We start from the raw sequence: 72,089 nt of genomic DNA on the forward strand, positions 1-72,089 counted from the left end.
GTGTTAAATGAGTCTCTTGTAGAAAGAGAACATTGGCATGTAGTCTTATATAATGCGACATAGCCACCCTACGCTTGACGTCTGAATTTAACCCTCTCACGTTGTGAGAAACTAAGTATATCCTAGGCATCAGATATATCTACATTTAGCTGAGCTGTAGTTCTTGGAATATGACAACTTGGCTGCTCTGTTTGGTGAGTTATGGCATCACTACATTCCCACCCTATACTCAACATCATACCTCCCCACACCCAATGTGACCCAAGACTATAATGCATCTCTAACCGGAAAAAAAAACAATTAAAAAAGAAAACAAACAACAATGCATAAAAGGATGAAACAATACATTAACTATATCTCTCTGAAAAAGAGAGAAACAAGATCTCATGTAAAACAATCTGATAGGAGCAAGATCTGAGGTTGTAGCTAGGTTTGTAAATAGTAGATTAAACAATAAACAGTTGTAAACAGTGAAAAACAGTAATTTCCAAATCTTAGTAAATACAGTCTATACTTTACCCATTCCTGTTTGTTAGTGCAATGGAACTTGGGGTAAAAGGTCTCAAGTTAGGTTTATAGGACTAGTGTATGTACCAGTCTCTAAAGCCTCCTCTTAAAGTCCTTAGGCATAAGTCATCTATTTTTCAGTTTTCTTTTGTTGACAGGCTGCCATTGGAGTTGCTGCCTATCTCTCTGATGGAGTTGTAGACCTTTATGCTGTTTAACAGGGGCATCCTTCGGGGCAGGTGACGGGTCCAGTCCCAGTAACTTGCATATGTCGGAAATTTTTTCCTCCTCTTTTAGGCTGAGTGTTTTGCCCTCTCTCATGATGTGTAGCGCGAAGGGGAAGCCCCAGCGGTATGGGATCTGATGTTTTCTTAATAAGGCTGTGAAGTGTCACAGCTGTGCTCTTCTCTGTAGAATTTTAAGGCTCAAGTCCTGGTAGAATTGGACAACTGTCCTTTGAAATTTAAAGGTTGGGTTCCGTCTAGATGCAGAGAGGATCCTTTCCTTCTCTTGAAAGGCCAGCAGCTTCACTATGACATCCCTCGGTGGGGCGTCATCTTTAGGCCTTGCCCTGAGAGCTCTGTGGGCCCTTTCGATGCTATATACAAGTTTGTCTTTGTCCCCAGTAATGGCTCTGAACAGTTGTTGCAGGTAATCTTGGAGATCTTTAAGCAGAACTGACTCTGGTATGCCTTTCATTCTTATATTATTTTGTCTGCCTCTGTTTTCGAGGTCTTCGATCTTATCCTGAAGTTCTGTAATAGATTGTTGTTAGGAGTTGACAGCTTCAGATATTGAAGTTAGATCTTCTGAGACAGCGTCTCTGTGTTCCTCTAATATTTCAATCCTGCTTCCCAGGTCAGCGATATCAGATTTTATGTCAGTGAGGCTTTTAGTGACAGCTGTGTGCATAGAATCCATCTTCTCCCATAGACATTCGAAGTTTGCTGATATATCTTGCTTTGACACAAGTAGGCGTAGGTCTGCTCTTGTTACCGGTGTGTGGTCACCTTCAGTAGTTACAGAATCTGTATCCTGCTCAGAGTCCTCTTCTTCTTCTCTAACATTATCATTAGTGGGTTTATTCATCTTGGTAGATTTAAAGTATGGGTTTATGCTTTGTGAGTTAGGGTTTTTTTCTGCCTTGGTTAGCTTTTTGGACGCCATCTTGAGTGGTTTGAGGTTTCAAACATATATTTTACTACACTTCTCTTGCTACTACCACTATGTGCTTACGTTTTGGAGGCAGTTCAATAATATTCTGAATAATTAATTTGGTCCTCAAATTGCCAGTGAAAAGCAAATAGGTCGCCTTCCTTTAATTTCTTGTTTAAGAATTGTGTTTATGGGCAGCTTTTTAGTGACATAACTTTTTGTATCATAGAAGAATTTTATATGGCCTTTCTCAGCAATAGTAGCTTATATCTTCTAACCCCTTATTGTATTTAGGCAGTTATCACATAAACCCAACCATCCGTGTCCCTCTATTCCCTAGGGCTCACCACATCGTTTCTGCAGAGTAGATGCTTGTGAAAAAGGAGCTGCTTCATGCCGCCATTTTCCGTTATTAACTATGGTCTCTATGTTCTACTTCTCGGTCCATAAGCATTCCGGACCATATCTGTTCCCCTTCAGTCGTGCTCACCTGATGTCGCTTTGTCCGGTCGTTTGGGTCTGGTGATTTTAACCCCTCAGAGGTCTGTACGCATCTCCGCTGCTATTACCTGGGTGTTAGCGCAATGCGAGAGCCGTCACGTAGGCCTCACCTCTCCGTCTCTGTGACTGTATGCGGCAAGCAGTCTCTGCAGTGTATAAGTACACAAACACCTGGGGCTGCACTTCTGATTGATGTAGCTCGTTATGCGGCTCAAGTTCACTGCTTTAGTGGTTTAGTGTCTCTGTTTTATGTTTTTGGCTCACAGAGCTCAAGGATTACACGACCATCCCTGAGCTCAGTCAGGCTCCACCCCCCATGGAACTCTAACTTAAAGGGACATGAAACCCAAATTTTTTTTCTTTCGTGATTTAAATAGGGAATACATGGGTATGAAGCAAATTAGATAAAATAAGTAAATTAGAAAGTTGTTTAAAATTGCATGTTCTATCTAAATCATGAAAGAGAAAAAATTTGGGTTTCATGTCCCTTTAAAGAAGCATGAACGTCAAGATTGTTTGGTTTAGATAGAACACTTAATTTTTAGAGAATTTTCAATTTACTTCTATTATCAAATTTACTTTATTTTTTGTATCTTTTGTTGAAGAGCATACCTAGGTAGGCTCAGAAGCAGGGACAGGCAAGGTGTCCGTGACTAGCCCTTGCAGTGTCTGCCACAACCTTAGTATATCTTTTCTTTCTGATTAAATAATAGGAATAATAAAAATATGTAGTGTGAATAAAGTTAGTGGCTTGTCAAGAGACTGCTAGCGATATTAGGTGTTAAGTTATGGAATAAATAAAGCATGAGTGAAATACTGGATGTGTATCTGCATCTGTATAATAACACCTAGCACTATATAATTACACAGTAGTGACACTGGCTCATAGGTATAGCCAGAGGAGGGCTGGTTATAGGGTCAGTGGTATCTGCATCAGTATAATAACACCCAGTGCTATATAATGACACAGTAGTGACACTGGCTTATGGGTATAGCCAGACAAGGGCTGGTTATAGGGTCAGTGGTATCTGCATCAGTATAATAACACCCAGCACTATATAATGACACAGTAGTGACACTAGCACATGTGTATAGCCAGAGAAGGGCTGGTTACAGGATCAGTGGTATCTGCATCAGTATAATAACACCCAACACTATATATGACACAGTAGTGACACTGGCACATGGGTATAGCCAGAGGAGGGCTGGTTAAAGGGTCAGTGGTATCTGTATCAGTATAATAACACCCAGCATTATACAAATACACAGTAGTGACACTGGCTCATGGGTATAGCCAGAGGAGGGCTGGTTATAGGATCAGTGGTATCTGCATCAGTATAATAACACCCAGCACTATATAATGACACAGTAGTGACACTGGCACATGGGTATAGCCAGACAAGGGCTGGTTATAGGATCAGTGGTATCTGCATCAGTATAATAACACCCAGTGCTATATAATGACACAGTAGTGACACTGGCTTATGGGTATAGCCAGACAAGGGTTGGTTATAGGGTCAGTGGTATCTGCATCAGTATAATAACACCCAGCACTATATAATGACACAGTAGTGACACTGGCACATGGGTATAGCCAGACAAGGGCTGGTTATAGGGTCAGTGGTATCTGTATCAGTATAATAACACCCAGCACTATATAATGACACAGTAGTGACACTGGCTCATGGGTATAGCCAGAGGAGGGCTGGTTATAGGACCAGTGGTATCTGCATCAGTATAATAACACCCAGCACTATATAATTACACAGTAGTGACACTGGCACATGTGTATAGCCAGACAAGGGCTGGTTATAGGATCAGTGGTATCTGCATCAGTATAATAACACCCAGTGCTATATAATGACACAGTAGTGACACTGGCTTATGGGTATAGCCAGAGGAGGGCTGGTTATAGGATCAGTGGTATCTGCATCAGTATAATAACACCAAGCACTATAAAATTATGTTTTTAATTTCAAATGTACCTTGGTGTCCTTCACTAAGGTCTGTACTTTGGAAAATGTCCGCCACAGCCTTTGTCTGTTCCTATCCCTGCTCAGGAGAAGCAATGCACTACTGGGAGCTATCTGGTAATTGGTGGTTCTACACAGATGCCCTTGCTGTTTTGAAACCACCTTCATCAAAATATACTTAGTACCAGAAATTTGCTTAAACTCTTAAAGGAACACACATTTAATTTTTTTTTTAATGGTATAGATAGAGGATATAAATTTAAAAGACTTTAAATGTACTCTGTTATCAGATTGACTTCATTTTCTTGGAATTCTTTGTTTAAAATCATACCGGGGCGAAACTACAGGGGATGCAGAGGTCGCAATATATATATATATATATATATATATATATATATATATATATATATATATATATATATATATATATATAAAACTTTGACCTGCCACTGCCTGCACTGATATCCTGTGAGTGTGACATGATGCATCACTAGTGTCTCTGACTACAGGGGTTAGTCTTTCTGTTTTACCCATTGGTGTTTATGTGTGGGTGTATGTGTGTATGTATGTATGTTACTGTGTGTGTATTTATACATGTATGTGTGTTTGTGTGTGTGTATGTTTGTGGAACCAGAAAATTACAGACATTGTTACTACAGCATGGGGGGAGGGGGTAAACAGTCTTACTATACAGTACCACTATATACAGTATGGGGGGGCTGGACTATGTCACAGACTACTGTGGCCACTTTATAATGTACTGAGGCGGGTAGGGTCAGGCCAGCCATTTCACCGGCAGATTACAGCCTGTCACTGACTCATGTTATACAGTACTGGTGGGTTAAACAGTGTCACTATATACAGTAATAGGGGGTCAGACCATCTCACAGACTGTGCACACAGGGTACCTCCTTTTGCAGACATGTAATCTGATTCACATTTTTTTTCTGTGTTAAATGTAAAAAAAAAAAAAAGATATATATCAAATTCACTTTTTTTGGGGGGGTGGGGTGGGGGGCCCTTCTTAGATTCTTGCACCTGGGCCCTGTGGTTTCTAGTTACGACTCTGAATCATACCTAGGTAGACTCAATAGAATGCAATGCACTACTGGGGGCTAGCTTGTGATTGATGATTATGCACATATGCCCTTTTGTCATTGGTACACCTGATATGTTCAGTTATGTTCCAGTAGAGCATTGTTACCCTTGATCTGGCTTACCCTATGGGGCCAATTTATCTAAAACCGATCGGGTGGATTGATGTCCGCAGCCTCAGAGGAGGCGTATGAGTTAAGAGGCATCAGTCTTAAGACCGCTGCTTCTTAACTCCTGTTTCCGGTGAGCCTGAAGGCTCGCGCGGAAACAGGATGATTTGGAGCCATTCGGACATTGTTAAATCGGCCCCTATGTGTTCAATACATTTGCAGGAGTTAAACACATTTATATGCAATCATCAGTTCAATCATAAAATGGGCTATCACAATAAAGCATTTAGTTTTTGCACTTTTATGTGCCTTTAAAGGGATATGGAACCCAAAATGTTTCTTTCATGATTCAGACAGAGCATGTGATATCAAACAATTTTCTAATTTTGTCTAGGTATCTCTTCAACACAGAATATCATGGGAAGAAAGCATATTTTGTAAAAATGGTATGCTTAGTCTGAATCACAAAAGAAAATGGGGTTTCATATCCCTTTAACTTCTAACTAATGTTCAATAAACAAAATACTTGACCATAGTAAGGCAACCAAAGGTGAGATATGATAAAGGAATCATAACCCAAAGACCTTAAAGGGACAGTCAACACCAGAATTTTTGTTGTTTAAAAAGATAGATAATTCCTTTTATTACCCATTCCCAAGTTTTGCATAACAAACACAGGTACAATAATACACGTTTTGCCTCTGTAATTACCTTGTATCTAAGTCTCTGCAGACTGCCCCCTTATTTCAGTTCATTTGACAGACTTGTATTTTATCCAATCAGTGCTCACCTCTCAGTAAATTCACTTGTGTGAGTTCAATGTTATCTATGTGAAACACATAAACTACCGCCTTCTAGTGGTGAAAAACTGTCAAAATGCTTTCAGATTAGAGGCGGCCTTCTAGGTCTAAGAAATTAGCATATGAACCTCCTAGGTTTAGCTTTCAACTAAGAATACCAAGATAACAAAGCAAAATTGGTGATAAAAGTAAATTGGAAAGTTGTTTAAAATTACATTCCCTATCTGAATCATGAAAGATTTTTTTTGGACTTTACTGTCCCTTTAAGGATCTTGTGCTGTTAAACTAAAACCATAAGAGATGGCTCGAAAGTAAAATGTAATTAGAACAGTACTCAATCTTTTTTTTTTTTTTTTTTTAAATATTTATTAACCAATTCGACATGCAATTCCATTGCCATAACTGAATAAATAATACAAAGAAAAAAGCATCAGAGCCAACAACATAGTTATTCACAATGTCACAACATTTTGTCATCACAATATTATACAAAACTTTACATAATGCCTGTTGACATACTTAGCAATTTCAGTACATACTTCTATACAGACATTGATTGGTACTGACACCTTATTAGCGTATCGGATTGGAGATTTTCCATATATCATAAAAGAACAAAAAAACAAAACAACAACAGAGCTAAACCAATACAAACCAAAATAAGACAAATAAACAAAACGAAACAAAAAAAAAAAAAAAAAAAAAAGATAAGAAAGAGATAAGAAAAGTAACACACTTCTCTCCTTCAGTTCTCCCGGCCCCCACCCCCCCAATATCCCCAACCCATCCCCTATAGCTAGCTATCCGGGGTATTCATTATTTATTATAGCCTGTTCCATATAGATTGTACCCCTAAAAGGCGCAATTATCTGCTTCTGCATATTTTCTGGCAAACTCTTAATTATACTTTTCCACTTGAAAAAGAATTTTTGGACTTGTGTTTCTGAGTTTACAGATGTATCAATTTGCTCTAACGTAAGTTGATTTTGAAGTTTTTGTTTAAATTCTTTCAGATTTGGGGCTTTTTTAGATTTCCAATATTTCAGTATTAGGAGCCTTCCTGTAATAATTATGATGTTCAGCTGGCGCGTGTTTTTAAGTATGGTTTCTTCCTGATTAAGAAAAAAGAACACATTTTTGTCAGTTAGTTGGAAATTGCATTGATTAATTTTGCTGACCCAGTTACCTATCTTGAACCAAAATGTTTTAACTTTATTACAAAACCAGAAACAATGCTGTAGATCTGCACTGGTATTCTTGCATTTCTGACAGGATGTTACACTTTTATCCCATTTAGCTTTTACCTGTGGGGTAATATACATTCTATTTATAAATTTCATATGTGTCTCCCTCCAGGAGGTGGAGATTGTTGCTCTATCTATGAGGTTAAAGCTTTCTTGTATTCTTTCTGGTGCCACCCGCCAGAATTCCGCTATCTTTTGTAAATTATTGAGGCCATTTTGAGAAATAATCAATCTGTATATTGCTGAAATACTGTGTTTGCCTGCCTTAAAAAGATTAATAATAGGGTCTATTTGTTCCCAGGAATCTATCGTCAGATTACTTTGTAGTATTTCTTGTATGTAGTGTCTAATTTGTAAGAATGCATAAAATTCTTTGTTGTCTATCTCAAATTCTTGTTTAATTTTAATAAAGGACTTACATTTCCATGATTCTTTATCTTTCAGTTGATGTACCTGACTAATTCCTTTTTGGGCCCAATTTTTAAATATCTTTGATTCCAACACGGGCACGAAACTGGGGTTCCCCAAGATGGGTAAGTATTTAGAAAAGGAGCTAGGTATATCTAGGGTCTGTAATATTTTTTGCCATGCAATAATTACCGTCTGGACAACCGGTAGGCATTTAATTTTATTAGGCCATTTATCTCTAGGTATATGAAGGAGGGCGGTGAGGGAAAATGGATGTACTAAAACTCTTTCCAGAGGAAGGACTGCATAATAGTCGGCTCCAGTCAGCCAGTCCAATGCAATCTTGCCAATACAGACCAAGTTGTACCTCTCTATGTCGGGCAGCGCTAGCCCTCCTTCTGTTCTAAACAACATAAGTTTCTTATAAGAGATTGCCCTTCTTTTTTCACCCCATAAAAATTGTATACATGCTCGTTTGTAACTATTAAGGTCCTTTTTTTTAATTAGTATTGGCAGGTTTTGCATTAAATATAGCAATTTTGGAAATAATAACATCTTAATTAGGTTAGTTTTACCTGATAATGTAAGTTTAAATTTAGCCCATTTCTCCATATAGTGTTTTATTTTAAGAAAAATTGGTGGGTAGTTAAAATCATACCATTCTTCAAAATTAATTGATAGTTTAATGCCCAGATAAGTGAAGTGGTCCTTTGTTTCTCTAAAAGGGGGGTTTTGTAACAAATTCTTATTAATATTTAAACAATAAATTTCTGTTTTTGTAGGATTGACTTTATAGCCCGAGAAAACCCCAAAGTCTCGTAATATTTGATTTAAAGCTGGGATATTTTTTTTTTGTATTAGATAACAATACTAATAAGTCATCCGCGTATAGTAGCGTTGTTATCTTTCTTTTACCTAAATTAATCCCCTCCAACTCTTTCCTAATCTGAATCGATAGGGGTTCGAGTGCTAAATTGAATAGATAAGGGGACAATGGACATCCCTGTCTTGAACCCTTATGCAGAGAAAAATAGTCCGTAATGGACTCATTCATAATAACAGCGGCCGATGATGTTTGATATATTACTTGTATAAACTGAGAAAAAGGGCCCTCGACTCCATATTTCGCCAATGCTGTAAATAAGTGGTCCCAGGTTATGGAGTCGAAGGCCCTCTCCCCATCAATTGATACTATTGCTGCATCTAGATCCATAGCGTGGGAATTCCTTGTTTGTTTTTGATATGTATTTAGTACGAGTTGAATTTTACGCAGGTTGCGTGATGAGTTTCTGCCTGGCATAAAACCCACCTGGTCTTTGTGGATAAGTGAGCCAATAATATGTTTGAATCTATGTGCAATTATGGACATTAAAAGTTTATAATCACTATTTAGTAAAGAGATCGGCCTGTATGAACCGATCTCTTCTGGATTTTTATTTTTTTTGAGGATCAAAGTTATGAGTGATGCCGCAAAATATTTTGAGCACGCATTATTATCAATATAAAGTTGATTAAATAGGGAGACTAGAATTGGAGCAATATCCTCTGCGAGTAGCTTATAAAGTTCGGCGGGTAGCTGGTCTGGGCCTGCAGCTTTATTAGATGCCAGCTTTTTAATTGCGTTAATTACTTCAGATAGCGTGATGGGTAAATTTAGTTCATCTATGCTCGGCTTATCTAATCTTGGGACTCTTATTTTATCCCAGAATTCATTTTTGGTTTGAATGTCTATGGCTGTCTCTGAGTAAACTTCTTTAAAATATGTGCAAATATAATCTTGGATTGCTGTTTTATTTACAATGCGTTCTCCCATGGTTTTAATGGCTATAATTGGCTCCTTTTTTTTTTGGCTCTAGTTAAGTTAGCTAAGGCCTTACCCGCTTTACCCCCGTGTCTAAAAAAAAAAAAACCTCTTCCTAAGGTCATCTTGTGCCACCTTTTGTGTCAAAAATAGTTCTCTTTCCTTTTTGATTTTTTGATATGTTAGCCAGAGCACTTCAGTTGGATCACTAATATAGGAGTTATACGCGTTACGTAACTGTGAGGTGAGCTCTATGTCCCTGGCCACTTGCCTCCGCTTTTGTACTACCAGATAAGCTTTTATTTCACCTCGTATTACTGCCTTGAAAGTCTCCCATAATGTTTCTGTTTTGACTCCACTCATTTCATTATTCTGCATGAACTCTAGCCATTTTAATTTTAGCCATGCCTTAAATTGAGTGTTAGTTACAAGGTACCTAGGAAAGAAAAACCTATTGAAATTTGTTTCGTGCGGATTACCTAGTTTAATATTCAAAGTGATAATGGCGTGATCTGAAATAAGTATTTCCTGAATTTCAGGTTTCAATTCTAAACGCAGCATTTTATCGCTTACAAGAAAATAATCTAACCTAGACAATGTGCGATGTACATATGATTCACATGTGAATTTTTTCAGGTCTGGGTTTTGGATCCGCCAAATATCATTAAGGTGTAATAGATTAGTAAAATTCTTATATATTTTGACTTCTTGTTTACTATTCTTATTTAATGATGGCTTTAGTCTATCCAATGCGGGGTATTTAACTATATTTAAATCACCTGCCACAACTAAGTTTTCCGCAAAATGGGGCAATAATTTTCTTTGTAATTTTACCCAAAAGGCATTATCTGTTTTATTAGGGCCATAAATATTGCAAAATATGAATTTCGTTCCCGCTATTTCAAGTTGCATAATGAGGTATCTCTCATCTTGGTCTGTCTCCATATTGAGTATTTTAAATTGAATTTTTTTATGGAACAGAAGAGCAACCCCTTTTTTCCTATTCAAACATGGTGTACCCACTACCTCCCCTACCCAGTCAGTTTTAAGTTTACCTAATTCAGTTTCATTCAGATGCGTTTCTTGAAGAAAAGCAATATCTACTTTATGATTCTTTAACTGTTTTAATATCTTTTTGCGTTTCTGTGGCGAAGTTATTCCCCCTACATTCCAGGAGGCAAGATTAAGTACTTTATTCATTTAAAATTAAAAACAAACAAAAAAAGTCAGGCATCCAACAATTTCAAAAAAGGAGGGGCGGAAAATGTAGGGGGAGGAGGTCGAGAGAACGAGAGAGAGAAGGAGGAGAAAAAACAAAAAAAAAAAAAAAAAAACACAACACCAAAAAAACAAAACAAAAAAGAAACATACAAAATTAAAAACCAAAAATACTGAACCGTTTCAGCCTTATTGACTTGGTTCGGCACTCGACACAATATATTACGAGACTCCATGTCTACATATTTATAGATGTTATAATATCATTCTCTATGTACCTATTCGATTTAAAGTGCAATACTTTTCAATTTTGCAAATTCCCTGGCTTCCTCTGGGGTATTAAGCATCTTATTTTCTCCCTCTGTTAGAATCTTAATTTTTGCAGGGTATATGACCGTGGCTTTAATGCCTGCCTGAATCAATTTCGTACATATTGGAGTTATTTCTTTTCGTTTTTGTGATGTCTCGGATGAGTAGTCCTGAAACATCAAAATAGATTTGCCTTCCATAATTAGTGGGGCTTTCTGTCTATAGCATTGCATAAATTTTACCTTGTCCTGGAAGTTTAAAAATCTGGCTATAATCGGTATTGTTTTAACTGATCCATCTGCTAAAGTTTTTAATGGTCCTAGACGGTGTGCTCTTTTGACTATTAGAGGTAGTAAATTAGGTGTTATCCCTAGTCTCTGAGGTATTAATTGTGAAACCAGGTGTATTAAGTCTTGCGGTTCGCTTACTTCTGGTATGCCCAATATTCTAACATTATTGCGACGAGCGCGGTCTTCTAAGTCAGTTAATTTGTATTGTAGGCTTGCTATCTGTGTGTTCTGTTCTTTCATTATGTGTTCTTGAGTTATTTTAGCATCTTCTAAATCAGATATGCGTTGTTCTGCTTCATTAAGTCTTGATGTAAAATGTTTGATTTCTGTTGTCAGGTTATTTATATCTACTTTGATTTGGTCGAATTGTGGTAACATAAGCTCTGCTAACTGTTTGACTATATCCTGTGACTCTGCGCTGCTAATATCTGTTGTAGGGGCTGTTGTAGGTAGGTTCCCTGCGTTGTCAGTGCTGACTCTATTTTTCTTGTCTCTGGCTTTAACTGGCATGTTTGGTGATTGTGACTTATAATTAGTGATGTATCTCTCCATAAGCAACAAGTTTATTGCAGTATATTATTACTAACAACACCGGAAAAGGAAAAGCAGATAAAAAATGACCAGAAAAAGTGTCAGGGTAATGAAGATAAGAGATACAGGAAATAATAAAAAAGAGGCAAATTAGTCTGTGATAACACCAGAAGAAATAGATATAACTCTTAAATCTGTTAAGAACAGTATATCACACAGTAGTATCTTATCTTATATGAACTTAAATTATGCCATAGATAGTATATGGGTGCCTCTGATCTATCCTATGCTGTTGTATTTGACCCTCTTGTTTAGACAGGGAATTTGGACCTTTTTCTTTTTTTTCCCTCTCTTTTACTTCCCCCCTTTCTTTCTCCTCCTTCCTAGTCCAATAAGCCTGGCTTCTATTCTCTCAGGCCAGCTTATTCTGCACAATGAGTATAGTTGATCTGTAAAGACCCTTTAGCAACACATTTAACAATAGCAGGTTTTACATAAGTACATTAATTACTAGATAGTTAACTCCGTACAGAAGCAAGCCTAAAACCTTGTGTCTATAGTCAACACCAATTTCTTATTCTATTGTATTTATGATTTTTAATCAGCACCCTCTCTTTTTTCCTATGCTATTTTCCCCCTTTTCAGGGATTTCTGTCTCAAGTTAGGGGTACAGATTATATACAATATAAAAGTAGCTTAAGTGCTTAATTTAGTACTTAATTTTATATCTTTGCATTTATCCCTAAAAAGACAAAGGAAAGTCAGAAATAACTTTGCATATTCGGCTCAGCAGGCCTTATCGACATTAAATTACACTTTTTAACAGAAGTAGACAGAGAATTACCCCTTACAATATGTAGTATTGTGTAGCATAGGCTACCTTGGTATGTGTTTATCATACAAGAGTAATAGTCACTTCAAGGCCTGTTTTTAAGCCTGCATGTACAAATGTTTACCAGATTAACCCCTCAGTGTTCTCTGTCACTTTCCTAGGTTGTTATAGGTTATTAATAGACAGAGTATAGATAATGTATAATTTATCCGGCCCACATCAACACATTTTCAATACAATAAATCTTGCTGGCTTTATATAACCCTTTTTAGCAGGAGTAATCAGATAACTATTTGGTACAGCACCTAATATTATTTAAAATAGGTTGCTATGATTAACATTTGTCATGCATACAGCATTTTTGGGACCTGCGAGTGTGTATGACTACCAGTCCAGCGTCTCCAGGCTCTCTGTCCCTTTCTTTGCTCACTGCAGCAACTTGACCAATGAAAGTATCTCTCCAAGGGGGCCCATTGTATATTTAGACAAAGTATTTAGAAGTATATACAGTTCCTAGGTCTGAAACTAGTGTTGCTGCATATGTCCCCTTACGGTAATACTTTAATCCTCCAGTTATTCAATGTTGGTGCGGTATTTGTATCAGGTTACTGGTCTAACACCTTCACTGTGGATTTTTTTGTTAGTGTCTTACTTCTCTGCAGCCTTTCGCCCCTCACCAGTTTTTCCTGACTAGTGTTCACCAAGTTGCGAATGGGCTACTTAGTACTGCAGTGTCTGTGAAAGATTGCGGGTCTCTTAACTCATAGCATACCCCCCTCCGGTTACCTTACCAGAGTCTACCAGTTCGCAGCTGGGGTATTTCTGTACCGTAGCAGTACTCCACTTCTTGTCTCGTTGTTTAGGCTGACCACTTGTGCAGCTTACGCCACTCCTGTGCCCGTTGTGTTCGGCTGCTTTGGACTTATCGCAGCTTACATTGTGGCGCCATGCCTAATTCCTCCTCTGTGCTGCTTGTCAGGACAGATAGCGGTCAGTATAGGCCTGGGGAAAAGGCCTCTTTCCCCTTCGTGTGATCCGGTGATGCAAACTGCTCACTGCAGGAGCTAGGATATCCGCCGGCCGTCTAAGAAAAAAAACACGGCCCCAAGGATAGTTTGCTGATGTCAGGAGAAGCAGCTGTACTCCTTCCCGCTCTGAGTAGCGCCACACTAGCACCCTGCGTGACTCCGCCCCTTCCGCTCCTTCCGGATACACAGTGCACAGTATACCGCCCACAAGAGTACTCAATCTTATCATGTAAAACATTTCTTTATCCAGAATAAACTGTCATAAAAATTAAAATATAAATCTGTTATATATCCCATACATACACATGCAACATGTTTATATATTTAATTTGTATGGCAGTTAATTTTAGATAAAACTAAAATATTAAAAGGATATGAAACCCAACCATTTTCTTTTGTGATTCAAACAGAGCCTATCATCTTAAAATGTATTCCAATTTACTTCTATTATCAAATTTAATTCTTCCCCTTGATATTCTGTGTTTAAGAGATACCTAGGTAGGCATCTGGGGTATTACATGACAGGAAATTGATACCAAGAGGACAAATAAAATATTAGAATAAAAGAAAATTAGAAAGTTGTGTAAAATTACATGCGCTATCTGAATCATGAAAGGAAAAAAAGTGTTTTATGTCCCTTTACACACTGTACTAATTACATTTTACTTTTGATTAATCTCTTATGGTTTTAGCTTAAAGGAACATGATACCCAATTATTAAAGCACTTGAAAGTGATGCGGCATAGCTGTAAAAAGTTGACATGAAAATATCACGTGATCATCTCTATGTAAAAAATATGACATTTACCTCAAAATTTCCTAAGTATTCACACCCCATTGTAAAGAGACTTTAAGCAGCCAATCAGGATGCTAGTCCCATGACTTGCAAGGGAGTGTGCATCTGGCAGCAGGCACCATCATGTTTTCCTATTCAGTTTAAGTAAGTTTACTATGAAATCTCACAAGATTTCAGTGAAATTTCATTAGATCACAACAATGCAAAACATAACCTCAGCACTGCTGATTGGCTATATATATATTTTTATTTAAACTTGCAGCTGGACAACAGCTGAAGTATAACTGTTTACAGAGCACTTACTCTGGTGAGCTAAAGACATTTTGAGTTCAAATATCTTCCCTTTTTACATAGATATGTTCAGGTGATATTTCAGGTGCTATTTTAATGTCAGCTTTTTACAGTTATGCTGCATCACTTTCAAGTGATTTAGCATATGGGTATTATGTCACTTTAACTAACGTCTTTGGGTTGGGATTTGTGTTTAAGACTGAGGAGAAAGTCTATACATTTTAGGGACTTTAGCTTACCATTATGCAGCGCCTGAGGTTATTTTTTGTGGTTTTATGATTTAGGAATGCTGGTCCATAAAAATAGCGGCTACACACTACTAAATAGCAAGATAAGCAAACATTGGCATACCAGCCATTCATATTCAACTTTTTAATTAGACACATTGGATGCAAAATATCCCTGTTATGTTATTTCAAAATTTTGTATAAACAACACATAATTTATAATAATTGTTTAAACAAGAATAGAAACTAAAATATCCTTACTTTACTGTGTTACTACTCAAGTTATAGATAATATGCTATAGGACATAAAATTTAACAAATTTAAAAACTCCAAGACTGGCACATAACTCTATGCTTCTCTGTGGTGTAAATAATATTGGGTATCTGTTGCATGCAGTTAAAGGAGTTAATAATATTTACGCTGGCACAAAAATCATCTGTCAATGCAATTTGTAATTTCAAATGTAGGGAGAAAGGAGCTTACCAATTTTAATAGTGGAATGGGACTCAGAATTTTTTGAGGCTATGTGGTCTAGCTTGAAAAAAATAAACATTGCTGATACACAAAAGTTACTTTTTTTTTAGGTTTAGCTGCCTGAAACCACATCTGTTTTGCTCAGCATTCCAGCCTCAATATATAGAGAAATTTTATTATCATTTAGTTAATAAGTGCTGCTATATTCTGTAGCCCTGGGTCTGTGAGTAAAACTACAAAATGATACTCATTCATAAATAAAAAGAAATTCAGACACATTAAACATATAAAAAAGCACATAATACCAGGAGAATAAGGTCCTGGTACAAAGAGCTTGCTATCTTTTATTAGGTTGTCTAGCAATATTATCAGAAAGCTTTGGTTCTGGGTTTTAAATATTTCTGCCTATTTCAGCAGATGCCAACAAGACCTAAGCTTATAATGACACCTTAGAAGAAGAAGGGCATCTTTATAATGACTCCTGATTATTCTGCAGTTTGCATGATGATTACAGATTGGGAGGTAAATCCTACTGTTCTCTGTGGGGCTCATTGTGCAGGCTTATGGGACAACACAAGCCATTTTAAACAACTTTCCAATTTAATTTTATTATCAAATTTGCTTTGTTCTCTTGGTATCCTGTTGTTGAAAAGTAAATAAGTGCAGGAGTAAGGCTCTAGTGGGAGCTAGCTGAACACATCAGGTGATCCATTCACAAAAGGCATGTGTGTGTGCAGCCACCTATTACCAACTAGCTCCAAGAACTGCATTGCTGCTGTTGATTCTACCTGGCTATACTTTTCAACAAAGACACCAAGAGAACAAAGCAAATTTGATAATGTGAACTAGATTTATAAACCTCCCAGCAGACACAGGAGGACATCTCCGCCCCTGTTTGCCCGGCATCACAGCTTATGGGCAGAAATATGCTGCCCACATTTATCATTGCACACTTCACCTCATGTAGGAAATAGAAAAGGTGCATACTGTGCTAGGAAGATACTTATATAAAGCCACAGAAGAGGGTATTCCTCCCAAAACCCCCTCAATATTAGTGTAAAGAGAGACTGAGACTAAATGTGCCGATAAGACACACCAGTCAATTTTCTGTAGCGCTAAGATTCTAAATATGTGTAGTATAAAGCTGTAAGAAAATGTAATTCAACAATATATGCTAAAATACATAAATTAAAAAAACATATACTAAAATACACATGCTAAAAATAAACACGCAGAAAATAAATGCGGCATAAAATTCATCCAGAGATGCTTAAAACAATTCGATCACAAATATGTAGTTCATAAAAAGTTCAAGCAGGGGACCAAATTCATTCACAGGGGTCAATTTATTAATGTGCGAGCGGACATGATACGATGTAGCATATCATGTCCGCTGCACATCGATAAATGCCGACAGCATATGCTGTCGGCATTTATGATTGCACCAGCAGTTCTTATGAATTGCTGGTGCAATGCCGCCCCCTGCAGATTCACGGCCAATCGGCCGCTAGCAGGGGGTGTCAATCAACCCCATCGTATTAGATAAATTAACCTTGGCAGGTCAGCGTCATGGTGTAACACAGGAACTGGTGAAGTAGGAGGACATTATTTTTTATGCATTACGAATTATGCACTGCATTGCAAAAGATCTGCATGTAAAATATATGTTTTAAAGGCATTTACACTTTCATTTTGTTAGGAAAATATGCATTGTTTGCAGACCCAGAACAAACCACTTGAAAAGCCTCTAGAATGTTGTTTATCCATTGCCAACTTTTTAAAACTAAAAAAAGTGTTATGTAAAGAACATTGTAATGTGAAATATTAATATTTTCATGTTAGGTTATCGAACTTGAGAATATGCGTTCGGGTTTGCTCGCGAGTAGGGTGTTTTATACCACTTTATTTGCTCCACTGACTCTTATGGGGGAATACATTAGAACGCTCAATATCCTAAATTCAGCTTTTTTGCGTCCATTGGGTTAAGGTGCAAGCAAATATGTTTTACTTTCAATTTGTAAGGCAAGCACTACTCAACACATGCAAAAAGCTTACTACTAGTGGAGTTAGTGCTTGAGCTTAATGTCCCGTTTGAGTTTAATGTCCCTGTACAATTGAGAGATTATAGACCTCTTAGTGATTTTTGCCCACTAACGCTTCTTTTGTAAGACAATGCATAAATGTAGTTTGTTTAAAATTCCTCAGGTTTTACTTCTTTGAGATGTTTTATACAAATATCTCTGACCTTTTGTGATGCTTGTGGGAACAGGAATTTGTTTTAGTTAGAAATTAAAAAAAATCTGCGGGGGTGGAGCTAACCGCCAAAGAGATCAGACGTGTCTGCCTGAGGCTCCCACTTATAACTTAGAAATCTCACTATTATGAAATATATTTTTCTAAACAGAGTGATAATACTCTTCTATAATTTGCACACAAGAGCCTACATCCACATTCATAAAGAAGAAACTTATGGACACTTGCTTTTGAACAGTGGTATAGCACTCCAGCATGATGGGGCCTAGTGACGGGGAATGGCGCCTATATCGCTGAAACCCTACTTAGCATTCCTCTTGACCTGCGACATCAACTAAGAAGCTATAAATCCTTTTACTCCTTACTAAATCTGGATGAATTTCTACATTGAGGACCACCGTCTTGGGCCCCTGAACCCCCCCTTTTACTCAGTACCTGACAATTGAGAAGCAACGGTTCACGGAGAGACCAAGCGGATAAGATTCATAAGCTAAGTCAACCCATTTGCGGAGCTTATCACGCTTGGATCACTGTTTTGCCATGGAGGACTTGAGTATCATGATGCAATCCCTTTTACATGAGCTAGAGATTAAAATGGACTTCCAGTTTGCGGACTTATCTTCTCTCTGCAGAGTGCACAGACCTGAACCTACCTCTTTGGATGGCGCCTTGCCTCCCACCCTTGGTATGCATGCCCGGGATGCCCCCTTCTCCTCCCATGATGGAACAGTGAAGCGGAGTGAACTCTTGGTTGGGGCTCAGCGGGATGTCTTCGATTCCTCTTCATGTGAGGCAGTACTGTATGGGACGCGTCATACTCGCCTTGCAGTGGCTCTGCGCACGTTGATTAAGCCATCTGCAGACTCCGGGAGTAATGCGGCCGGCCTCCCGGTCTCACGCAGAGTTTCAGTGCCCCGGATCAGATCGATGGACAAAAGAGTACAACTTCTCGGACTCTATAATTCAAGAACCAAAAGATACCGCACTAAGAAGATCGGGACCAATGGAGGAGAGGTACACCAGATGCGCCCCCTGCTCGGCACATCGAGCATACAAACTACCCAGAGACGACCATTACATCTCCATAAAAAAGTAAAGAGACCTTTTGAACGACAACTTGACCCCTTACTGAAAGCCCCAACACTCAGAGACACTGCCGGGACTTTTGTAGATACCGGTATAGGTTAACAATCCTTCTTGTGCCCCCCTGGAAAGGACTTCCTATAGACAAACCTAGGAATTTCTGCCGGAACCAAGCTATGGACTCTCTCTCTCAGGACATTTTAGGGAGAGCTGATAACTTTGATAAATCTTTCAAACCCCCTAAGCTTGTTATTAGATATGCATACGGTGCTATAGCCCACTTTTACCTGCATAGCTCTTCTGTTATATTTTTAAAATACCCTTTCTTTATTTACCTCTAGGTTTATTCTATGTTTGCAAAGTGTTCTGTTAGCTGTTTACTATTATAGGTTCATGCACATGTTATTGAGGATTCAAACCCTAGGCTTAAATTGTGCACTGGTCTGTCTACATGAGCAAGGAAGTACAACAGATTAATATTTAGGCACATCTTAGTGTTTTTGCAACACCCCCCCTTGTTAACAGCCTTCACACTTTTTGCTCATAGCAGTCCATATCAACATACCTCACTTTAATGCCACACATTGCTTTCCTAAGCTCCTATATTACTATAATATGAGACCCTTGTTATGCTCAATTATCAGTGATACATTAGTCATTTTGGGCACCCGCTCTAATCACTCCTCTTTATTGAGGGTGGCATGATACCCTACCCTGTAATTTAATTTAAAAAATAAAAAAAACAAAACACAAGTGTTTCCTATGCTACCTTCATCAATTAATAATAGACTTTTACTGTCACCTTGCCTACTTTTATTTTATATAACTTAAATGCAACTATCTTCATCTCCCCGTGAACCTAATATGTATATCTCACTTACTAACTCTCTATTGTCACCTTTGTTAAGTGTATTCCACTGGTTAGAAACCCCTCCCCTCCCCCCCCTCCCTCATTTCACTTTAGAGCGGCTCTTGCCCGCTGAACTCCCCTTTACCCCCTCTTAAAATGAAAATGTATACCGCCAACCCCCCTTTTTGCCTCAATCTACTTTAATTAAATAAACTGTTTTCTGTTTTATACTGCAATGGGGGGATCATCTCTACTCTTTCCATAATATAAAACTGAGGTTTTGTTATGTAATGCACCAGACTAGTAGGGACATATGAGTTCAGATTATGTTAGACTACCACTCCCACTTACTAGCTCCTGTCTATAGATTGATTTCTTCTCTACAGATGAGAGAGATTATAGTCTTACCCATATTTTATACAAGTTCAGTATGCTTACTATTTCATATCTTTACCATGTCTTGTCCCTAGAATCATTAAGGCAGTATTATTTTCTTCTGTTTATTCACTAAAAATGTATGCACCTTTATAATGTTGCCACTGTTTATTGGTAATTTTGTGTGTTATATTCCACAAAACCTCAATAAAAAAAACTATTTAAAAAAAATTAAAAAAAATCTTCTGAGCAGGGCTGGGTATACACTGCTGGTGCCACAAGGCAAAACTAGATGCTCGCAGACCTTTTCAGCTCATATTTACCTGATAATTTACCAATAATGTGTGATTACTTTTGTCTGAACATCATCATATTTATTTATGAGACCCTAAACATTTTCTAGTATAGTTGAGATGATATGGACTACATTATAGCGTTGTGTTATACTGTATAAGCAGCAACAAAAGCTGCCCGTCGGAAAACAGTCACCCATAGACAGATGCCTGCATAGTCTAATGAGTACTCAGGTATTAGCTGCAATGAAATAGAAATATCAGTTTTATGTGTTTAGCATAAATTGTAGTACCAATTGGACCTTGGCTTTCATGTTCCTTGCTGTGGGTAAGTGTAGCTTTGCTACACCATTTTGGCAAACAAAAGCAAATAACCCAATATTTTATTTTCAGAAGCTTTCAGTAAAGACTTGAAAATCAAATGTTGGTAAGTAATATCATAAGAAACTACCCTTGGTGTAGGTTAAATACATATCTTAGAACTTGTCTACGGATACTCTCCCTCCCGTTTCCTTCTCTCTGCTCACAACTTCCTACTCTCCTCCTCTCTTGTTACCTCTTTACATTCCTGTCTACAGGACTTCTACAGACTGCTCCCATCTTGTGTAACTCTCTGCCTCACTTCACAAGACTCTGCCCTAGTCTTGAAAGCTTCAAGCACTCCCTAAAGACTCTATTATTCAGGGATGCATACAACCTACACTAACCTTTCCTAACTGAATTGCTATATCCTTGAACCCCCTTAGCATGTAAGCCTATGAGCCCAGCTGTTTGTAGATCACCTTCATAAGAGCCGATTACAACAGTGCAACTCTCGGCAAGACCCTCTACCTATTTGATTCCTATAAATGTTATCTTGTATACCTCCTTTGTTTATAGCGCTGCAGAATCTGTTGGCGCTCTACAAATAACTGATAGCAAAAAAATAAATAAATAAATAATATATATATATCTCAAAATAACAAGAGTATTATATTGAGCAATGATACTTTTTTATTGGACTAACTATACATTTATAAGATGACAAGCTATAAATGTATAGTTAGTCCAATAAAAAAGTATCATTGCTCAATGCAATACTCTTGTTATTTTGATATCTAAATCTCTGGACTAACACGGCTACTCCAATCAACGTATACATATATATATATATATATATATATACTGTATATACTGTATATATATTACACTCACACACACATATATTATGTATTATATTACGTGAGATTTAGTGTACTCACATTTTCCGGCCTATAGATGTTAGCATTATTATGAGAATACAAATGAAATATAAATTAAGTAATGTTAGTGCACTATAGAGCTAACATTTTTACACTCCACTTGTAATCTATGCCATAATGTTTGCCCTACAAGGTATCTTGAGGCAAAAGCTATTTTTTTTTTCTCCTTGAAATAAATAACCTCACATGATAAGACAAATATTTATTTTGTTATCAGGATGCAAATTCTAAACAAGAGGAATCATCCACTTCATTCTGTTCTGTGAGCCAGTGTAAAAGTGTGACAAGCTAATAGGTCTTGCAGGTCACACTGCTACAGGAATATCAAAGTCGCGCAGGTTAAGCCAGCTGTAGATTACACAAGGAATGCAAACTGGAGAATGTCAACGAAAAGCAAACAATGACCTTTCTCAAAACAGATGGATGTCAATGACATTGCAAAGAAAGTGCTGATAAATCTGAAAAGTATGTCCATGTCAGCATATTCTCCTAAACTAAGTGCCCAAATGATAAAAAATTGAGGTTAGTTTTGATTTTTTTTTAAACAAAAAAAAAATAAATTTATTTTTATTATGCAAAAATGTGACTCATTTTTTTTATTTTCTAGTAAACTCTTCCCAACCCCAGGATCTTGCACAAAGCTTACTAGCACTAAGGAATCAGATTTAGGGCTTGATTTATCAAAGCTGAGGCGGACAGGGGCGCATATACGTGCCCCTGTATGCCTCAGCTCGCCTGTGGCGGGGTGAATTTACCCACAGGTAGTCACCATTGCACACAAGCTCAATTTTGCGCTTGTGTGCAATCCTGCCTGCGCATAGCCAATCACACACGGGCAGGAGCTGTCAATCTCCTCTGTCGGACTAGACTGCAGAGATTGAATTTCACCACCTTAGAGGTGGCGAAGAGGTTGGGAAAGCAGTGGTCTGATGACCGCTGCTTGTTAAATACGACAAGCAGGTTCTTCTGAGAACTTGCAGCCGTAGGGCTTTGATAAATCGAGCCCTTAAAGGGACACTGAACCCAAATTCTTTCTTTTGTGATTCAGATAGAGCATGCAATTTTAAACAACTTTCTAATTTACTCCTATTATCATTTTGTTTTCGTTCTCTTGCTTTCTTACAATTAAATAAACTAAACTAAATTCCCTGCCCTATTCTAAATTAAAAAAGTTAACTCTATTACCTTACCAGCCCTTAAAAGGGCCTTTTGCGGGGCATGCCCCAAAGAAATCAGCTCTTTTGCCTGTAAAAAAACACAATACCTCCCCCCAAAATTACATCCCACCACCCACATACCCCTACTCTAACCCAAACCCCCCTTAAATAAACCTAACACTACCCCCCACCTAGAATAGGTGTAATTAGCTTAAAAATCTTGTAATCTTTTTTTATTTTTGTAATCTTTTTTAATTTTTTGTAATTTAGTGTTTTTTTTTTTTGTAATTTAGTTTAGTTTATTTAATTGTATTTTAGTTTAGATATCTGTAGTTTATTTAATTTATTGATAGTGTAGGTGTATTTGTAGGTTCGGATATATTTTACCGGTAAATTGGTAATTATTTTAACTAGGTAGCTATTAAATAGTTATTAACTATTTAATAGCTAAGTTACCTGTAAAATAAATATAAACCCTAAAATAGCTACAATGTAATTATTAATTATATTGTAGCTATCTTAGGGTTTATTTTATAGGTATTTAGATTTAAATAGGAATATTTTAATTAATAATATTAATATTAATTAGATTTATTTTTATTTTTTTTAAATCTTTTATTTTTATTCAATCTCCAATACAATCTCTGTTTGGGTCCTACTACATGTAGGTTCTTGTTACGCCTCGCAGGGCTATGTATCAAAGGAAAAATAAACATAACATTACTTATAATCTGCACGAACAAGATAGAAAAAGAAAAACAATACAAGTAACTTGACAGAATCAGTCCCAATTTATTCTTGTATATTGACTGATTCCACTAATTCCATCTAACTTGGTCTAACCTAATATATCTAAGATTACTACATATGTAGGTCTCTTGAACCTTCGATTATCTTCACTGTTATTCCTAACTGTATTGGGAAAGTATCTTATTAGGTTTACGGGGTACCCATATCAAACGTGGATATTAATTTAATGTATTAGAAAGAAATGAACATGAGGAGGGGGGGAATGAGCGGCGGGGGGGGGGGCGGGAGAGACGAGATTGGAAGGGAAAAAAAAAAAAAAAGGAAAAAGGGGGGAGGAGAGTAGAGGGGAAGCAAGGAGGACTGATTTCTATTCTTACCAAATTCCTAATAGAACTAAATCTGAATTCCTGAAGGGATAAATTAGATGGTCTATTTCTTTTTTTGGAAAGATTTTTATAAATGATGACCACTTTTGGAAGAACCTGTTAACATCTTGGGTTTCAAATAATTTTGTATCAAATTGTTCAAGTATACATTGCTTTTTTATACAATTTTTTATCTCTGGGATGCTAGGAGTTGATGTTTCTTTCCATTTTTTAAAGATTAGGTATCTTGTTGCTAATATAGTGACATTTACTATCTTTTCCTTATCTGGGGGGAGTCTTTCATCTGTTTTAAGAAAGATTACATTTATAAAAGAGAGAATCGCATAAGGTATACCAAGCTTTCTATTTAACCAATATTCCACTTTCTTCCATACCTCTCTTATTTTTGGGCAGATCCATAACATGTGTTTTAGATTAGCCGCCCCCATTGAGCATTTTGGGCATTTGTTAAATTGTGTATTGCCCCATCTATGTCCCTTTTCAGGAGTTACATAAGTCATATGCAAAAGTTTCACGTGTGATTCCCTCCAAGTAGAGGAGAATGTTGTTTGATTTACCTTTAAGATAGAAGTTTGAATATATCCTGTTTCTACAGAAGTTGGTTCAATAAATGGGGCCCATTTTTGTTCAATGTTATTAATATTATTCACGCCTTTACTTAACTTTAGCATTTGGTAGCATAGAGAGATTGACATTTGGCCCCCATTAGCTAATACTATCCATTTTTCTAATGGACCCAGGGACCAGTTCCAACCTGCTTCATTTATTAACTTCCAAGTATAGTGTCTTGCCTGGAGGTAAACAAAAAAATCTTTTTGTGGAATGTCAAATTCACTTCTGAGATCAGAAAATGATTTAATACATTTCCTTGACATATCGATTAATTGCACTACTCTTTCAAGACCGTTTGCTTCCCATCTTATAAGGGGTGATATTTGTAACCCTAGTTCAAAGTGTGGGCTTCCTTTTAAGGGTAGATAGGTAGAAATTTTCTCATTTATATTTAATATATTACAGAGCTTTAACTAAGCTTTAATTGGGACAAAAATAGACTGAAGTTTCTTAATTTCCTTTGGAATTTCACCTCTTCTTACATGGATTAGGGCTACTGGAAGATAGGGGAAGCTAACGTTCTTTTCTAGATCATTGTTTGTTGCATAATCTTTAAGGCAGATCCAATCTATTACTATACGGGCTAAAAATGCAAGATTATATAACCGTAGATCAGATAGAGCACAGCCTCCATATTTTCTGGGCAAGAAAAGCTTTTCAAGAGATATTCGGGGTTTCCTGCCCTGCCATAGGAATTTTCTAAGTGCCGTATTTAAGATCTTGATATCTTTCTCCTTTAATAGAATTGGTATATTTTGACAGATATATAAGATTTTTGGAAATAATATCATTTTATAAAGAGCAATTCGGCCTGAAAGTGAAATAGGTAAATTTTGCCAGTACTTCATTGTTTCTCTAATTACTTTTAAAATTGGGGGTATGTTGAAAGAATACCATTGTTCTGGGTTTGAGGAGATTATAATACCCAGATACTTAAATGCTTCTTCTGCAATTTTAAAGGGCATGTTATCTAGGGGCTGATCTGGAAGTCTTACCCAGTAAAGTTCCGATTTGTTAGTGTTTATCTTGTAACCCGAAAATGAGCTAAACTGTGATATAATAGACAAGAGTTTAGGGATATTTAACCGAGTATTTCTCATGTATATTAGAATATCATCAGCATAAAGCGAAATTTTGAGTTCCTTTTTCCTTATTTTAATTCCTTCTATATCTTGTCTAACTAGAATCGCGAGAGGTTCAATTGCAATATTGAAAAGCAAGGGTGAAAGAGGACATCCTTGTCTTGTACCTTTAGCTAGATGAATAGTAGATGATTGTCTGGTATTAACTAGAAGCCTGGTATAAGCTGTTTTATAAAGATTTTCAATAAATTTAGAGAAATGACCTCTAAAACCAAATTGAAAGAGTGTATGGAGAAGGTGATCATGGTGGACCGAGTCGAACGCCTTCTCGGCATCAATTGTGATAATAGCCTTATCGCTAATATTATGTTCTATTTCTTGGACTTGGCTCGATTGTACATTAAAAAAATCTATTGTAAGGAATAGCTCACGGATTTTAGCCGAGGAGTTTCTGTTTATCATGAAACCTGCCTGATCTTTATGTATTATCTGTGCAAGGGGGGTTTGTAGTCTGCGTGCCAAGATAGATGTCAACAGTTTGTAATCTGTATTGAGAAGAGCGATAGGTCTATACGACTCTTTTTGTGTTGGGTCTTTCCCAGGTTTTAAGATAAGGGTAGTAAAGGAGGCTGAGAAGGTATTTGATGGTGGAGTACCCTCCCTGTACATATCATTATACAGTTTTGTTAAATGTGAGGCTATGGAGGGTGATAACAACTTATAAAATTCACTAGGCAGGGCATCCGGTCCTGCCGCTTTATTAATGGGCAGTTCCTCTATACCTTTCACGACCTCTATCTCTGTAATAGGGAGATTCATCATTTCACTCATTTCTTCTGAAATAGTTGGACAAGAAATCTTTTCCCAGAACTCCTCGCTATTTCTGCTATTGGATGCATTTAAAGAGTACAGACTTTGATAATATTCTACCATTATTTTTAAAATCTCTTCTGAGTCTGAGAAGAGTTTATCATCCTTCTGAATATGCTCAATTATAGTATTCCCTTTATCTTGCTTGACTAATCTAGAGAGTAACTTGCCTGCCTTATTCCCGTATTTTTACAGCTTCGCTTGGAGTCTCAGTTCACGTTGAGTTGTTTTATGCAAGAGAAAAGAATCTCTTTCTTTCTTGACTTGTATGTAATTATTGCAGGTTTCAGTCGTTTTATTTACTATATAGCTGTTATAAGCATTTGACAACTTTTTAATAATATTTTCTTCCTTTTTTTTATAATCTTTGGTTCTCCTGATATTATATGCCAATATCTCTCCTCTCATAACTGCTTTTGCAGCCTCCCAGAATATCATTGGGCGATTAATATATTCTCTATTTAAATAGACATATTCTTCAAATTTTAAATTTAACATTGTTTTGAATTCTGGGTCAGTAGCCAGATATTGGGGAAAGTGAAATTGGTTATTTTTGGTTTTAAAATCATGTGAACTAATTTCAATAGTTATAGGGGCATGATCCGAGACTATAATCGGGAGAATTTTAGCTTCGATTTTAAAATTCAATAATTTTTCGTCTATTAGGAATAAGTCTATTCTCGAAAGGGACCTGTGGGCTTTTGATAAACAAGTAAAGTTTTTACCATCCGAGTTTTGAGACCTCCATATATCTTTAACTCTTAAATTGTTAAATAATTTATTGAAGATTTTAGTTTCTAAGTTATCTCTTTTGGTTTTCAATATTGTAGTGTTATGTCTGAATCTATCTAGAGCATAGTACGGGGACATGTTAAAATCTCCTCCTATTATTAACATTCCTTCTGCTTTTGCCAATATCTTATTTTGCAGATTTTCCCAAAAATCATGATCAATAATATTGGGTGCGTATAAATTGCATAGTGTATATGTAGTGTTGAGAATTTTAATCTTTACTATTAAGAACCTTCCCTCTGGATCTACTTCGAGAACTGTGGATGTTGCATTTATTTTTTTCCCTAATAGGATTGCTACCCCTCTTTTCCTTCCTAACGCTGGGGAGGCTATAACTTCACGAACCCAAGACCTTTTCAGTTTGTATACTTCTTCTGTTTTAATGTGGGTTTCTTGGAGGAAGGCCACATCCACATGCATCTTTTTAAGCTGAGTTATGATCGTATTTCTTTTTATGGGGGATGTTAGCCCTCCAATATTCCAGGAGGCCATTATACAAGGATTGTCAGACATTATTTTCTAGAAAGTAAAAAGTAGAGAGAAAAAAAAAAAAAAAAAAAAAAAGGGGGTAAAACTCTCCTCTCGTACTCACCCCCCCCAACCAAACCCCCCCCCTCCCAGTTCGGTCCCAATTACTAGTGGATAATCCCGGAAACCTTGTTCCCTAATTTGTGCATCTCTAATCAGATTTCCTCTGATCGATGCATCCTCCCATTTCATGGACTGAGTGTACATTGTTAAACTTGAGTAAACAAAGAAGAAAAAAAAGAGAAATATGAAAACAAAAAACGAAACCCTCAATTGAGTTATTTTTTGTTTCTTTGGTCATTTTCACCTCTTGTTTTGTGTTGGGGGTGTGAGCTGTGTCATGAATCTTTCAGCCTCTTTGGCTGTTTCAAAAAAATGGACCTTGTCGTCTACTGTTATTTTAAGTTTAGCTGGGTATGTTACAGTGGCTTGATAGCCTTGGTTTATTAAACGGGTACATATTGGTGTTAAGTCTCTTCTTTTGGCTGAAGTTTCCGCAGAAAAATCTTGGAAGAGCATTATTTTAGCGTTTCCCAGAAAGATGGGTTGATTTTTTCTGTAGTATTGAAGTAAGGAGAGTTTATCTTGGTAGTTTAGTATCTTAGCTATGATAGGCCTAGGCCGATCTTTCCCTCTTTCCGGGTTATACCAGCCTACTCTGTGAGCTCTTTCTATTATAATTCGGGGGTATGTTTGGGGCAATTGCAGTAGATGTGGTATTTCTACTGCAATTAACTTATTTAAGTCCTCGTACTGTTTTTCTTCAGGGACTCCTATAATTCTAATGTTATTCCTTCTCGCTCGATTTTCTAGATCTTCTAGTTTTAGTTGTGTTTTTGCAAGTTTAGTATATATATCATTAAATTTGGAATTGTGGTTTGTAGTGGTGTCCTCTAAGTCAGAAATTCTTTGTTCTGCCTCAGTAATCCTATCAGAAAATTGGTGTATCTCTGTAGTTAGGGTATTGATATCCCGTTTGATCTCATCTCTTAATTGCTCAAACTTGGGAGAAAGGGCTTCTGAAATTTTTGTGACTAGCATTTGAATATCTATTTGTTCACATGTATTTGGAGGACTGCTAGCTTGTGTTTCTGTTGGGGTTTCTGGTGTATTCTTATTTCTCTTCTCTCTTTGCCTACCTGCCATGACTGAGGGAGGAGTTCTGATGTGAGCTGTGAGAAATGTATCCATAGATTGGTGCTAGAATTGTGAGAGTGTAGTATGAGGAATATTTTCCTGTGTGAAAGGTCCGTTGGGACAAAAAAGGTGAATTTAAGTGTTTAAGAGCTTCAGGTGATGTGAACAAAGAGACAGAGTGGAAGAGGGAGAGAAAGAGAGAGAAGAAAAAAAAAAAAAAAAAAACCCTCAAAAGTGAAAAGAGTGTAAAATAATGTGAAGCTTACTCAAGCTGTGCAGAAGAAAAGAAAAAAACTGTGACTACAGAACACCTCAGTCATAGAGATAAGCAATTTTTCTACAATCAGAGAAATTTGACAATTTGAAAGAATAATATTCTCTTAAGATGAATAATCTACCCTTAATTTTTATTTCCTTTTCCCTTTTTTTCCCTGTCAGTTATTTATGTATTTTTCAGACAATTACAGTATGCGTACCACTATATCTTCAGAAAACAGACGTTGCTTGGTTAGAGATTCTTATTTCTATTTTTAAGATTTTAAGATAGTAAATAGTTTTTTTTAAACTCCCTGTTCACTTTATGTTGATCATATAATAGGGATAATTTCCTTCCCTTTTCTTTTTCCCCCTTCTATATTAGCTACTTCTAAGCCACGTGTTGGGGAAACTCTCTGCAGTCTGACTTACTCTCACAATACCTGACTAATATCATTTACTCAATCTTTTGTGTAGTCTGATAAATTTCACCTGATTTTACCAATAAACACTCATAATAACATTGTATGACAATCTTACGTGACATTATATATTCACACTGTAACATAGTGTTTACATTGTAGAGCACAATATACCAGGATTAGAAATAGGTCCCTCAAAGAAAAAAAGAAAAATAATTCTCCATTCACTTCAGTGTTTTTCCAAGGGAGATAAGTAATACAACCCCAATTAGTTTTGTAACTAATTTGTTTGAGCTTTCAAGCCATAAACTACTTCTTAAAAATGTAGTTCAAGGAGGGAAAAAACAAGCTCTCAGGATAACAAAAAATTAATCAGCATGATTTACCCCTACTTCCTAGAGCTTAACCATTTTTGTCTTATTTTGAAAAAGATATTACTGCTGACCTTGTATGCCAGCCACTAAGATAGGTTCTAAACAATTTGTATTTATAATTGAGTTTCACAAGCCTTTGAATAAATGGCCTTATCTATACCTTTAGTTTATAGAGATAATTCTCTTCTAATATTCCCCCACACAGGCTTAACTTTGGCCACTTTGTCTTTGTAGCTAGCATTTGTCAGGGTATTAAAACTCTAGAGAAATTTTAAACATGGAATTAAAGTAGAATCGTTAGTAAGGGTTTCTTACTTGTTCCTTTTGTTAAGTAACAGTGTTACCCTCAAAAATAGCCCCTGCACATTTGGATCTGAAAAAGAATCTATTAGTGGGGTTAGTCAGATTATAAGGGCTTTAACTTATTAGACCTATTAGTATTAATTGCTTGGTATCTGTTAAATTTTGTGGGGAAGGAAAAACAAAACCCCCTTCATTTAAAAATATATCACACAGCCAAAGTTAACATAACCCACAGCACTTTGTAAGGTACGAAATTGTTGCAGTGATATTAACTATCACTGATTATTGTTTCGTCCAAGTTCTTTTAAGTTTAGATGATACAAGGAAAAGTTCATCTACTAGTAAGAGGTGATCATTGACCCAGGGCCCTCCTAGTAAAGACAGTCAATGAGTGTTCTTTAAAGTAAAAAAGAAGAAATACCTGTCTCTTCACCTGGAGTTTTTTATAAGGACTGTACGGCTAACACCGTCAAAAAGGCAATCAACCTGCCAACACCTCTGCTCCCCCACGCAGCACCGGTGGGGGGGAGTGGAGCCAGAGCCGAGCCTCCACCTGTCTCAGCAAGCCGGCGGACAGACCAGGGTCGAGCCTCCTCCAATTTCGGCAGAACGCCAAACACGCACAGCGCAGGTCGCGCCTGCCTCCTGACAATCCTCAACGTCACCGGCTCCGCATACGGAACCTGCCTTCCTCGCAGATGGAGCTGCCCTATCTCCGGCCGGTCAGTGATCCATCCACAACAAGGGCAAGCGGCCAGATCCTCCGCTGTCGACCAAGCTCAGAGCTAACCCAGGCAGGCGGAGATAATGATCCTCTGGTGGAGGTAAGCCCAATACTCAGAAATTCTTCCCTCTTAACACGGAGGTTGCCGGGCTAGGATTAGAAGTTGTAGCGCTACTAGACCCCCCCTCACGCAGCACCGGTGGGAGGGAGAGTCTTAGTATCTGTCGCTAGCCGTTTATATATACGAAAGTTTCCTTTCTTGCTCCAGGACTTTAGGTGATTTTAAATGAAGATAAAAGTTCATATGCCCTGGGTATTTATATAAGTTCTCAATTTTAAGGGGTTTGAATTTTTAAGCGATATTACCATGAACAATCAGTCCAGTAAATTGCTGCTATTTGCAGCCCAGTGCGCTGGTAAGGCACTGTCAGAGTGCTGGGAGTAGGATAAGTTTTTCTTTTCCACTTGCTTAAAAGAGCCACCCAGGACAAGGGTTTGAAGCACGCTGAGTTCTGCTAACAGCTCTTACAGGGAAACTGAGTACAGGTGTGTGCACGTCCTTGCACCTGTGCTCCTCCCACCAGCCTCTCTCCTAGCTCATTAATTAGATTTATTTTAATAAGAATTTAGTTAGGGATGTTAGAGTTAAATAGGGTTATTATACTTAATATATATATAATATAATAACGATATTAACTATATTAACCCTAATATAATTAGGGTTAATATAGTTAATATATATATATATATATATAATATAACTATATTAACTATATTCCCTAATATAAAGTTAATATAGCTGGCGGCGGTGTAGCGGGATTAGATTAGGGGTTAATACATTTAATATAGCTGGCGGAGGGGTAGGAGCTCACATTAGGGGGTAGTTTAATGTAGCTGGCGGTGGTGTAAGGGGCTCACATTAGGGGGTAGTTTAATATAGCTGGCGGCGGGGTAGGAACTCACATTAGGGGGTAGTTAATGTAGGTGGCGGCGGGGTCCGGGAGCGGCGGTTTAGGGGTTAATGCATTTATTATTAGGAGAGTGAGGGGGGATAGCGGATAGAGGGGTATATGTGTCGGGCTATGTTTGAGAGGCGTGTTAGACAGTACGGGTGATTTCATAACTTAGTCAGGTTTTGTAGGCGCCGGCAGTTTCTAAAGTGCCGTAAGTCACTGGCGACTCCAGAACTTTGTACTTACGCAGATTTCTGGACATCACTGGTTTATCCGACTTACGGCACTTTAGCATCTGACGGCACAGTATATTGGATAGCTCGAGTTGCGAGCTGAAACTACGGGCGGCGGGGGTTCCCTCGCTTGCGCCGCAAACTACAATCTTTATCGGATCGCGCCCATTATAGTTTTCTAAGATACTCTGTGCTCATGTATTTATAAATGATGGTGTAGTTTAGACTAATCTAACTAAAGTATTTGCTAGCAATGAAAACACGTGTGTCTCCTTAAAGGGGTATGAAACCCAAATTGTTTTTTCATGATTTAGATAGAGCATGCAATTTTCAAATTTATTCCTATTACCAATTTTTCTTCGTTCTCTTGGTATCTTTATTTGAGCTTAGGAGCTGACCCATATTTGGTTCAGCCCCTCGTTAGTGTTTGCTGATTGGTGGCTAAATGCATCCACCAATCAGCAAACGTTACCCAGGTGCTGAACGAAAAATTGGCTGGTTCCTAAACTTACATTCTTGCTTTTTCAAATAAAGATACCAATAGAATGAATAAAATTGATAAAAGGAGTAAATTAGAATGTTGCTTTAAATTGCATGCTCTATCTAACTCATGAAAGAAAAAAAATGGGTTTCATATCCCTTTAATTTAAAAGTTTAACTGTGCAGTATTTTTACTCTGATACACTTGCTGTGTGTATTTTTCACAATGCTGAAGAACCCAAGAAAGTTGCATAGTTTGAACTTTAAATGAAATTTGCAGTCAGAAAATAAATTGCATTAATTCATTGCCCACTTTAACAAACACATATGCATAATGCTGTTTGCTACAATAAACAGTTAAGTCAAACAAATTCCAATAGAAGTACAATCTTAAATATTGTTCCAATTTACTTCTATTATCAATTTGGCTTTGTTCTGTTGGTATCCTTTGTTGAAGAGTCAGTTTAAGAGCAGCAGTGAGAGGTAGCGGAGTACATCAGGTAAGCCAATGACAAGAGGTATACATGGCAGTCACTAATGACCAGCTAGCTCCAAGTAGTGCACTGCTGCTCCTAAGCTTATCTAGGTCTGGGAAAGACCTAATTTTCAGCAATAAATGATAAGCATGTTAATAATATTTATAATAATGTTAGTAATATATAGTTATATTGTGCATACAAACATCACGATAAAGTATACATACAAATAATATGTGGCTATATTTCATTGAGATTATATATAAAACAAAATACACACTAATGGTTTCAAACCTATATAGATAAAGCTTTTTGTGCTGGTGAGAGAGTAGGGAAATCCAAGTGAAGTAAGCAGGTTTGAGGGCTTAGCTTAGGAGTGATACCTATGGAGTATAATAGATCTGCTATCTGAAGCCAAACTGAGGTGATCTTAGGGCAGAACCACCAGATGTGTGCTTGAGTACCAAATTGCCCACAACCCCTCCAGCAGGTAGGGGAGTGGGAGTCATATATCCTATGGAGTGTGACCGGAACTAAATGCCATCTTACCGAGATCTTGTAATGAAGTTCCCAAAGGGAAGAGCAGTGTATTAGTTTTTTAGTAAAAGTAAGTTCCTTATACCAGGAGTCAGCGTCGGCTATGAAGTTCAGCTCTGTTTCCCATGCAATATACTGAGAGACTTTGTTTTGCGAGAAAGGAGCAAGTAAGATCTCATAATGAAACAATAAGGTCCCCTTTATTTTGCGGGGCTACGACCATCTCTGCTCCCATGCTGTGATTGGTCTGAGGTTCTTTTTCGGGAATCCCCATGATCTTACTATGGAGCAAAGGCGGAAGGTCTCAAATTTCAAAGGTGTCAGAATCCGTAGTTTATTACAAATCGCAGAGTGAGATATACCACTAGACTGGTCATAAAGGTCAGCGATATAATCTATATCGAAGGAGGTCCAACTTGCAATATGTAAATCAGGGAGGCAGAAAAGGACACTGATGATAGATTGTCTCGGAGAAGGGTGCGGGGCTATAGAATTCAAGTGTCTCGTCTGGTCCCAGAAACGTAATGTGTCTAGAATTACCGGATGCGTGGTGAGGAGGTTTTTCCAATAATGGGACGGCACCCAAGGTAAATCCATCAGGTGTAAACCTGAGGGGAGGAGTGACTGCTCAGCCTCCTTCCAGGAGGCTGGGTTCTCTCGGTGGCTCCACTCCATAAGATGTGTTAGACAAGCAGCTTGATAGTATAGAATAACGTTTGGCATCCCTAATCCGCCCCTATCGCTAGGTCTCTGAAGAGTTTGTCTAGAGGTTCGAGGTTTCTTATCTTTCCATATGTAGCAGGTAATGAGGCTTTGACGTTTGTTAAGAATAGATCGGGGAACATTGATTGGGATCGTACGAAACAAGTAGGTAATCTTTGGTATAAAAGACATTTTGATCGTCGCGATCCTTCCTGTCCAGGAGATTTCACGGTAGTCCCATGAATCTAGTAGCTTTTTCCACTCTGGGAGTTTCTCTGTATAGTTTTTGTAAATAACTGAGGACACACTTGGGGATAGGTGGATACCTAACAGCTTTAAAGAGCAGGGGGACCACTGAAATTTATATTTGCTCTGCAGAGCGAAAAGGTCCTGTACTGTAATGTTGATATGAAGGGCCTCGGTTTTAGATAGATTAAGTTTATAGTAACTAAGAGTATTAAATTTGGAAATAATTTTGAACACAGCTGGTAGTGACCTAGAGGGTTCTGTAAGGAGGAGTGTGATATCGTCTGCATATAAAGAGATGGTGTGCTGAAGTGACCCCAGTGGGAAACCCACAATATCTGGGTCTAATCTAATAGCCTGTGCAAGTGGCTCGATAGAGAGAGCGAACAGGAGTGGGGAAAGGGGGCAGCCCTGTCTCGTCCCATTTGATATGACAAATGTTTTGGATCGAAATCCTACTCCTTTAACTCTGGCTTTTGTATTAGAGTAGAGAGCTTGGACTGATGTAATACATTTTTCTTGAATCCCAAACACCCGTAGGGTTTCCCATAGATACTCCCACATCTCCCTGTCAAAGGCTTTCTCAGCGTCTAGTGACAGGGCTAACGTGGGAGTGTCTCCTCTTGCACTTTCAATCAATATGTCTAACACTCGCCTTGTGGCATCTGGGCCTTCTCTTTGGGGTATAAATCCTACCTGGTCGGGATGGACCAGGGAGGAAATGATTTGAGCAAGGGGATTAGCTAAGATCTTTGCATAGATTTTGATATCTATATTGAGCAACGAAATCGGGCGGTAACTCCCACATTCCTGTGGGTCTTTACCCGGTTTTGGGATGGTAGTGATTTAGGCCTCAAGAAACTCGCTTCTGAAGCTACCCTTGTTCTGTACTTCATTAAAAACTCTGAGGTAGATAAGTTTTATAGAATTGGCTTGTAAAGCCGTCCGGACCTGGGGATTTCGTAACTTTGAGATCTCCAATGCCCAAGGAAACTTCCTCGAGAGTAATTGGGGACGTCAAAGCCGCCCTATCTGATTGATCTAATCGTGGGAGATTTAGTGTATATAGATATCCACGAATGCCACCCGGGTTGAATGTTACGGTAGGATCCGTGGATTCCAAATTGTAGAGTTGATAATAGAAGTTCCTGAACGCCTCGCCAATTGCTGAAGGGGACGTCACCCGACCAGTATCAAGATTAATGGAAGATATTTTGGCCTGTGCTGTTCTATTTCTTAGTTTCTTAGCTAATAGTGTAGAGGCTTTATTACTATTATGATAGTAAACCTGTTTGAGTTTTTCTAAAGCAAACTGAGTTTTATTTACTTCCAGAATCTTTATCTGCTTATTGATCTCAGAAATTTGAGAGTTTATTGAGGCGGAGTAGGTGGAAGAGAGTTCTAGTTTCAAGGATCTGAGTTGGCAATTGCGAGACGCCAATGAGGCACCCTGGGCCTTCTTGATTTGGGAGGCCTTTTCAATAAAGAATCCTCTGAGATAGGCCTTTAGGGTGGCCCAGATCACTTCCTCTGAAAGAGGAGGGGTACGGTTTACACTAAGGAACTCGTCAATGACTGCTATAGTTTCCACTTTGAGCACAGGTGAAGTAACAAGAAAATCCCGTAGGCGCCACGTGGTGCTTGGATTGCAGAGGGAGGATTCGCCTAAGGTCATTTTTACAGAGTCGTGGTCTGACCACGAGACCTCTTAGATCGCTGCGTCGGAAACCGCATTAAGAGGGTGGGAACCTAAGAAAAAGAAATCAATCCTGGAGTGAGATTTATGAGGGGCTGAATAAAAAGTACATTCCCGCTTGTTGGGATAAACCGCTCTCCAAACATCATATAGATCATATTGTTTAAACAGGTTTTGGAAAGCTGTTGACATAGGATACAATGACCTCTCCGATGTGGAGATTGGGGGGCCCACTCTATCCATGAGGGGGTCCCATATAAGGTTAAAATCCCCTCCCCAAACTAATTCCCCCTGTGCCACGGCCAACACTGACTCCAGTAAATGTTTAAGAAATCTAATTTGACCTGAATTGGGTGCATAGATATTCACAAGGGTGTATATCTTAGAGTTGATTCTAGTGATTAAAATTATGTAGCGAGCCTGTGGGTCACGCTCTATATAGATAGGTTCATATAGTGTTGATGAGTTGACCAGAATTGCAACCCCTCTGGATTTAGAGTGGAAAGATGCTGTTACTACTCTGGGGAATTTTCTGTTAGTATATGTGATACCTGTGTCGGCTAACCAATGTGTCTCCTGGATGAAGGCTACATCTATTTTGTTACGCTGTAACATGTTAAATAGTAAGCTACGTTTGGCCGGGGATTTAAGCCCTTGGGTATTAAGTGTTATGAACTGTAACTGTGACATTGTGGGTAAGTGTCTAAAGGTCCTCCGGATCTTATCTTAGAGAACTATGAGAGTATATGTAATAGACAAAGAAGTAAGGTTAACTATTTATCAATCTTAAATCTGAAAGTGCCCAATTTTTGGGCTAGGGGAGAGGGATGCAGCGGGTAAGAGCCGCTCGTATATTGGGGGGTAAAAGGGAGTTAAAAGGGGGGGGATAATGGGGGGTTAGAGTCGCCTGAGAATGAGACAATTAAATTATCATATATGTGGCGCAAAAAGGGAGATGCAGACCTAATCAAAGAAAAAGGATGTGGGATCAGTAAAGATAGAATGAAGCAAAGCTGTGAATGATATAGGGATATTATAGGGGGAGAGGGGTTAGGGAAAGAATATCTGAAGCGGTGTTAATAGGGGTAGACTCCGAAACCTCATGCCAGTAGGGATAAGCCTGAGAGCAATGGGAATGGGTATAGGTGACTAATAGAGAGAGAAGAGATAGGGGGAGGGGTGCTATGTTTATAGTACCACTCCACTCCTAGTGAGGAAGTTCAGACTAGAAAGAAGAAAAAAAAAGAAAAAAGAGAAATACAGAAGAAGGAAGCTCTACTGTTTAAAGGATAATGGTAAAGAACTCATGAGCTGTACATCAAATAAGAGCACCGAAATAAACTTATATAACTTTTCAAACATTTCAAGTAAAGATGTAGGGTAAATATTATTATACAAAGTCTAAAGTTTAAACTAACAGTACAGATTTCTAAGAACCATTAGATTCCAACTCTATCAAAATAATTCCCATACTGCAGGTTTTATATTCAACAAGTGAGAAAATGGGTATAGTGTAACTTGTTAGATTCACACTTTTATACTTGTGTCAGGGGACTATAATGAAGAGGGAGGGATTAGTAATGTAATTCTTAACGGTGAAGGTATATATTGGAGCCCTGCCTCATGAGTTCTATATAATTAGGTTGAAACTGCCTTTATTATAGGTAGTGATAGGAGATAGCTAGTGATCTGAGAGCTCTGATAAATTCTACAAAGTAAAAGTTCACATCTTAGTAAAGAAGGGTACGCTAAGTGTCTAAATTGTAAAGTACTGATGTGTTAACAAGGCAGTACCTTTCCATATTACAATCTATAGAGAATAGTTACTTTTCTGGGAAAGGATTATTCCATAAGGTATTTAATCCCTAGATCTAGTGACGGTTTAATATGGAGGGGGAAATATGTGTATGAGGAGAAGATAAACAAAAACTCAACACAGCAATTTAAAATATAATGAATAACATAAAATAAAGAGTGAGCTGATATAGTCCAACCATAACTTAGATACATTATATTACCAGTCCGTTGTCTTCTGGTCTCTAGAAACTGAATGTTCTAAGGTGGGAGTCAGTAAGACCAAATGTACCATATCATGGATAAGAAATATAGGTGATATGGGACATGAAAGAGTGGTTAGGTAGCCCAAAGTTCAATGAGTGTCAGCAGTAGAATGCTTACTGTGTGCATTTATGAACTCCACTTCTTACAGCTACAGTCCCTTTGGAGAGGAGAGTGAAGACGCACTCCTCGAGGATTGAAAGTTAAAGGCTTGATGCATTGGTCTCCAAGCGGGGGTGGTAGGGTTGTCTTTCTTGGGATGTTCTTGGGTGGTGGGCAGCTGGTTATCTGGAGGAAGTAATTTCAGAGACTGCACTATCTGGAAACCTTGCTCCAATGTTGTGATGGTATCAAGATTTTCTTGAAGGGTGGTGGGGCCCAGGAGTTCAGTGAAGAGAGCCTGCAGGTGATTAGGAAGTTCAGTCTGGCTAATGTCCTCAGGAACACCTCTGATTCTAAGGTTGTTCCGGCGTGATCTATCCTCTTGGTCAGCTAATTTGGTTTCTAATCCGGAAATCATTTCAGCCAGTGACTGAGCATAAATTAGCAGGTTTGAATGATCTGTATGTAGGTCTTCTTGTTTTTTTTCTAACGATTCCGTCCTCTCTCCAAGTAAAGATTTATCACGCTTCAACTCAGAGACAGACGTCTTGAGCTCGTGTTTCAGTGATGAGTAATGTGAGTCCATTTTGTTTGACAGTTCCTTAATGGATTCAAGTATAGAGGAGGAAGAATGAGTAGGTCTCTCTGTGGAGTGAGATAATGACCCATGTGGCTCCTTAGTAGAAGTGGTTGAATCTCTTGAATCTTCATCAGAAATGTCTGGTTCAAATGAGGTCTTATTAGAGAAATGATCTGAAAGAGTCCGCTTAGGTAAGTTACAATGCTTCTGTTTCTTTCTTTGCGAGTGGGCCATCTTGTATAGAACAGGCCAATTTGTTGAATATCTTCCTGTAACAAGCGTTAAAGTAGTTGTCAGCTCTGAAGAGTGGAGCAGAAAAAGAGTACCCAGCACCCCCCTAGTGAAGGCGCTTAGCCCAGCATGTGGAAGTAATTTATTGGTTTCAAACCTGGGACTTGTCTTGTGGTATAGCTTACAACGCCTGACAGGCTCTTACTCCTGGGCCTCTCTAATTTGGAAGTGTGTTTTCCTCTCACTTGTTTCTGCGTATGTTGCCTCACTCCCCAGGGAATTGCTCTCTTCCGAGCGAGTAAGGTAAAAGGTCATATGGGATATGACCCCTGGGCAACGTGGGCCAACGGGAAAGGGAGGGGAGGGAGGGCAAATGAATAACCCAAAAGAGAAGTTCACACTTCGTGATATAGAGTGTGCGGTATTGATTGACTTTCAGGTGTTAGTTCCAGGACGTAGTCAAGCCCAATGAAGCTTATAATGTATTATCCTCAGTTTAAGCAAAAGTATAAGAGCTCTCAGGGTGTGGTAGTTAACGATGTCAAGTAGTGATAGGGGGGGTGGAGGAATTGTAACCAGGAGACAGGTTAGCTTTCCTGTATGTCTTTATGTTTGGGTTGGTACTGAGGGTAGTGATTAGTTCAGTAGGACTAGGTTTCCTTATCAACAGTGTGTATATTTGTAGCTGTCGCAGCAGGATCCCTATGTTCAATTATTTTCAGCAGCAGAGTGTGATGAAAACTGCCCTTGTACTCTGATGTTGAGTGTGAGGATAACTAATACTTAGGGCTGCATCCTAAGTGTGTGGGTTAATTGCTCAAATGCAGATTTCTCCTACGTTGCATTAGTAAATGTAGGATGAGAAGTGAGAAATGAGGGATGGATATTGAAAAAGTCTCTTCAATTACTTATAGTTCTTTTAACTTTAGAAGGCCCAGCTCTGTGTGTGAGGAAGTCCTCACGTGGGAGATAAGCACCAGGAATGTTGTACAGGCCTTTAGACTCTTTAGTAGTATGTATGTTAGAGTGGCGCAAACCGCTGTGTAAGCCAGCGCACTTTGAAGAGTCTGTGACCGGGAGGGTATTGCTTTAATAGGGCTTGCGTAAGCAGAATAAAGTTCAAACGGCTTACCGTAATGGCTGATTTAAAGTAGTTCATGCATCTGAATCAGATCCGGAAGGCGGTAGGTGGAGAGTTGGTCTGACTTGTTACTACTGGAGGCCGTGAGGAGGCAATTACTAGAACAGTGTCAATTTGGGTCCTTGTGGTGTGTAGCGCCTCAGAAGCGCAAGCGATTCCACCCGGATGGCTCCCCAGAGGGATCAGTGCGAAGCGGTTTTAGTTGCCGTCTCCCTATCTCAGCTACTAGATAGCGGTAAACCTCAGATGGTATGTGAGGAGAGAGAGACAGAGCTCGGATGTACAGTTACTGCCTGGAGTAGTTGGGGTCTGTGAGATGCGAAGGTTTGTTCGATCTGTCCCGCGCGGCTCTCCAGCATAGACCCGAAAGTACAGTGTCAGCTACTCCGTGTGTTGTGGCGTAGTTAGAATGTTCAACCAAAGAAATAAACTTATTAGCTCTTTTGGTGGGTAATCTGGTTGTCTAATGAACAAAATATGGTTCCTCCAAAGGTTAGTGGGATGTTGGGGAATAAATAAAAAGAAATAAAAAGTATGATAGATCAGCTAATATAAAGTTTGGTCTGCAGAGCTCCTGAATAATGCGACCACTCTGTAGCGTGGCTAGCTCCGCCCCCCTAGTATCACTAATTTTAACATGATTAATATTAACAGGCTCAGAAGTCTCAGCGAATCCTGCTCTGATCCATTGAAGACAATAAGCACCCAGCTACAATGGACAAATATAGTGAGATGATTAACATAGCCCTCTTTTCTGGAGTTAACTCCTACATAGGATTGCCACCTTGGCCATGTATTCCTGGAAACTTATGAGTTACACATGCTGCAAGGCGTGCAGAGAGGAACATGAATAGTGCTGTTGAGGATCACTATTAGGGGCCCATTTATCAAGCTCCGGATGGAGCATGCGGGCCCGTGTTTCTAGCGAGCCTGCAGGCTCACCAGAAACGGCAGTTATGAAGCAGTGGTCTAAAGACTGCTGCTCCATAACCTGTCCGCCTGCTCTGAGCAGGAGGACAGACATCGCCGGAATTCAACCCGATCGAGTACGATCGGGTTGATTGACACCCCCCTGCTAGAGGCTGATTGGCTGCGAATCTGCAGGGGGCGACGTTGCACCAGCAGCTCTTGTGAGCTGCTGGTGCAATGCTGAATACAGAGAGCGTATTGCTCTCCGCATTCAGCGAGGTCTGTTGGACCTGATCCGCAGTGTCTGATCAGGTCCGACAGACCGTTGTTAAATAGGCCCCTTAGTGTGCTGTCCAGGTGTGCAGTGCATGTTACTATCTGCACACCCTGCAGCATGTGTAACTCATAAGTGTCCAGGAAAACATGGCCAAAGAGGCAACCCTACTCCTACAGTAGGGCAAAAAAGAGCTTTAACATGAAACCTCCACAGTTATATTGCTAAGGCAAGCTCCCTGGTGTGCATAACATATTCCCATGATTAAAAAGACAGTAAAGTTCAAATTACATTTTAAATGGATTGGATAGAGCATATCATTTTAAACAACTTTCAATTTTATTTATCAATTTTGCTTAGTTCTTTGGTATCCTTTGTTAAAAAGTAATCCTTGGTGAGCTCAGGAGTGTTTACATGTCTTCAGCCACCTGGCAGTGTTTGCAACAATGTTTATATCAATGTTGTACATAGTTATATACACTGTTGCCACAGAATGCTACAGACACTATATGGTTGCACAGTTTGTAACTATGTATAAAATGCTATAAATATTTTTTCAAACACTGCTGCCCGATGGCTAAGGACACAAGCACGCTCCTGAGCTTATTTAGGATTACTCTTTTTAATAAAAGATGCCAAAAGAAGTAAAATTAAATTGGAAAGTTGTTTAAAATGGTATACTGAATCATGAATGGATTTTACTGTCTCTTTAAAGGAAAGTTCTCTTCTGTTAAAGGCACAATTAGACTAAAAGAGGCTGCGCCTGGTTGAGCACTTCTCTTTCTTGTTTATTTACTCATGATTAAGTGGACAAGAGATTCCAGCCATTTAGGGAGAAACTTCAACCAGTGAGTGTGTGACTAATTCTAGATTTTATGTCTCTTAAATTGGCCCAGGTGATCACCATCCCCTAGAGGAGGAATTATCTGAGTAAAACTAATGACTGATCTGCAAACCATCTAAATAGGCAAACTCGAGAGATGCATATGTTGTATGGAACTTCCAACAGAACAAAAACTGCTGAGGTCACTTAAACACACCATGATGTTCCCCTCAGTTTTACCAGGGCCAGTACCTATACCCCTCCTGGGTATACAGTCACAGTTTATTATCTGTGCACTGAATCCTTACATTGATCATGTATATACCTACCAAAAATACATTTAATAAAACACTTTTGAAAGTTTTTTTTTTACTTCTATATCAAGAGACTATTATATTTTGAGAAAAATGTGCATGAAAACACAAACGCTTTATTGAAAAACAGAAAATCCTATTATGGTGAAAAACCTTTCAAAGGTAGGAGGATGGGGGCTGTTAGTATTTGTTTGGACTTGACCTTTAATATGGAGGGTTTAAATGATAGAGAAAGGTATATGGTGTTAAGGCTTGATGCCTTTGAAATAGGGGACTATTACTTTATCCAGTACTGTAACAGTAAAACACACCAGGGTCATCACAGAATTACAAAATATATGAATGATCGTCTTATTAATGCTCAAAATCAATTGATGCAATGTAATAACATTGGACAAAGATAACAATGCTATACTAAGATGTCTGAACAGGTCCAGCATTTCCGTCTTTAGCTTCACAAGAATGCGCTACTAATTCAGTCTCATAAAGGTGGTAATGGTTCTCTGAGATACCTATTAAAGCCATGTACAGATAATATCTGATGGATAAAACCAACATTATTGGTGTTTCATTACATTTCTTTTATACTTTCCAAGAATCCTCTTAAAACTCTCTTGTTATTTTAACAAATATAGCAGCTTCTGGTTAATAAAAAATGTAGGTTCTTATTTTAGTACAAGGTATTATTAATTTCAAGTTAAACTAATCCTCCTAAGGAGAGACTTTTGTGAGAAAATTAATCTTCATTTATAAACGTGTTCACCAAATCCTCTTTGGTTAAATAAACACTGTACACTTTATCTTAATGTGCTCCAAAAGTGTTTTTATACCTACTGCAGAGTATTAAATGTATGATAAATAGATCCTTCATGTTTATTTTTGTATTTGAAATAGCCGGGTTTCTCATTAAAACAATCACATAGGACAGGGGTGAGCAACCTTGGCTCTCCAGAGGTTTTAAAACTACATTTCACATGATGCTCATACACTTGGAGCTAGCTGAGGATCATGGGAAATGTAGTTCCAAAACCTGTGGAGAGCCAAGGTTGATGACCCCTGACCTAGGACATGCCCATAACGATAAACTAAGTCTGTAAGAAAAGTAGGAATGCTAATGCTATTTATGTAAGGTATTGAAATGCTTATTATGGATGGGGGTGTTAAAGAAGTGCAACCAGCTATTTCACATACAAAATCTCTTCTTCATACCCCTTCTGTGAGATTAATTAATGCTATATCTTCTATTTACATAGCTTTCCTACTGAGAAAATGTTTGGTACTATTTTTTTCAGTGTAGCTTTGGATACAGCAGGCAAAAGTAAATATATTTCAAATAACAAATAAGGCTAAAAGAGCTGTTTGCAACAATTAAATACACTCAAGCAGGTAAAATGAACCATTGGGAACACATTAAAGGGGAGAATATTTTGTATCACAGTGTCCCTTTAATTAATTAACAAACTAGTATTAACGAGGTGTGTAAAATTTTAAACTCGAAAGTCCTTCACCTCCTTTGATTTAGGACTGGGAGGATTAATTATGTCATCCAACCCATTCTATGTTTAAAATGATTGGCTAATTAAAGGGTTTTGAAACCCCCAAATATGTATTTTAAAGGGATCTGAAACCCCCAAAAATGTATTTAATGATTCAGATAGAGCATGCAATTCTAAACAAGTTTCTGATTTACTTCTATTATCAATTTTTAATCGTTCTCTTGGTATGTTCTGTTGAAAAACAGGGATGTATGCTTAGTTGCCGGCCCATTTCTGGAGCACTATATGGCAGTAGTTTTGCAAGAATATTATCATTTGCAAGAGCACTAGATGGCAGCACTATTTCCTGCCATTTAGTGCTCCAGATGCCTAGGTATCCGTTCAACACAGAAAATCATGGCAAGGAAGCAAATTTGATAATAGAAGTAAATAATAGGTATGCTCTGTCTGAATCACAAAAGAGAAATGTTGGGTTTTATATCCATTTTATTATCCAATCATGATTTAAAAAAACAAAAACATTCTATACATTTAAATTAATTCTCCTTCAAGGGTTATTTTGCAACAAAGACAATTATTAGTGGAACTGTGTCTGTTAAAAGCTCAACATAAGGATTGAGGGCAATAAGATAGAAGACCACTGATTGTAAGTAAGAATACATGGCTTCAAGTAAGTACTACAATTAGATTTAAAGAAAGGAACTACATTTGGATTCCAGGGATCTTATGCTGGGTTGGTATAGTGTGTATCTAAAAGTCACCAAACCCTTATGAAATTTCAGGTTTTTGAAATACCAACAATGTAAATGTCAGACTGGGCTATTCCAAGACTTTTATTTTCCTTTTCTGAAGTCAAGCCTTGGTTGACTTGAATGCGTGTTTTGTGTATTTATCATGTTGGAGTGTGAAATTCCTCTTCATCTTTCTGACAGAGACCGGCAAGTTTTGTGCCAAAATGTCTTGATATTTGGAGCTATTCATTATCCCATCTATCTTGATAAAAGCCTCTCACCCAGCTGAAGAGAAGCAGTCCCAAAGCATGATGGTACCGCCACCATGCTTCAAAGGCCGTATGGTGTTCAATCAATGATGAGCTTTATTGGCTTTACTCCAAACACATCTTTTAGAATTTTAGGCAAAAAAGTTCAACCTTTGTCTCATCAGACAATAGCACATTTTCCCAAATGGCTTGGGGTGATAAATATCTTTTTGCATAATTTCAATGGACTTGGATATTTCTTTTTTCAAGAAAGGGTTTCCGTCTTGCCCCCCAACACCATAGCTCAGACGTGCAGAATATGGGAGATGGTGGTCACATGCAAGGAGTGACCAGTAGTTAGAGAACAAAGATATATATTTAGCGCTAAAAGAAGCTAAAGGTGTAGTAGTAAACACAATTTGAGAAATATAACTTGCTATGCAAAAAGGTTTAATCAGACATTCAAATAGAGTACAAATCCTGTACAGATAGAATACATAAATGTAAAGACATTAAAAATCGGACGTCTCCGATATGATAAAAAGCACACAACTGGATAAGAACAATTGACTGCTGTTGCCAATAAGATAGATTAAATCTCTGCGTTAATCAAATAGATCGTTAAGGCCCCCAAAGGAACATATAAGGGGTTCAGTTCCAGATAAGATTCATACGTATTACCTTCTAAAGTTCCGTTTGTTCAGTAACACCTCCGTGAGGCGTATGCGTGTCCAGTGACGTCACTGGTCAGGGGTGTTGTCTCCAAGAAAAGATCCTATTGGTCAGGATCGCTGACAGGCTGAATATAGCGGCCGCTATAGTGTAGATCAGTGATTTTTAACCTTTTTTTTTGCTGTGGCACACTTTTTTACATTAAAAAATCCCGTGGCACACCACCATCCCAAAATTTAAAAAAAATCACACATTGTAGCCTAATACAGCATATATTATACACATACACACAAACACACACATACTGTATGTATTGTGCTGTTATGCCATGCCTCCTACAAACTACCCCTGCACTGGGAGTAAAAAACAAGCAAAGCTAAAAAAATATGTCACACTGTTGTCAGTCTGCCATGGCACACCTGAGGATCTCTCACGGTACACTAGTGTGCCACGGCACACTGGTTGAAAAACACTGGTGTAGATAGATGAAAAGAGGAATCCCCGCTCTTAGTGCAACACAGCACGCAGGGTTAAACTTCGTTACTTGTATCAGCTTACATCTGAATCTCTCTTTAGAATCTTCTTGCAGCCCACGGGCTTAATTGGAGAATCTTGGAACCAGCTTGGCTTAAGACCGTGGGGCCTAGTTATCAAGCCGTCAACCTCAAATACGCTGGAATTCCGCAGCGTATTTGTGGCGAGGCTGATTCGCCTTAGTTATCAAAGGCTAGATAACGGCAAAAGTAGAATTTTGTGACGTAAACTTCGATCCGCCGGACTCAGTCTGACACAGATCGATTCTTACGTCACTCCAGATGTTCCGCACACAAGTGCGGCACAATCTGAATACTTTTGCTAGTTATCAAAAAACTAGCAGGTACGCTCGGCACTTTTCCGGCCCAGCGTACCTGGTTTTCAATCCGCCGCCCTGGAGGCGGCGGATCACATAGGAATCAATGGGAGTCTGACCATAGCGAAAGTACAAGTTTGCTGCTGCCAGACATCCCATTGATTCCTGTGGGAGATGTCTGCACCTAACACCCTAACTTGTACCCCGATGTCTAAACACCACTAATCTGTCCACCATACACCGCCGCAACTAAATAAAGTTATTACCCCCTAAACCGCCGCTCCCGGAGCCCACCACAACTATAATATATGTATTAACCCCTAAACCGCCGCTCCCGGAGCCCACCGCAAGCTACTCTAAACATATAAATCCCTAAACCGCTGCTCCAGGAGCCCACCGCCACTATAATATATGTATTAACCCCTAAACCCCCGCTCCCGGAGCTCACCGCAACTATAATATATGTATTAACCCCTAAACCGCCGCTCCCGGAGCCCACCGCCACCTACATTATACCTAGTAACCGCTATCCTGCCCCACCTATACCGCCGCCCTCTATAATAAAGTTATTAACCCCTATCCTGCCGATCCCGCACCTCGCGGCAACTAAATAAATAGTTTAACCCCTAAACCGCCGCTCCCGGACGCAACCTATATTAAATTTATTAACCCTTAATCTGCCCCCCCCCTACACCGTCGCCACCTATAATACATTTATTAACCCCTATCCTGCCCCCCACTACACCGCCGCCACTGTAATAAATTTATTAACCCCTAAACCTAAGTCTAACACTAACCCTAACACCCCCCTAACTTAAATATTAATTAAATAAATCTAAATAATATTTCTATTATGAACTAAATTAATCCTATTTAAAACTAAATACTTACCTTTAAAATAAACCCTAATATAGCTACAATATAAATAATAATTATATTGTAGCTATCTTAGGATTTATTTTTATTTTACACGCATCTTTCAATTTATTTTAACTAGGTACATTAGCTATTAAATAGTTATTAACTATTTAATAGCTTACCTAGCTAAAATAAAGAGAAATTTACCTGTAAAATAAAAACTAACCTAAGTTACAATTACACCTAACACTACACTATCATTAAATAAATTATTACTATTTAAAACTAAATACTTACCTGTAAAATAAACCCTAAGATAGCTACAATGTAATTAATAATTACATTGTAGCTATTTTAGGAATTATATTTATTTTACAGGTAACTTTTTTTAGCTAGTTAGAATAGTTATTAAACAGTTATTAACTATTTAATAACTACCTAGCTAAAAGAAATACAAAATTACCTGTAAAATAAATCCTAACCTAAGTTACAATTAAACCTAACACTACACTATCATTAAATAAATTAAATAAATTAACTACAAATAACTACAATTAAATACAATTACATAAACTAACTAAAGTACAAAACAAAAAAAAAGCTAAGTTACAAAAAAAAAAAAAAAATATTACAACAATTTTAAGCTACTTACACCTAATCTAAGCCCCCTAATAAAATAACAAACCCCCCAAAATAAAAAAATGCCCTACCCTATTCTAAATTAAAAAAGTTCAAAGCTCTTTTACCTTACCAGCCCTTAAAAGGGCCTTTTGTGGGGGCATGCCCCAAAGAATTCAGCTCTTTTGCCTGTAAAAGAAAAATACAACCCCCCCAACATTAAAACCCACCACCCACATACCCCTAATCTAACCCAAACCCCCCTTAAAATAACCTAACACTAATCCCCTGAAGATCATCCTACCTTGAGTCGTCTTCACTCAGCCGAGCAGCGATGGAACCGAAGAGGAGACCCGGAGCGGCAGAAGTTATCCTCCAAGCGGCGCTGAAGAAATCTTCCATCCGATGAAGTGATCCTCCAAGTGGCGCTGAAGAAGTCTTCTATCCGGGCGATGTCATCTTCCAAGCGGGGTCTTCAATCTTCATCCCGACGACGTGGAACATCCTTCTTTACCGACGGACTACCGACGAATGAAGGCTCCTTTAAGGGACGTCATCCAAGATGGTGTCCCTTCAATTCCGATTGGCTGATAGGATTCTATCAGCCAATCGGAATTAAGGTAGGAAAAATCTGATTGGCTGATAGAATCAGCCAATCAGATTCAAGTTCAATCCGATTGGCTGATCCAATAAGCCAATCAGATTGAGCTCGCATTCTATTGGCTGTTCTGATCAGCCAATAGAATGCAAGCTCAATCTGATTGGCTGATTGGATCAGCCAATCGGATGCTTCGGCGGGATGAAGATTGAAGATTGAAGACCCCGCTTGGAAGATGACACTGCCCATATAGAAGGCTTCTTCAGCGCCGCTTGGAAGATGACATCGCCCGGATGGAAGACTTCTTCAGCGCCGCTTGGAGGATCACTTCATCGGATGGAAGATTTCTTCAGCGCCGCTTGGAGGATAACTTCTGCCGCTCCGGGTCTCCTCTTCGGTTCCATCGCTGCTCGGCTGAGTGAAGACGACTCAAGGTAGGATAATCCTCAGGGGATTAGTGTTAGGTTATTTTAAGGGGGGTTTGGGTTAGATTAGGGGTATGTGGGTGGTGGGTTTTAATGTTGGGGGGGTTGTATTTTTCTTTTACAGGCAAAAGAGCTGAATTCTTTGGGGCATGCCCCCACAAAAGGCCCTTTTAAGGGCTGGTAAGGTAAAAGAGCTTTGAACTTTTTAAATTTAGAATAGGGTAGGGCATTTTTTTATTTTGGGGGGGTTGTTATTTTATTAGGGGGCTTAGATTAGATGTAAGTAGCTTAATATTGTTGTAATATTTTTAAAATGTTTGTAACTTATTTTTTTTATTTTTTGTAACTTAGCTTTTTTATTTTTTGTACTTTAGTTAGTTTATGTAATTGTATTTAATTGTAGTTATTTGTAGTTAATTTATTTAATTAATTTAATGATAGTGTAGTGTTAGGTTTAATTGTAACTTAGGTTAGTTTTTATTTTACAGGCAAATTTCTCTTTATTTTCACTAGGTAGCTATTAAATAGTTAATAACTATTTAATAGCTATTGTACCTAGTTAAAATAAATTGAAAGATGCCTGTAAAATAAAAATAAATCCTAAGATAGCTACAATATAATTATTATTTATATTGTAGCTATATTAGGGTTTATTTTAAAGGTAAGTATTTAGTTTTAAATAGGATTAATTTAGTTCATAATATAAATATTATTTAGATTTATTTAATTAATATTTAAGTTAGGGGGTGTTATGGTTAGTGTTAGACTTAGGTTTAGGGGTTAATAATTATATTACAGTGGATTCGGTGTAGTGGGGGGCAGGATAGGGGTTAATAAATTTATGAAAGGTGGCGACGGTGTAGGGGGGGCAGGATAGGGGTTAATAAATTTAATATAGGTTGCAGCGGGGTCAGGGAGGGGCGGTTTAGGGGTTAAACTATTTATTTAGTTGCGGCGAGGTGCGGGATCAGCAGGATGGGGGTTAATAACTTTATTATAGAGGGCGACGGTGTAAGGGGGGCAGGATAGGGGTTACTAGGTATAATGTAGATGGCAGCGGTGTCCAGGAGCGGCGGTTTAGGGGTTAATACATTTATAAGAGTTGCGGCGGGGTCTAGGAGCGGCGGTTTAGGGGTTAATACATTTATAAGAGTTGTGGCGGGGTCTAGGAGCAGCGGTTTAGGGGTTAATACATTTATAAGAGTTGCGGTGGGGTCTAGGAGCGGCGGTTTAGGGGTTAATACATTTATAAGAGTTGCGGCTGGGTTTAGGAGCGGCGGTTTAGGGGTTAATACATTTATAAGAGTTGCGGCGGGGTCTAGGAGCGGCGGTTTAGGGGTTAGTAACTTTATTTAGTTGCGGGAGGCTCCGGGGGCGCCGGTATAGGGGGTAGAACAGTGTAGTTAGTGTGGGTGCTTAGTGACAGGCTAGCAAGAAAGCTGTAAAAAAGCCGAAGAGCAGCGAGATCGGATGAGTGATAACTCTCACAGTCTGCTGCTCATCGCCCCGTACTTGGTGCGCGGCTTTTTGACAGCTTTTTTGATAACTTAGGCAAATTTTTGCAGGTCCGCGGCGGCGATGTGAGGCGAGCTTAGGCGGGCGTATTGGGCCGGCGAAGGCAGGTAAAATAGACACGTTGATAACTACCCCCCGTGTCTTTTCCCAGTGCGTTCCTAGTGCTCACCGTGGAATTGCGTACAGCTTACGAGTGACCAGTACCTGCCAAAAATTCCTGTTGCTCCTTCGATGTTGCTCTTGGCCTCTTGGTAGCCTCCCTGATAGGTTTTCTCCTTATCTTCTCATCAACTTTGAAGGGTCGTCTTGATGTTTGCAATGTCTCTGTGGTGCTACATTTTCTTTACTCATTGATGAAGGTTTTAAAAGTATGCCATGGTATATCCAGTGCCTTCAATATTCTTTTATATCCCTCCCCTAAATTGGTACTTTTCAACAATTATGGGTAGAAGAAGTCGTAATATCTGAAGTCCTGAAGTTAGCGCTCTTGATCTTTTGTTCATACTAACGTTTTACTTTCAACTTGTAATACAAGCGCTAACTCGGCCATGTTAAAAGTTTACTTTGAGCGGTTAGCGCAAGAAAAAATATTTAGCAACTCACTTCTGGCCCAAAATATTTTGCAGGTCTAGGGCATACTCCGTGAATATCCGCTTGAATGTTGTTTATCTTAAATATAAACACGCTCCTGCACATATTAGCCAATCAGTGTGCAGCATGTAAGAGCGTCAGCATTCTGTATTCCATAGATTTCACTCCAGCCTCTCTGGTGAGTCGAAACACTACAGTTTTCAGAGTTAAATTACAGTTAAAATCTGGCAAAATTTGAATTGCAAAGTTTTTTATTATACAAAATTAAATATTTTAAGGGAATAAATGTTGACTTTAATGTCCCTTTAACTATCTGTTTAACTCCTTTGCAGAGTTTAAACACATACAGCTAGATTACGAGTTTTGAGCGCTATAGAGAAATTAACGAACGCAACAAAAAATTACGTTATTTAATTTTCTATAGCGCTGCCATTACAAGTTTTCCAAACATATGCCTTTTGCATGCGATATGGTTGCGTTGAGCTCCATACCGCACACAATCAGAGCGCTGTGTTTAATGTGCTCATGCACGATTTCCCCATAGACATCAATGGGGAGAGCCGGCAAAAAAAAAAAACTAACACCTGCGATTGTGGAAACAAAAGTTCTGTAACGTAGCCCCATTAATGTCTATGGGGAAATAAAAATACAGTTTAAACCTAACACCCTAACATAAACCCTACGTCTAAACACCCCTAATCTGCTGCCCCCAACATCGTCCTACAGTTATTAAACCCTAATCTGCTGTTCACAATATCGCCGCTACCTAAATAAAATTATTAAACCCTAATCTGCCACTCCCGATATCACCGCCACTATACTACATTTATTAACCCCTAAACCGCCAGCCCCCCACATCGCAACAAGCTAAATTAAACTATATTAACCCCTAAACCTAACCAGAACTTAACCCTAACCCTAATATAGCCATAAACCTAACCCTAACACCCTCTAACTTTAACATAATAAAAATATAGCTAAATTAAATTTACAATTATTAACTAAATAAACCTATTAACCCCAAACCGCCAGCACCCCCCTCATCGCAACAAGCTAAATTTAACCCTTTGAGTGCTAATGACGGCTCTGAGCCGTCACAGAGTTTCCCACTTTGGTGCTAATGACGGCTCAGAGCCGTCACTAGCACTCTCCCACCTTGAGGGAGATCTGGGGGCTCCCACCCACTCCTACCCTGGCGATCATGCCTGTAGAGTGACAGGCATTGCCGGGGCTTCCCGTTTTGCGTGGTGACGTCACGCACAATAACGTGATGACGTCACCACGCAACTTTATTTATACTTAACAATATTAAGTATAGGAGCAGGGGGCATGCTGCTTAGAAGCCTGTATCTCAGGCATCTAAGCAGCTACAGACCCCCAAGAACCACCATTGGAAAGGTAATCACCTAACCTTTCCAACAGTGTAAGTCTTGGGGGACTGAAAAAAAAGTTAAAGAAGTTAAATTTTTTTTTCATAAAATAAAAAAATTATAAAAACCTTAAAAAAATCTTTGCACCCAGGTGGGAAAGTGCTTAGCACTCAAAGGGTTAGCTATATTAACCCCTAAACCTAACCCCCCCTAACTTTACATAATTAAATTAGATCTAAATTAAATTTACAATTATTAACTAAGTAATTCCTATTTAAAACTAAATACATACTTACCTGTGAAATAAAACCTAAGCTAGCTACAATATAACTAATAGTGGATCGTCGGGGGTTACTGTTAGGTTTTTTAAGGTTTTTTTTTATGGTGTTTTTTTTTTAGATTAAGGTTTGGGCAATGTAAAAGAGCTAAATGTCCTTTTGAGGGCAATGCCCATGCAAATGCAATTTTAGGGCAATGATTAGCTTAGGTTATTGTAGATAGTTTTTTTTTATTTGGGGGGTTAGTTGGGTGGTGGGTTTTACTTTTGGGGGGGTGTTTGTATTTTTTTTTTACAGGTAAAAGAGCTGATACCTTTGGGGCACTGCCCCACAAAAGGCTCTTTTAAGGGCCATTGGTAGTTTATTGTAGGCTATGGTTTTTTTTTATTTTGGGGGGGCTTTTTTATTTTGATAGGGCTATTAGATTAGGTGTAATTCTTTTTTATTTTTGATAATTTGTTAGATATTTTTCGTAATTTAGTGTTTCTTTTTTTGTAATTTAGTTAATTTTTATTTTTTGTAAATTAGATACTTGTTTTGTAATTTTTAGAGTAGTGTTAGGATTTTTTATTGGTAGTTTAGTTTTATTTAATTAATAGTTTAATTTTAGTTTAATAATTATAATAGTTTAATTGTTAGTTTAAAATATTTTTTTTAATTTGACAGGTAAGTTTTAATTTAAGATAGGGAAATTCTAACTTTAATATAAAGTTAGGTGGTTGTTAGGTTTAGGGGTTACTAGTTTAAATTAGTTTATTTCATTGTGGGGGCTTTCGGTTTAGGGGTTAATAGTTTATTTTAGTATATTTCGTTGTGGTGGGCTTGCGGTTTTGGGGTTAATAGGTTTATTATAGCAGCGGTGTCGGCGGATGGCAGATTAGGGGTTAATAATATTTAAATAGTGTTTGCGATGCAGGAGGGCGACGGTTTAGGGGTTAATAAGTTTATTATAGTGGCACAAATGTCGGGGAGTGGCGAAATAGGGGTTAATACATTTTTTTAGTAGCGGTGATGTCGGGAGCAGCAGATTAGGGGTTAATAAATTTATTATAGTGTTTGCGATGTGGGAGGGCCTCGGTTTAGGGGTTAATAGGTAGTTTATGGGTGTTTAGTGTACTTTGTAACACTTTAGTTATGAGTTTTATGTTACAGCTTTGTACTGACTTTAGATGGCGGTACAGATCTTGTCGTTTTAGGCTGTAGCGCTCACTTTTTAGCCTCACCACAAAACTCGTAATACCGGCGCTATGGGAATCCCATGAAAAAACGTAATTTTTACGCGTGCAGGACTAACGTGGCGGTACAGGCTAAAAGATGTGCGGTACACCTATACCGACAACACTTGTAATAGCTGCAGTGCTGTTTTAACGCTGAAAATGCCATATTTTTAGCGTTAAAAGCCGTAACACAAAACTTGTAATCTAGTTGATAGTTATATACAAGCAATAGTACTATAATAAAATGCTTTAACATATTAGAGCCCTTCCTTTTTGCACTTCTAGGTTCCTTTCAAGAAATAAAGTATTTTATACTGTACTTTATTTTTTACACCAAACATCATTTTACAACTTTTTTTTATTTTTTTTTTATTTCAACATATTGAAACTAAAGCATTTTGTTTCTGGGAAATCTGATAAAAACAATGTTGTTAAATTGTACAATAATATTATTTCAATATGAGGCCCCAGGAATATTTATGTTTTAATATTTCTAATGCTATGTACACTAAATACCGACATGAAATACAAATATTTGCAGACAGAATTCTGCCGTGACATTCTTTTTACGTAAAAATACTAATCTGATGGAGGAGATGAAAGGTTAAACAGCTTTAGCGAATAATATCTGATATGCTTGAGATGATTGTGCCATTCAGATCCCAGAATATAAAGAAAACATATTACATATTTATGGTTAGTGTCTTTTGTAATATTCTTCTTGATATGTAAAAAAAAAAAAAAGAAGACAAACTGACTCATGAGGAATACACAGAACACTGCTAAATTCTGTATATCTATATATAATGCAGAATAATTTAGCAAAGCTAAATTGACCATTTTTATACTTTATGGAGCATTCAAGTTAAACTGCTAAATAAATTCTGGGGCGTGTCTAAGAAAGTAGTTTCCTGAACTTTCCAGTGAGTTTAGGGTGACAATTTTGTTCTATTTTTTTTTTTTGTATTTAAAGTACCAGTAAATACAGTCGATTTGCATAATCAACAAATGCATGATAAAAAGACAATGCAATAGCACTTAGTCTGAACTTCAAATCAGTAGTAGATTTATTTCTGACAAATTTTAGTTATGTCTATTTCCACTCCTACTGTATCATGTGACAGCTATCAGCCAATCACAAATGCATATACGTATATTCTGTGCATTCCTGTCTAGCTCAGTAGGAGCTGGCAACTTAAAAAGTGCAAATTTTTGTTAATGGAAGTAAATTGGAAAGTTTATTTTTAAATTGCATGATCTATCTGAATCATGACAGTTTAATTTTGGCTTGAGTGTCCCTTTAAAGGGACAGTACTGCACATATAACTCTGGGACTCTAGACCCATAGAATAGTTTGCTAAACTTAATTTACCTATGTTTTGCTGTTAAAAAAGGCCTTTTTTATAGTTAAAAATTACTACTGTTTAGACTTCCATAATATCAATCTGCGAACATATCAGGCTCCTGATTGGTGGGTACACTCTGTGAGGCCAATTTAACAAATGTCTTTCGAACCTGATCCGACAGTGTGGATCAGGTCCGCAAGACATTGCTGAATGCGGAGAGCAATACGCTCTCCATATTCAGCATTGCACCAGCAGCTTACAAGAGCTGCTGGTGCAACGCCGTCCCCTGCAGACTTGCGGCCAATGGGACGCCAGCAGAGGGGTGTCAATCAACCCGATCGTACTCGATCGGGTTGAAATCCGACAATTCCTGTCAACCTGCTCAGAGCAGGCGGATAGGGTTATGGAGCACCGGTCTTTGTGACCGCTGCTCCATACCTTGTGTTTCTGGCGAGTTTGAAGACTCGCCAGAAACACGGGCCGTCAAGCTCCGTTCGGAGCTTGGTAGATAGGCCCCTGTGAGTGAAGTTGGTTGCATCAGTCAGAAGATTAGAATGCTCATACACAGACTCCTCATGCTCACTCCTCTAATCTCAGAGTTAAAAATAAAAGGGTAAACATCTTTTTTAACAGCAAAGTTTCTTATCAAATGAATCTGGAGCGATAGAGGCCAAAAGTAATTTATGCTGGAGGGTGCATTTAACATTTTGTATTTTTCCTGAGACACTGATTATGTTTTTGATTTAGATGGATTATTATTGTTGACTTTGCTTAATTATGAGGGTGAATATTTATTTTGTCTAAACATTAAACATTGTGCTTCAGATGAGTAAAGAAAATAAAATCATGCCATGTGCTTTTGTGGAATGTTGGTGTCTTTGAATTAAAGCTGGATTTGCAGGTAAGTGTTAGTCATAAAGAGCTGCCTGGAGCAAAGATATCAGTAGCTTCCATCTAACACCAATAACCATTATAGTTACAAAGCTTAACTCACTCAAAAACTTACAATGGTCGGTATACGACAGGTAGAGGTTATTTGTTTCATTTAAGGAATTCAATCATTATTTTTACAAGCACAATTTAGTACCTTATGTATAAACATATGCAATATACCCACATGGCACATGTACTACACATGCAGACTGCACACTGTACATCCACACACAATGCATGACACATATACTACCCATACACACTGTACATCCACACACAATGCATGACACATATACTACCCATGCACACTTACACACTGTACAGCCACACTACATTTAAAAGGAAGGATGAGAGAGCGCTGAAAACAAAGAGGGATATGCCACACCACAAGAAGACAGGATGATATCAATAGTCCCCAGAGAAATATTGGAAAAGAGATAGTTAAATAAATAATCTTCCTGCACTGAAGGTCAGAAATAATCTGAAACTAAAGCTAAAACTATAGATGTGGATACACACTACATGCACAATATATAAACTACACACTTACATACATGAAATATGAAATACACACACACACACACTACAACTTAAATACACACATACACTATACATAAACACAAATATACACTACACACACAACACATATACTACACATGCACATTGCAAACCTACACACTGTACATCCACACTACACACACATACACTACATACTTACATACATGACACATGAAATACACACCCACTACACATGCACACTACACACTTATATACACATACACTATACATACACACAAATGCACACTACAGATATACACGACACATATACTACACATGCACACTTACACATTGTACATACATACACACAATACATACACTACACACTTAGCTACATGACACATGAAATACATATAGACACACTACACATGCACACTATACACTTATATACACATACACTATACATACACACAAATGCAAATGTTTTTTTACAGATATACACTTACACACACACACACACACAATACATACACTACACACTTACACACTTATTTATACATACACATACACTATACATACACACAAATGCACACTACACACACATGACACATATACTACACATGCACACTTACACACACACAATACATACACTACACACTTAGATAAATGACACATGAAATACATACAGACATACTACACATGCACACTACACACTTATATACACATACACACAAATGCACACTACAGATATACACTACATACACACACACGGCACATATACTACACATGCACACGTACACACTGTACATCCACACTACACACACAATACATACACTACAGACTTACAAACATGACACATGAAATATATAAACACACACACTTCACATGCACAGTACAACTTATATACACACATACACTATACTTACACACAAATGCACATTACATATATACACTACACACACATACAACATATATAATACACATGCACACCACAAACCTACACAATACATATACACATACACTATACATACAGAAATACACTACACACACATGTCACATACACTACACAAGCACACTTACACACTATAAATCCACACTACACACACAATACATACACTACACACTTACTAACACAACACATGAAATAAACACAAACACACTCACTACACTCACACTACACACTTATATACACATACACTATACATACACAAAAATGCACAATACAGATAAACACTATACACACACACACACATGATACATACACTACACATGCACACACTATAAATCAGACTTGTCCAGGTTGACTTTAATTTGGCAGCTAAAAGCTGGGTACAGGTCAAGAAGCAACGGTGTAATGGTAGGTTGTACTGAGATAACACTGACAGTTAGGTTGTCTGAGATTGGCACTGGCAGGTAGGTTGTACTGAGATTGGCACTGACAGGTAGGTTGTCTGAGATTGGCACTTACAGGTAGGCTGTCTGAGCTAAGCACTGACAGGTAGGTTGTACAGAGATTGGCACTGTCAGGTAGGTTGTACAGAGATTGGCACTGCCAGGTAGGTTGTACTGAGCTAAACACTGACAGGTAGGTTGTACATATATTGGCACTGGCAGGTAGGTTGCCTGAGATTGGCACTAGCAGGTAGGTTGTACTGAGACTGGCACTGACAGGTAGGTTGTACTGAGATTGGCACTGACTGTTAGGTTGTCTGAGATTGGCATTGACAGGTAGGTTGTTTAAAATTGCATGCATCATATAATTTATAAAAGTTTATTTTTTACTTGAGTGTCCCTTTAATTTTGACTTAAGTGCCTTTTTTAATTTTGATTGGACTAGTAAATTTTTTCTCCTGGGCTAGTAACCTGACGAGTAAACTACAGTGATATTTTTCCCCAGCTGAGAATGATAATAAATATTCTCATATTTCTGCAGAAAAGGGGCAGTACCATGTTAGCCAGTGTATTTAAAAAAATAAATAAAAATCCTTTTGTAAGAAAATAACAAAGGTGATACCTTTAATAACTAATAGTGGATACAATTGCAAGTTTTCAGGACACTAAGGTCCTTACAATTGTATTCACTATTAATACAATTGCTATTCAAGGTATCAGCTGTATAGCACTTTTGTTATTTTCTTACAAAAGGAATTTTACTTTCTTTGAATTTTCATATTTCTAAATTTCTGACAAAAGTTCATTATACAATGGTCCCCGAGGACTCACTAGCTTAGTGAGTCATAGCATTTTCTGTAAGTAGGACAATAAAAAAACCTGCTGAGTGACCAAGATAGTGGAAGATAGCCTAAAATTTCAGAGTGAATCTACAACCATTGCCTTGAATTATGAGAATATACAGTGAACAAACCGATGAGTAGGTGGGCTTAGCTTTTCTTTTTTTTTTTTTAAATCTTTTATTTTGGGGATCAAGATATCGGCTAATCCCAATAAGTTGTACACTAACAGCTTAACTCCCTTATGTGCCAAATTGCAGGCTCAGATGAGGAGCTGGAAACTTTTGCCTCTTTCGCTCTCGGGGCGGATCAGTCTTATTAAAATGGTGATCCTGCCTAGGTTGCTTTGTCCCCTGCTTATGCTTCCCCTGCTTTTAACTAAATCCGATATCAAAATGCTCAATGGGGCGGCCAGATGCTTTATATGGAGGGAAGGGAAACCGCTTATCGCGAGGAACAAACTCTGCATGGGCTTCCTAAATGGAGGACTAGCTCTCCCTGATTTTAGATTGTATAACTGGGCGGCATTGATTCGCTTAGTAGTAGATTGGCAGGTGACTTCTACAGGCATGCCTTGGAACAAGCTGTCCTGGGTAACGTATCACTAGCGTATCTGCCTCATATAACGAACACACGGACCATCAGTGCTTTGGGCCTGAATGTATTATACAGAGACCCTTTAAGAGCATGGCAACAAGCACATCAATTTCTGGAAAAATTGTGTCATGTATCATGTTATCTGCCCATAGTCAAAAACCCAGACTTCCCAGCGGGGTCTGAAACTAAGCCTTTCCATCTGTGGGAGCAAAGGGGGCTGAAGTCCCTTAACTGTTGGACCCTCTCTCTAAGACAGTGAAAACATTTGGTGCTTTACAGAGGGAATTTAATTTACAGAGCTCACACTTCTACGCGTACCTCCAGGTGCGCCATTATGTGGGAGTGTTGACTAGGGACGAACCAGAGTTCTGGGACGGATCTCCCTTCCGTACTACGCAATCACTATACCACATGGGCAATTTTTCACTCTCAGGGATATACCAGACACTTTTACACCACCGCCTCGCAGACTCGCATAGGGCTATACAAGAGGGATGGGTCCGAGAAGGGCTTGGGGAGCTGACGGTGGAAAAAATACGAGACTGCATGGAAAAAACAAGGTAAGTCACATTGTCCACAGCGCTCAGGGAATCTCAAGTGCGAACTCTACACAGAGCGTATCTTACACCTAGAGAAATGGCAAAGTGGGCACCTGGTTGGTCTAACAGATGTACTAAATGCTCAATAGAATCCCCGAATCTCCTACATTGTATGTGGGCATGCCCCCCAATCAGGGAATACTGGGGTAGAATATAATATTGGATCAATAAAACACTACAGATACCACTCACATTAAGTCCTGAAACTATTCTGTTCTTGCAGTGGGATACACAACATAAACGCAGTGATGCAATACTGAGTCTAATAGTGTTAGTGGCTAGGAATTGTATATTATAACACTGGACAAGAAAGCTAGGCCCCTCTTTTAAGGGCTTTAAAAATTTGCTGAAATTACAAATCTTTACAGAGCAAATGGACGTTAGAGTGGACGTCCAAAATAGACTGAGCCCCTTTCTACGAAAATGGCGCAGACTCATCTTAACATTTGAGTTAGAAATACAAAGATCGATCTTAATACCGTTTAAGGACTCCGTCATATTCACGGAGGCTAGACTGAGAGGAGAATGGGAGCACTTATTTGTAGGGAACTAAACAAGACCTAGTAACTACATAGGAGATCACATGTGGGTGTGAGTCACCCCCCGCCCTCCTTCCTTACCTCCCCCCTGTCCCCCTTTTTTTTTTTTTTTTTTCGCCACTGCTGGGCCCCACACTCGTCTGTAACTATTCTGGCACCGTGAGTTTTAGATAGTTAATGTTGGAGTTTGTTTAGTTAGGTTTATATTTGTTAGGTTATTAAATTGAAATAAAAACAGAAAAACCCACTGTTCGGGCGATGTGTGCACGCATGGAAAACGATTACCATGTACATGCATGAAGACTGACTGCCAAAGGTAGCAATCTAGGGGCCTAGATTGTATGGGAACGGGTTCATACAGTATAATGTTTCTTAATATAAAGGTATAAATATACTGGATGTTGAACTTGTTTAACAGAAATGTATTGTCTACAATTGGAAAGGATCGGAATGTAACAGTCAAATGTACTGATGTTTTCTGTGCACGTATTGTCTTTACCAACAATAAAAATGAGATTTGGAAAAAAAAAAAATCTTTTATTTATCAGAATTTTTTTTCAAACATAAAACATACTCAAAAATAAAAATAAAAATAAAGATAAAACATCAAGCATAGAGAATACAAAAAACAAATTTGTGGAGACGCAGCTCCCATAATGTAACTGATTCTAATCTACACATATAACCAATATAAATGGTTCTACTGCAAAATCCAAATCATATATCTTAGTTTACGTCACCAAAGATAGTATATGAGGCAATCAAAGGTAACAATATAAACACACGTGCCCTGATATCCTCTAGGAGGCGCTATATAGGGCAAATGACCATGTATACAAAAGAATACCTATAAGTAAGTATGTGTATCAGAGAAACAAATGCACGAAGCAATGGGTTATATAAATCACAAAAATCTCCAAGTGCAAAAATGTGGGATATTACCACCATATAAAATCAGCATCAGGCCAAAGTCCAGATAGTATCAGCTGGATGAGAATTCTCCAAAATCTGGATGTATATGCTTGATGTTCAAGATGTCACAGAGGCAGCTCTCTAACGGCATCCAATGGAAGGCAATCTGTTAGAAGAAACACAATTGAAAGAGGCGCCAATAGTGCAGATCAATGGTGAATCTTGGGAACTTCTGACAAGAGATGAACACAGGGTACTCACTTGTATGAAAGGCAATCAATCATGCCCATAGAGACAGGCTGGATTTCTGCAGCAGTCCAGCTAGCGGATCAAGGACAACTCCAGAGTGCAGGGGATCATCAAACCCAGTGTATATACCAACAGGGTATAAAGGCAGGATACTAAGGTCAGGGATTCGTACCCTGAAAGTAGCATAGCTCCAAGCTATATAAGACACTTAGAGTTGGTAAAGTTAAAAACAAATTTATTAAAAATTGTAAAATACACAACTCATATTTGTGCCAATAAAAGCTTTGACAAGCAGAGAAACAGTGCAACGCGTTTCTCAGTAAAACTGTTTCATCAGGCATGTTTCTCCGCTGTTTCTTTCATCCTTATATAGGGCTACGCTACTAACAACCCCATAATCCCACCCCTCAACAGTACAGATCAGAGAACCAATCAGAACCCTTCGTTTGTACACACCCACCCTGCCGCAATATTATTTGTAATAAATATATAACTAAATCAACAATTTATAGGGGTTGATTATTGTCCTTACACTGTTCTCAAACAGTATATGTAAAAACACTCTTTACGTTGTGGCAATATTGATATTCAGCTCGTTTTACTTATGATTTTCACTATTCGTCAATCCTACTTCCCAATAGGTGTAAAGACCTGTAAAATAAAAAAATCTCTTAAACACAGTGTCTCAAGACACTGTTGCTCTAAATGCACCAGAGGAAAATGCCAGTTCAAGATCACCCCACTAGAAAGTGTCCCTAGAAGTCATGATTACAACAGATTTACACAACTCAGACAAAGGGAGACGTTTTGGATTTTTAAATTCCAAACTCTGTTCCCAATGGGGTTAAATGAAGTCATAGATTTCGCTGCCTTTGTTTAGCACTTCTGAAAGTTCTAGATAGTAGAGGTTATCTTTATGTATGAGCAAGTTCATTTATTGAGTTATTATAGGTATTTATACAGGGTATTAATACTGCTCTCCTTTGACCACGCCCCATGTATATATGTGTTGATGTATACATGGGTCTGTGTGGAGGGTGGTTACATATGCATGTACATTTGTTTTTAATTATTCTTCATGTACACCAGAGTTTGTATGAGCCCGTCCTGCTGCAATTAGTCTTACACATAGTTACATCTATTTAATATATAATATATATATATTTTTAAGTATTCACTAGGTACACCAGTGTGTATTAGATCTCTTTTTTCTGTCATTAGTCTTTCACTAAGTTACACCCACTGATCACACTAGAATTATATTTAGAGCTTTCTTTATTATGTCTAATACTTTTTTCACATTTGAACTTAAACCCGGCTAATGATGGTAATAAACCTGCATGAGCATCTTCATCTTTATCATATAAGAAGGCACACTACAGCCACTCAGCCACTATTGAAGATTTTTTATGTTTATTGGCTTCTATATGACTTTATTTATGCCACTCTTAATAATGTTTCTTTATTCAGTGCACCCACTGTCTATATTACAATCGAGTACTTACACTCTAAACACTACATCATTCACATATGTTATGCATACAAGTAAATATCTTTAAATATCTTATTCTACACTTAGGTATATTGGAGATGGCTTCATACTAATAATTACATGTGGCATTGCAAGTGAAACCCTGCACACATAACAGCTTTGATGCTGGTCTTATTTTGCATCAAACAATTCAGTTATATTTTTATTCTCAGTGCAGTTGGGTGGTTTTAAACATTAACCACAAACGCATCTATATAAAATAACAGAATGACTGTTCGAGTATTGTATAAAAATGGCCATAGACACTGAGCTGTTTATCACAATCACACTAGCATAGACACTTAGTTGCATATAACAATCACACTTTTTTGTTTATTTACTTGTGTGACATATTTTTCGTCACTTTTTACTATGGCCAATCACCTCTATCTGCCGTGATAATTAGTTGAGACAGCTTTCCCGGCAGTATAAGCTTTACTATTGGCCTAATACCGGGTGTTGTCCCGTAGATCGAACCTTATTGGTAGACGCCACACAATAGTTGTTGCTGAAGTAATTGGACCATTGAGTAGTTAAAAGAGTGGCGGTGATGGATGTAATTGGTCCACCGAGCGGTCTATCCTGAGGATATTTGATTGACAGGTCTTTACACCTATTGGGGATTAGGATTGACGAATAGTGAAAATCATAAGTAAAATGAGCTGAATATCAATATTCAAACAGAAAAAGAAGGGGGGTCCCAACCTATTGTATCACTTATAAAACATATTGAATAGCCATAAATAACGCTGCAAATTCTGCAAGAAAAAATACTCTTGGTATAGCGAAAAATTATTTGTTTATATATAATTAGTTTGCAGCGTCTTGCAGTTCTAAAAGAGACCAATGGACTACCCTTATGGAATCCCAATATGTATAAGCAAGAAATCCTGAATAAAGATAAACTTCAATGGTAGTGTTCATAAGTATATTATTATACCCGGTGTGCCTGATACAAATTTAATCGGCCAATGTAATCAGCATAGAAAAAACAGCATAGGAAACACACTCACAGTTATGCTGTAGCACTTTGAGTGCCTAGATAATAATCCATTAACAGGTTTGCACTTTCGATATCACTCCAAGGGAGCCCCTTTCAGTAATAGACAAACTGTAACAGTTCCAAAAGGCTCAATGCACTCACCGCCTGTCGTGCTTTACCGGGCACCGGCCCGTCCACCATCCGCGGAGCAAGCATCTTCTCCGACAGCCTGGGAGCGTCTGTGTCTTGGGCGTGACTCAATCCTCCTTGTCGATTGGTCCGCTTAGGAAGCCAAGCCTCCAATGCAATCCTGTTGGTCCAAAGGGTGTTCCGAAGCAGGGTCTGCCATCCAATGGGGCCCCCTACCTCCGGTATAGTGCGTGCAAGTGTGATCGCTGGTTACACCGTATTAAAAGTCCTTGCTTTAGGGAAATAAAAAATGCCTGTTTCGGGTATCCTCTTGGTCATATATTACAGCGGGCAATGCAGCCAGGTGCTTAGCCAGTGGCAAAAGAGAGTCCACAAAAAGAGAAAAAAAGTCAGCTAGGCACATCAAGTTTAAAATTAAATGAACTTTATTGTTTAACAGTTAAAATTAAGCACATAGAGAGAGGGGATAAAACACCCCTACTAAACAGACTAACATGTTTTGGCCCAGAAAGCCGTAATCATAGTCCTTAAAATCTTTAAAACCAACTGACTTATGTACCCAGTGCTCCAATACTATTGGTAGGTCATTAATTGAAGTTTAAAGACACAGGGGATGGAGCCTGCTGTATAATTCCTCTACATTAGTCCATTATATGGTATATATATCTGAAATACACAAAAGGAACGCTTATTTTGATCTCAACACTTATTTAGCTTACATTCTATAAATATTATTGTATATATATATATATATATATATATATATATATATATATATATATATATATATATATATATATATATATATATATATATACCTGAAAAATAGAATATATAAGAAATGTAAAATGAGACATATGGGTATTGTAAATTTGGTACACACATATATACATTGAAAGCGTTACAAAAATAATAACAAAAACATTTCCACTCATAATAACCAGCATAAAAGGCTAAAAAGCTTATATGTGTATATACCAATGCACAAGATAGAAATGATTCTAAATATAACTTCAAAATTTCTAAATTTCCAATTTCAAAATTCTTTTAAATTTTATATAATTTTAAACCTTTATAACAGAAGAGGCTAAGATCTAATTCCAGTGATTAATAAAATCATACTCAGAGTTTAGGCCCAGAGGCCTTTTAGCCTGGAGCCTAAAAATCCAATACATTTCTTGTCTGGATAAGATCTTAAATTGATCGCCCCCTCTCTTCTGAGGTTGAACTTTCTCTATTATCATCCATTTCAGAGAGCGACAGTCTTTATCATGTCGCTGAACAAAATGGGAGACCAAAGGTGTACTACTTTTGCCCACCCGTATGGTGGACAGGTGTTCCCGGATCCTTGATCTAACATCCCTAGTGGTCAAACCTATGTATTGAAGTTCACAGGCTGAGCACCAGAGGAGATAGATGCAATAAGATGATCTACAGTTCAAACAGGATGCAATTTCAAAAGTTTCTCCAGTCACTACCGAAGAAAAAGTTGTCCCAACTTGGACATACTCACAGGCCTTACACTGTGAGTAGCCACACTTGTAGGTACCCCTATGCCTGAGCCAGGAAGATGTTGATGCCATTGCAGGGTCTGGTTTCCTAAGCATGGACGGTGATACTGAGTTCCCAATGGTCTTGTTTCTCCTATAGGAGAATCTGCAGCCATTCTTAGCAGTCACTGCAAGGGCATCATCCGCCACTAACAGACGAAAATGGTTTCTGACTATGTCACAAATTTCACCATACTGAGCCGAATAGTCTGTGACAAAAGTCAATTTGTTCCCTTGGTTCTCCCTAATGGGTATCCTATCTCTTAGAAGTTGTTCCCTAGATAGGGAATTTACCTCATATCTAGCCTTTTTAATGACCTTTCTGTTGTAACCTCTCTGTAGTAGGCATAATTCCAATTCATGTGCATGTTTATTATAGCTAAGGGGCAGGGTGCAATTGTGCTTTAACCGCACAAATTGTCCCTTAGCGACTGAATATGGCATTTGCTTTGGATGACAGCTCCTAGCATGTAGGAGACTGTTTCCTGATATTGGTTTTCTGTAGACTTCTGAGGTGACTCTACCTGATGGCCACCCCTTCAGTTCCAAATCTAAGTAATGTACTGTGGTCTTATTAAACTCAAATGTAAAACGCAAGTTCACATCATTTGTCCCCAAGTAATCCACAATGCATCTCGCCTGTTCCTTTTCACCCCGCCAGACGAACAGCAGGTCGTCTATATAGCGGAGGTACAACATGATGGCAGGCCTGAAGGGGTTCCCATCTGCATAGATGCTGGACCGCTCCCACCAACCCATGAATAGGTTGGCGTAGGTGGGTGCAAATTTTGCACCCATAGTGGTCCCGCACCTCTGCAGATAGAATTCCCCCTCAAACTGGAAATAGTTGTGTGACAATAGAAATTGGGTCACCTCCAGTACAAAATTCCTGAAAGGCTCACTGTGCGTGGTCCCACTCTCCAAAAAGTATGCCACTGCTTTTAAGCCCCAAATGTGGGGTATGGAGGAGTACAGTGAGACCACATCCACAGTGAGCCAACCACAATCCGGTAACCATCTCAGGTTTTCAACCTTATTCAACACCTGTTTGGAGTCCCTAGTATAACTGGGAAGGGACTTGACCAAGGGCTGCAATATCCCATCTAACCACTCGGAAAGGTCTTCCAACATTGATCCTATCCCGTTGACTATAGGTCTTCCCTGTACATTATCTAGAGTCTTGTGCACCTTAGGTAGATGGTGAAACAGGGGGATCACTGGATGTTCCACATAAAGATACTTGGATGTTTCTAAATCAATTAGACCATCCTCCACTGCTCCATCCAGAAGGTGCACTAGCTCATGTTGGAATTTATTTGTGGGATTTTGTCTAAGGTGTTCATAATTATCTGTGTCCTGCAATTGTCTCAGGGCTTCTCTGATGTAATCAGTCCTGTCCATTACGACCACTGAGCCCCCCTTATCTGCCTGCTTAATCACTAAGCTAACATTCTGTTCTAGTGATTTGAGGGCCAAGCGTTCGTTCCTGGTTAAGTTGTTAATAACCCGTCGTCCTGGTTAGGGATAATTGCCTCAAGTCATTTTCCACTTGTTTATAAAAGGTTTCAATGATGTTGCCTCTGCTCTGTATAGGGTAGAAGGTAGAGGGGTTTCGGTATCTTTTAATAATATCCTAGGGTCAATTCAGTATCTAGGGAACAACTTCTAAGAGATAGGATACCCATTAGGGAGAACCAAGGGAACAAATTAACTTTTGCCACAGACTATTCGGCTCAGTATGGTGAAATTTGTGACATAGTCAGAAACCATTTTCATCTGTTAGTGGCGGATAATGCCCTTGCAGTGACTGCTAAGAATGGCTGCAGATTCTCCTATAGGAGAAACAAGACCATTGGGAACTCAGTATCACCGTCCATGCTTAGGAAACCAGACCCTGCAATGGCATCAACATCTTCCTGGCTCAGGCATAGGGGTACCTACAAGTGTGGCTACTCACAGTGTAAGGCCTGTGAGTATGTCCAAGTTGGGACAACTTTTTCTTCGGTAGTGACTGTAGAAACTTTTGAAATTGCATCCTGTTTGAACTGTAGATCATCTTATTGCATCTATCTCCTCTGGTGCTCAGCCTGTGAACTTCAGTACATAGGTTTGACCACCAGGGATGTTAGATCAAGGATCCGGGAACACCTGTCCACCATACGGGTGGGCAAAAGTAGTACACCTTTGGTCTCCCATTTTGTTCAGCGACATGATAAAGACTGTCGCTCTCTGAAATGGATGATAATAGAGAAAGTTCAACCTCAGAAGAGAGGGGGCGATCAATTTAAGATCTTATCCAGACAAGAAATGTATTGGATTTTTAGGCTCCAGACTAAAAGGCCTCTGGGCCTAAACTCTGAGTATGATTTTATTAATCACTGGAATTAGATCTTAGCCTCTTCTGTTATAAAGGTTTAAAATTATATAAAATTTAAAAGAATTTTGAAATTGGAAATTGGAAATTTAGAAATTTTGAAGTTATATTTAGAATCATTTCTATCTTGTGCATTGGTATATACACATATAAGCTTTTTAGCCTTTTATGCTGGTTATTATGAGTGGAAATGTTCCCTGTGTCTTTAAATTTCAATTAATGACCTACCAATAGTATTGGAGCACTGGGTACATAAGTCAGTTGGTTCTAAAGATTTTAAGGACTATGATTACGGATTTCTGTGCCGAAACATGTTAGTCTGTTTAGTAGGGGTGTTTTATCCCCTCTCTCTATGTGCTTAATTTTAACTGTTAAACAATACAGTTCATTTAATTTTAAACTTGAGGTGTCTAGCGGACTTTCTAACACTGCCGACCCCTATATTATATTTATTAACCCCTAATCTGCCCCCCACAACGTCGCTTCCACCTGCCTACACTTATTAACCCCTAATCTGCCGTCCGCACGCCGCCGCTACTATAATAAAGCTATTAACCCCTAATCCGCCTCACTCCCGCCTCAATAACCCTATAATAAATAGTATTAACCCCTAATCTGCCCTCCCTAACATCGCCGACACCTAACTTCGAGTATTAACCCCTAATCTGCCGATCGGAGCTCACCGCTACTCTAATAAATTATGCGAGCTCAATCTGATTGGCTGATTGGATCAGCCAATCGGATTGAACTTGATTCTGATTGGCTGATTCCATCAGCCAATCAGAATATTCCTACCTTAATTCCGATTGGCTGATAGAATCCTATCAGCCAATCGGAATTCAAGGGACGCCATCTTGGATGACGTCATTTAAAGGAACTGTCATTCGGCGAGTAGGCGTCGGTTGAAGAGGATGTTCCGCGTCGGCTTGGAAGAAGATCGCTCCGCTCCGCTCCAGAAGAAAGAAGATTGAAGATGCGGCTTGATAGAAGACTTCATCCCGATGATGGACTTCCGACTTCAGCCCGATGATGTATTTCTTCAGCCGCCGCTTGGATCCAGACTTCAGCCCGAGGATGGACGTCACTCTTCAGCCCCCCGCTTGGGCTTGGATCAACACTTCCGAGGACCGATCGGTGAACCTGGTATGGTGAAGATAAGGTAGGAAGATCTTCAGGGGCTTAGTGTTAGGTTTATTTAAGGGGAGTTTGGGTTAGATTAGGGGTATGTGGGTGGTGGGTTGTAATGTTGGGGGGGGGGTATTGTATGTGTTTTTTTTACAGGCAAAAGAGCTGAATTCTTTGGGGCATTCCCCGCAAAGGGCCCTGTTCAGGGCTGGTAAGGTAAAAGAGCTTTGAACTTTTTTAATTTAGAATAGGGTAGGGCATTTTTTTATTTTGGGGGGCTTTGTTATTTTATTAGGGGGCTTAGAGTAGGTGTAATTAGTTTAAAATTGTTGTAATATTTTTTTAATGTTTGTAAATATTTTTTTATTTTTTGTAACTTAGTTCTTTTTTATTTTTTGTACTTTAGTTAGTTTATTTCATTGTATTTTTTTGTAGATATTGTATTTAATTAATTTATTGATAGTGTAGTGTTAGGTTTAATTGTAGATAATTGTAGATATTGTATTTAATTAATTTATTGATAGTGTAGTGTTAGGTTTAATTGTAGATAATTGTAGGTAGTTTATTTAATTTATTTATTGATAGTGTAGTGTTAGGTTTCATTGTAACTTAGGTTAGGATTTATTTTACAGGTAATTTTGTAATTATTTTAACTATTTTAGCTATTAAATAGTTCTTAACTATTTAATAGCTATTGTACCTGGTTAAAATAAATACAAAGTTGCCTGTAAAATAAATATTAATCCTAAAATAGCTATAATATAATTATAATTTATATTGTAGCTATATTAGGGTTTATTTTACAGGTAGGTATTTAGATTTAAATAGGAATAATTTATTTAATAAGAGTTAATTTATTTTGTTAGAATAAAATTATATTTAACTTAGGGGGGTGTTAGGGTTAGGTTTAAAATTAGCTTTAGGGGTTAAAAAATTTATTAGAGTAGCGGTGAGCTCCGATCGGCAGATTAGGGGTTAATACTTGAAGTTAGGTGTCAGCGATGTTAGGGAGGGCAGATTAGGGGTTAATACTATTTATTATAGGGTTATTGAGGCAGGAGTGAGGCGGATTAGGGGTTAATAACTTTATTATAATAGCGGTGCGGTCCGCTCGGCAGATTAGGGGTTAATAAGTGTAGGCAGGTGGAGGCGACGTTGTGGGGGGCAGATTAGGGGTTAATAAATATAATATAGGGGTCGGCGGTGTTGGGGGCAGCAGATTAGGGGTACATAGCTATAATGTAGCTGGCGGCGGCGTGCGGACGGCAGATTAGGGGTTAATAAGTGTAGGCAGGTGGAGGCGACGTTGTGGGGGGCAGATTAGGGGTTAATAAATATAATATAGGGGTCGGCGGTGTTAGGGGCAGCAGATTAGGGGTACATAGGGATAACGTAGTTGGCTGCAGTGTACGGAGCGGAAGATTAGGGGTTAAAAAATTTAATAGAGTGGCGGTGATGTGGGGGGACCCCGGTTTAGGGGTACATAGGTAGTTTATGGGTGTTAGTGTACTTTAGAGCACAGTAGTTAAGAGCTTAATAAACCGGCGTTAGCCCAGAAAGCTCTTAACTACTGACTTTTTTCTGCAGCTGGAGTTTTGTCGTTAGATTTCTAATGCTCACTTCAGCCACGACTCTAAATACCGGAGTTAGAAAGATCCCATTGAAAAGATAGGATACGCAATTGACTTAAAGGGATCTGCGGTATGGAAAAGTCGCGACTAGAAAGTGAGCGTTAGACCCTTTCCTGACTGACTCCAAATACCGGCGGTAGCCTAAAACCAGCGTTAGGAGCCTCTAACGCTGGTTTTGACGGCTACCGCCAAACTCTAAATCTAGGCCTAAGTGTCTTATATAACTTGGAGCTATGCTACGTTCAGGGTACGAATCCCTGACCTTAGTATCCTGCCTTTATACCCTGTTGGTATATACACTGGGTTTGATGATCCCCTGCACTCTGGAGTTGTCCTTGATCAGCTAGCTGGACTGCTGCAGAAATCCAGCCTGTCTCTATGGGCATGACTGATTGCCTTTCATACAAGTGAGTACCCTGTGTTCATCTCTTGTCAGAAGTTCCCAAGATTCACCATTGATCTGCACCATTGGCGCCTCTTTCTACAGGGAGTGCAGAATTATTAGGCAAGTTGTATTTTTGAGGATTAATTTTATTATTGAA

Source organism: Bombina bombina, chromosome 7 (assembly GCF_027579735.1).
Source record: "Bombina bombina isolate aBomBom1 chromosome 7, aBomBom1.pri, whole genome shotgun sequence".
Classification (NCBI taxonomy): Eukaryota; Metazoa; Chordata; class Amphibia; order Anura; family Bombinatoridae; genus Bombina; species Bombina bombina.